The sequence below is a fragment of the Phocoena sinus genome, chromosome 8 (assembly GCF_008692025.1).
Source record: "Phocoena sinus isolate mPhoSin1 chromosome 8, mPhoSin1.pri, whole genome shotgun sequence".
Classification (NCBI taxonomy): Eukaryota; Metazoa; Chordata; class Mammalia; order Artiodactyla; family Phocoenidae; genus Phocoena; species Phocoena sinus.
In genome coordinates, this window is record NC_045770.1 from 30,381,890 (window position 1) to 30,453,978 (window position 72,089).

Genomic DNA, 72,089 nt, shown 5'->3' on the forward strand with positions numbered 1-72,089 from the left:
TGAGAAAAGAAACTAAACAACTTTTTATTTACTGAACACCTGTTTTTTGGTTAGGCACTGCAGTAGAGGTGAAACCAAGCAGTACCTTGTGGGGCCCTCCCGGGTAAAAAAGCCTTTCAGTGTCCCCTGTTTCTTATTTGTAGAAAAAGACTTTAGTCTCCTAGACCTCCTCTGGGTTCCAAAGAGCAGATTCAAGCAGTTACTAATCAGGGAAGTGAGGGAATCAGAAACAAGGGAAAAGCAAGACCACCATAAACTTTTTCTGTGATTGTTACCTTAAACCAATGCCTTGATTTATGACCCCCAAACTGTTGAGATGTCCTGTGGCTTCAACCAGCTAGCCTCAAGGGAACTTCAACATTGATGACCCAGAGGATCAATTGAGAACTGAAACTGAACCATCATGTGGGCCCTAAATAAATGATAAAATGTCTCAACTATTGCTTTTGCTCTCTCCCTAGCAGGAAAGTTAAAGGGGATCACCAGATCATGATTTATGAGCTTGTTTTGCAGGAACATAAAGAGATAATCACGATCACCACAACAGAACGAAGTCACAAGGCAGTGCCCTAAAAGTTTGCAGCCTGAGATTCTTATCAGGAAGCTGGGATCACAAAGCCTTCCACCCCTCCCCTTTTGCCTTTAAAAATCTTACACCTTGGCTAGACAACAAGATGAGATTTGAGAGGAGTCTAGGTTCTCCCGATGCTTACTGGATCGGTGTCATCCTCGACTAATAGAAACTTTTCTGCTGCTGCCAAACTCCGATATTTCAGTTGTTTGCCGTCATTGTTCGTGGGTACTCGAACCTGGTTCGACAACAGGCACTTGATGGGCACTGTTCATTTCATCCTCATAGATGTTATTGAGGTTTTGGTGCTTTGTCCTGGATAGTGCAGAAGTATAGAGTTTAGAGTGGATTCGTAACTTTAATGCAGTGGATCATGATATAAGGTAGCATAGTCAGGATCTCATTTCATATCATCCTGGTTTTCAAAAGATCATGGTCGTATTTAGTCTAGGATAGAGAGATAAATCAGTCTGGTTGACCTTAATCTTATTTAGTTTTGACCCTGTTCTGAACTAGATATTCTGCTATATCATACTGTGTGACCACAAAAGAAAGGAGCTAATTCTTTCTCAATCCTGAAATTGAAAATCCCAAAGGGCCAGGGTTCTTCTTTTCACATCTGACATCTGGGTTTTCTAAATTCCCCTGTGCAGTGCAAAATTATAATGGACAATGGGGAACCTCACACCTTCTACTACTCTCCTCTGTAAATTTCCCTAGGCAATCTTGTTCCCAAAAGACTCGAGTGCATTTGTGTGCTGACAAGCCATTCACTCGTGTTTCTCGACTCCAACCAGTGGCCAAGAACCAGAGACCATATTTGTGGTTCATGTAAGGACGAGTCCAGCCCTAACAGTGATGTGATGTTGAATCCCAGAATGATGTTCAAGAACTGGCTCAATTCCTCTTGCCTTGGAAATTTGGAGTATGTTTCTGCATTTATAGGAAGTGATCTGGGGACAATAGGTTGGTGGGAGGGGAAAGGAAAGCGACGAGCTGGGAATTGGCTGGAACTTGCAATAAACCAACAGAAAGGTAGACTTACACAGATGAGGAAAGTAAAAATAAAGGAGTTACTAGTTACAACCCAGTAAGTTACTACCAGTCAGGGAACAGACAGGTTTACTATCTCAGAAGGCATTGGAGAAGCATCATCACCAGAAACCAAGCAATGTGAGAGACTTGCTGTGATCGTGTTGTGAAGAGAAATAATGGGAAAAGCCGTACTGAATCTACTCAAATCCTTCAGGAGTAAACGTGTGAAAGTAACTTTCTGTAAAAAACTGAGAAATAGTTGGCAGGGCTTAATTATAAGAAGGGTGTTTAGCTTGCAGTGTAATGTCCCTGTCATTGATTTAGCAGTCACTGGTGGTAATCAGTATGTTTATTTTAGTGGCTTGTAGAGAACGTTGAAAATAGCAATTATCTCTCTTTGGTTGGGGAGCAAACTAGTCACTTCTAGAAGGAGGGGTATTTGTGGAAGACTTTTATTTATATAGGTGTTATGCTTTGATAGTCCATCTTACTGTTTTGCATATGGTTTTCTCTGTTTTTAGAAGTGTTTGAAAAGTGTATGATTAGTTTATATTAGAGGGCATTCATTCTTTGCTTTATTATATTAATGAGTTACGTAAATGCTTAGAAGATACTTAGCTTGTTTGATTTTAAGTCTACACATATAGATTTGGATTGATTTGAAAGAATTAGTTATATTAGAAATCATAGTATGTAATTTGAAGTGTTGAAAATATATTATGAATACAAATTGTATTAAATGTTTAAAGGATATATTCAATATTTTAACCAAAATGAATGCAATTAAATATGTAATTTAAGAGCTATTGAAAGTGAGTGTACTTATTTTTATATACTTTACTAGATTAATAAACAGATTAGAAGAGATAGGAAATTTTAAAGTCTTAAGAAAAACTTAAGTTTGTCTTTAAATAATTGAAGCATTAATTAATAATAAGTAAATAACTGTATTGAATTAGCCTGTGCCAAAAAAAAAAGCTGCCCTCAGACATTAACGAGTTCAACCAAATGTCTGACATATATTACTAGTCCGATTTTAATGCAGAAACAAATACTTTACATACACCATCTCACTTAATTCTTATTTGTGAGGTAGAGATTATTAAACCAATTTTACAAATATAAGGATTGCCGCTCAGAGAGGGTAAGCCATATCCTCAAGGTCATGTAGATAATAAGTGGCCGAACCAGAGATCTAATTCATCTTGTCTGACACCAAGCTTATGTTTGATCCACTCTGCTGCATCCCTACATGACATGAATTGATCTATAAATGTGATGAAAGGCAAAAGGGATACAGCAAAGAAAAGACTGACAGAGGTAATAAATCAAGAGTTGGAAAAGAGATAGAGTAAAGGATTGGCTCTTTGTAGCAGGTTGAGTCAAAAAGCGTGGTTGGAATGACCTAGGAATGGCTGTATGATACAGACATTTGAAAGTCAAAGATTCATAAATTGAGTAGTTTCTATAAGTGCTGCTTTATATTACTTTTCCATTTAAATAAGGAATGCTAAGTCATGTAATAAAATATTTCATGTGCATCTAAGTGTATAGGAATATGGTTTTGTTATTAATAAATAAAGTAGCCATTTCATAATTCAAGAATATTTCATGATTTGTCAATTGGGATTAATCTATTTAAAAAATCACTACAAAATCTGTTACCAGAGGAAAGGACATGGGTGATTCATAAAAGAATATTGTGGAGGGCTTCTACACTCTTGGGACAACACGTGACCACAAATATATTTTAAAGGCACGAAAATATTTTACAGATCTGTTAAAGAGCACCAAATCAATATCCCTGACACATTCTACACCTGAAAATGACAATTTAATCTTTAAATTTTTCTGTACGTTAACTAGTATTGAATTTCTTTTCCCATAAAATCTTAATGTGTTACCATTTGACTCTGTGGAAGGTGAAAGAGTCTCTTTCTCAATGCTCTTAGTCCATGTCAGTCTTGTGATTAATCAGATTCAGATTACATCCTCGTGAGCAAGTTAAAACTTGCAAGGAGAGTCACACCACAAGACTACAGTTGGTAGAAATCTAGGTCAAAATTCTGTAAAGAAAGGACAGAAGTGCTTCCTACATTTTGGAGCTCACAATTTGGGATGATACCACCAATATGAAAATAAATATAAAGGACAAACAGGGTAGGAGACATTCATTTGTTTCTTTATTCATTCACTCTTTGGTCAATATTTACTAAGGAGTCACTATATGCTAAGCACACTGCTAAAAGCTTGGGTAAATTTCAATAAATCAGTGAACAAAATGGACAAAGATGTTTGCCTTCTTAGAACTTACATTCACAAGAAAGACAGACAAGAAACTAGAATTGTAGACTATAAAGACACTGCATTGTATGTTAGAAGGAGATTCCTGCTATGGAAAAAAGAAAAAAAAAAGTAGAGTGAGGTAAGGGGATTTCAAGTGAAGAGGGCTGGGGGTGGTGATGGGTTGCAGTATAAATACTAAAGTGAGCCTCACTAAGAACGTGATATCTGAACAAAGGTGAAGGAGGCAAGAGAGCTGGCCAGGTGAATTGGGGGGAAGAGCACTCCAGACAGAGAGAACAGCTAGCGTGAAGAAGTCTGAGGTGACCTGTGCTCAGCATATTCAAAGAACAGCAAGAGGACTACGTACAGCAGTGAAGTAAGAGGGAGGAGGGTGAGAGTACTAGAAGATAAAGTCAGAGAGGTACAGGTTGATGTAGGAGCAAATCATGTGGGGTTATATGGGCCAATGTAAAACACTGGTTTGTACCTTGAGTGAAATGGAGGAGCCATTGGAGGAAATGGGTCAGAAGAGTCTCTGGATGCTCTCTTAGATTAGATTGTAGGGGAGCCTAGGTAGAAGCCAAGAGACCTGTTAGGAGACAATTGCAGTATTCCAGGCAAGAGAGGATGGTGGCTCCAGACAGTGTGGTAGTTGTGGAAGGAGAGAGAAGTTATTCTGAATTTATATGAAAATAAAACTAGCAGGATTAAATATATATTCGATCACTCTTCTTTAGTGCTGACTTGAAGCATCGCAGTCATTAATGAAATGAAGTAGGGTACCAGGTGTATCATAATCTACAATTATAGATTGCCTTTTTTTGCTATTTGTGAGAGTCCAGGATATGGATTATTATATTTATATAAGTGTGTCTGACAGAGAGAGGAGGATGTGATATGCTGGTAGTGTGGAAGGAATCTGTAAACCCTTCTAGATATCCCATGATGAACAGATGTTGGGTGGAGGAGTGTTTCAGCAGGTCAAGGGAGGAAATCAGGGAGAAGTGAGTGAAGAAGGGAAAGGATTAAGATGAAGAAATACAGAATCACATGAGGAAAGTAATTTAGATTGGTCGCATAGGAAGTGGATAGCCAACAAGGAGGAGAGAGGTGTCTGGAGAGAATTTTCATCCAGAGTCCCAGGGTTGAGTCCAGAGAACCTGCAGGAGAGCTTTCGTTACTCCTGGACTAGGGGCCAAGAAAGCACCAGATGGCCTATCTAAGAAGCAAAAACAGACTTAACCTTTAAGAAAGGAAATGGGTGCTGCTGTGGTTTGACTTATCTCCATCTTATTCATGTATTGATTTATTCATTCCTTAAACAGATATTTACTGGATGTCTCAGATTGCCAGTAGATGTGGTTGGACTAAGCAACCATGCAGTCCCACAGTTGTGCAAAAATCTAATTGGATTACAGAGGGGCACAAGAATAAAATAGAGCCTATCTAGTGCTCTCTCTCAGAATTAGAAACAACAGACCCAGAACACGTGGTCAGCCCATGTTGTAGACAGAATCTCTAAGATTTCCTAGGATTAGAATCAGAATCAGGACCGTGGTGTGTCAAAGGCCTTCATAGAATGATGTTATGGGGGATCATTATCCTTGAAGCAAAGCTGGTCTACAGAAAGAGAAAAAAACAGTGAACATTCAGGCTAAGGCTGAGAACATGAGAGACTGAGAGGGAGAGACAGAGACAGAGCCTGTAATTGTTCCATTTTTCAGGAAGGCTGTCCTGAGATTGGATTCCATGAGATTCTCCAAGTTCCTTATTATAAACCCACTGTAATTATCCTCCCAACAAAATGATTCCTGTCTCAGACATAAGTTGGGAGTGGCTTGGCAAGCCACAGACCTTCAGAGAACATGTGGAATTTGCTGTGGGGGTCCCAGCAGGGCAGAGGAAAATGCCATGTCAAGGTGCAGCCAGCAGTCAGTCCATGAGCAAAGGAGAAAAAGCAGCTGGTTCAACTGCTATCTGTGTTAAACTGTCTCCTGAAACTCAAGCCAGGGCTTCCCTGAGATCAAAGTTTAGGGTCTGAAAAGTAAAGTTGTCTGAAGTTGTTGGTTACTTCTTGTCATCTAAAGTCTACAAGGAAAAGGATATATTACAGTCCAGGTTTCCTTCCTTAAAATAAGAAAAAAATGAAATAACTGTTGGCAGAAGCTCTTACAGTCTGTATTCATATTCAGATAATGAAAATGTGTCCGGAAATTAATCACGCATCTGGCTGAACCGTACCCTTTCCATGCTCTGCCTTACCGAGTGCTAACAGGAATGGTAGGGTTGAGTGGTGAGAAATGGGAATGGAGACTGTTGAGAAAAGCTGGTGGAGGGGTTGGAGGGGTGTAACTACCCGCCCAACCCATCCCTTCAAACCACTTCTCGTTATCAGAGTCTATGTGATCCCTCTGAGTCCTTAAAATAAACTTCCTTTTAATTCAGTTTATCAATCTCTTCAATCAGATGGTTCCTGATGAAAACAAACATTCCATTCTCCCAGCAGACTTGCTCTTGAAAAGCAGTGCTTCCTTCTGGATGTGAAGAGCCAGCAGGAGTCTATCAGGCCAAGTGTGGAGAGGAAGGGAACATCATGTGAAAGGGTGATGATATTTGGGGGTTAAAAAGAAGAAAATATTTTTTTATGAGTTAAGTTGTAAAGAGAAGAATATTAAGTATTCAACTTGCTAATTATATAATTAAGAGCATTAAATTTCAGAAAAACATTAAAGGTTATTTAATAAGTGTAACAACTGAGAAAATGCTCCCCAAAGCATATTAATTAATTCAGTCAATGAATAATTCAGCAATAAATCTATTTTGGAAGTAGTTAGGCTATAAACAATAAATTAAACAACTTACTCAGCTAACAAGCATTACCTACTACACACAAAGGAAATTTCATAAGCATATTTGAAGTAGATTAAAAGTGCTTCAGAGAGAGGCAAGTAATATAGGGGGATAAAAACCCTGGCCTTCCAAAGATTTACCAAAAGAGACGTACTTGAAGATCTATTTAAGCCATTCAATCCTTGTTGGTCAGTAAAAAATAAGCTGCTTTGGGGGAAAATTCCACCCTGGGATATGGTCCTGGTAAGTGTCAGACCACAGAATAACAGCTGATTCTTAATATAAGTATCTTTACCAATAAAAGCTCCTCAGCATGATTAACATGAAATGTGTTTCACTTTCCTAAGATAAAACTAAATGTGAGTATGTATGATACCTGGCTTCCTGGCCATGGTTTATGCAACTAAGAAATTTTCCACCTTGACAGTAACGATTAGCTTGTGACAATGAAGGTGATGATGATGATAGAGCACCTTGTAACACGGCTGCTTCTTGGGCAAGGTTCCAAAATTAATAAAGGAGGCAACTCACTGTGTTGGTTAATGCTGTGCATTTAACTGAAAATTAAATTCCCATTGACTTGCTTTACCTCATGGCACAATAAGAATTTCCTCAAGAATTGTATTTAATTTACATTATAGATAATTATTTACTATCAATATTTAGCATATTGATACATTCTTGTCAGGACTCATAGTTCCAATAGCTCTGATAGTTTTGCTTCCAATGAAAGAAAACAAATGAAAATTTAGGGGTGCTATTTCCTCATCTCCAATGTATGGGGGTTAAGGTAAGTGATTTGGGGTGTCTTTTCACTCTAGAGGAATTAATACTCATTGAGCAGCTATTATGTGATGGTATGATGCATATTGCATTTGAGGAATTAATCATCCCCCAAAAAGTCATGGCATATCTTAATATTATTATTTTCACTTTATATGTGAGAAAATGAAATATCAGGGAGGTTAACGTGCCTAAGGTTATAGGTCTAAAATGCTGCAAAATCGAGTTTTGAATCCAAATCTGCCTTATACAAAAATCAGAATGCTGTTTTGGTTCTATATTGCTTCTGTATACATCTAATAATTCTACATTTACAATCAAGCTGCCTAGAGTATCAATCAATGAAAGTACCTCAAATATTTATGCATGTACAGAATTTTGGTTAATATTCTAACGACAAGTTTAACTTTTTATTTCAAGAAAATACTAACTATGAATCCAGAAAATGGGTTTCATGTCCGTGAACCACTACTTATCTTGTATCGTTACGTAGTACCTGGTCACAGGGACAGTCTTAAAGGTCAGGAAGTAATAATTATAGTATGTAATCATTCAATTTATAAAGTACCTGTCAGTTCAAATTTATCATAAACAAATGGGCAAGCATTATTATTTTCTTTTTACAGTTGATAACATTCTGGATTGTTCAGCTGTGATTCAGACCTACGTCACTTGATTCAAAGTTCTGTGCTTTTTCCTACCACACCCTCTGGAAGGTAACTGAAAGAAGATTCTCTTACACATCCCCTCCCCGTGTACAAGGTAACTATCCTCACTCACTACAATTAGAAAACCACTGTTTCGTGCACAAGGTTATGATATTTCTAACAGAAAGTGCATAGACTTTTTAAAAATATTTTAACATCTTTACTAGAGTATAATTGCTTTAAAATGTTGTGTTAGTTTCTGCTGTAAAACAAAGTGAATCAGCTATATGTATATATATACATATATATACATATATATGTATATATACATATATATACATATATATATATATATATATATATATATATACACATATCCCCATATCCCATCCCACTTGCGTCTCCCTCCAACCCTCCCTATCCCACACCCCTAGGTGGTCACAAAGCACCAAGTTGATCTCCCTGTGCTATGTGGCTGCTTCCCACTAACTATCTATTTTACATTTGGTAGTGTATATATGTCCATGCCAGTCTCTCACTTCGTCCTAGCTTACCCTTCCCCCTCCCTGTGTCCTCAAGGCCACTATCAACTTCTGCTTCTTTATTCCTGTCCTGACCCTAGGTTCATCAGAACCATTTTTTTTTTAGATTCCATATATATGTGTTAGCATATGGTATTGTTTTTCTCTTTATGACTTACTTCACTCTGTATGACAGACTATAGGTCCATCCACTTCACTACAAATAACTCAATTTCTATTCTTTTTGGGGCTGAGTAATATTCCATTGTATATATGTGCCACATCTTCTTTATCCATTCATCTATCAATGGACACTTAGGTTGTTTCCATGTCCTGGATCTTCTAAACAGTGCTGCAGTAAACATTGAGGTACATGACTCTTTGAATTATGGTTTTCTCAGGGTATATGCCCAGTAGTGACATTACTGGGTTGTATGGTAGTTCTATTTTTAGTGTTTTAAGGAATTTCCATACTGTTCTCTGTAACGGCTGTATCAATTTATATTCCCACCAAAAGTGCAAGATGGTTCCTTTTCTCCACACCCTCTCCAGCATTTATTGTTTTTAGAATTTTTGATGATGGCCATTCTGACCGGTGTGAGGTGATACCTCATTGTAATTTTGATCTACATTTCTCTAATGACTAGTGATGTTGAGCATCCTTTCATATATGTGTTGGCAATCTGTATATCTTCTTTGGGAAATGTCTGTTTAGGTATTCTGCCCATTTTTGGATTGGGTTGTTTGTTTTTTTGATATTGAGCTGCATGAGCTGCTTGTATATTTTGGAGATTAATCCTTTGTCAGTTGCTTTGTTTGCAAATATCTTCTGCATTCTGAGGGTTGTCTTTTCGTCTTGTTTATGGGTTCCTTTGCTTTGCAAAAGCTTTTAAGTTTCATTAGATCCCATTTGTTTACTTTTTTTTTTTTGATTTCCAATTATCTAGGACATGGGTCAAAAAGAATCTTGCTGTGATTTATGTCATAGAGTGTTCTGCCTATGTTTTCCTCTAAGAGTTTATACTCTCTGGCCATACATTTAGGTGTTTAATCCATTTTGAGTTTATTTTTGTGTATGGTGTTAGGGACTGTTCTAATTTAATTCTTTTACATGTGGCTGTCCAGTTTTCCCAGCAGCACTAATTGAAGAGGCTGTCTTTTCTCCATTGTAGATTCTTGCCTCCTTTATCAAATATAAGGTGACCATATGTGTGTGGGTTTATCTCTGGGCTTTCTATCCTGTTCCATTGATCTATATTTCTCTTTCTATACCAGTACCATACTCTCTTGATTACTGTAGCTTTGTAGTATAGTCTGTAGTACGGAAGCCTGATTCTTCTAGCTCCATTTTTCCTTCTCAAGATTGCTTCAGCTATTTGGGGTCTTTTGTGTTGCCACACAAATTGTGAAATTTTTTGTTCTAGTTCTGTGAAAATTGCCACTGGTAGTTTGAAAGAGATTGCATTGAATCTCTAGATTGCTTTAGGTAGTATAGTCATTTTCACAATGTTGATTCTTCCAATCTGTGCACATGGTATATCTCTCCGTTTGTATCATCTTTAATTTCTTTCATCAGTTTCTTATAGTTTTCTGCATACAGGTTATTTGCCTCCTTATGTAGGTTTATTCCTAGGTATTTTATTCTTTTTGTTGAAATGGTAAATGGGAGTGTTTCCTTAATTTCTCTTTCAGATTTTTCATCATTAGTGTGTAGGAATGCCAGAGATTTCTGTGCATTAATTTTGTATCCTGCTACTTTACCAAATTCACTGATTAGCTGTCATATTCTTCTGGTAGCATCTTTAGGATTCTATATGTATATTGTCATGTCATCTGCAAAGTGTCAGTTTCAATTCTTCTTCTCTGATTTAGATTCCTTTTATTTCTTTTCCTTCACTGATTGCTGGCTAAAACTTCCAAAACTATATTGAATAATTGTGGTGAGAGTGGGCAACCTTGTCTTGTTCCTGATCTTATAGGAAATGCCTTCAGGTTTTCACCATTGAAAATGATGTTGGCTGTGATTTGTCATATATGGCCTTTATTATGTTGAGGTAATTTCCCTCTATGCCTATTTTCTGGAGAGCTTTTATCATAAATGGGTGTTGAATTTTGTTGAAAGCTTGTTCTGCACCTCTTGAGATGATCATGTTGTTTTTATCCTTCACTTTGTTATCATGGTGTATCACATTGATTGATTTGCAAATATTGAAGAATCATTGAACTCCTGGGATAAACCTCACTTGATCATGGTGTATGATCCTTTTAATGTACTGTTTGATTCTGTTAGCTAGTATTTTGTTGAGGATTTTTGCATCTATGTTCATCAGTGATATTGGCCTGTAGTTTTCTTTTTTGTGACATCTTTGTCTGGTTTCAGTATTAGGGTGATGATGGCTTCATGGAATGAGTTTGGGAGTGTTCCTCCCTCTGCTATATTTTGGAAGAGTTTGAGAAGGATAGGTGTTAGCTCTTCTCTAAATGTTTGATAGAATTCACCTGTGAAGCCATCTGGTCCTGGGCTTTTGTTTGTTGGAAGATTTTTAATCACAGTCTCAGTTTCAGTGCTTGTGATTTGTCTGTTTATATTTTCTACTTCTTCCTGGTTGAGTCTCAGAAGGTTGTGCATTTCTAAGATTTTGTCCATTTCTTCCAGGTTGTCCATTTTATTGGCATATAGTTGCTTGTTGTAATCAGTCCTGATCCTTTGTATTTCTGCAGTGTCAGTTTTTACTTATCTTTTTCCATTTCTAATCCTGTTGATTTGAGTCTTCTCCCTTTTTTTCTTGATGAGTCTGGCTAATGGTTTATCAATATTGTTTATCTTCTCAAAGAACCAGCATTTAGTTTAATTGATCTTTGCTATTGTTTCCTTCATTTCTTTTTCATTTATGTCTGATTTGATCTTTATGACTTCTTTCCCTCTGTTAGCTTTGTGGATTTTTTGTTCTTCTTTCTCTAATTGCAGTAGTTGTTATGTTAAGTTGTTTATTTGAGATATTTCTTGTTTCTTGAGGGAGGATTTTATTCCTATTAAATTCCCTCTTAGAACTGCTTTTGCTGCATCCCATAGGTTTTGGGTCCTTGTGTATTCATTGTCATTTTATTCTGGGTAATTTTTTGTTTGTTTGTTTGCGGTACGTGGGCCTCTCACTGTTGTGGCCTCTCCCATTGCGGAGCACAGGCTCCGGATGCACAGGCTCAGTGGCCATGGCTCATGGGCGTAGCCACCCATGGCATGTGGGATCTTCCCAGACCGGGTCATGAACCCATGTCCCCTGCATTGGCAGGTGGACTCTCAACCACTGTGCCACCAGGGAAGCCCTCCAGGTAATTTTTGATTACCCCTTTGATTTCTTTACTGATATCTTGGTTATTTAGTAGTGTATTATTTAGCTTTCTTGTGTTTGTATTTTTTACAGTTTTTTTCCTGTAACTGATATCTAGTCTCATAGTGTTGTGGTCAGAAAAGGTACTTTATGCGATTTCAATTTTTTTAAACTTACCAAGGCTTGATTTGTGACCCACGATATGATCTATCCTGGAGAATGTTCCATGAACACTTGAGAAGAAAGTGTATTCTGTTGTTTTTGGATGGAATGTCTTCTAAATATCAATTAAGTCCATCATGTTTAATGTATCATTTAAAGCTTGTATTTCCTTATTTATTTTCATTTTCAATGATCTGTTCATTGGTGAAAGCAGGGTGTTAAATTCCTCTACAATGATTTTGTTACTGTCGATTTTCCTTTTTATGACTGTTAGCATTTGCCTTATGTATTGAGATGCTCCTATGTTGGGTGCATAAATATTTACAATCGTTATATCTTCTTTTTGGATTGGTCCCTTGATCATTCAGTAGTGTCCGTCTTTGTCTCTTGTAATAGTCTTTATTTTAAAGTCAATTTTGTCTGATATGAGTAATTCTACTCCAGCTTTCTTTTGATTTCCACTTGCAAGGAATATCTTTTTCTGTCACCTCACTTTCAGCCAGTATGTGTCCCTAGGTCTTAAATGTATCTTGTGTAGACAACATATATTCGGGTCCTGTTTTTGTGTCCATTCAGCCAGTCTATGTCTTTTGGTTGGGGCATTTAATCCATTTCCATTTAAGGGAATTATCAATATTTATGTTCCTATTACAATTTTCTTAATCGTTTTGGGTTTGATTTTTGTAGATCTTTTCCTTCTCTTGTGTTTTCTGCCTAGAGAAGTTCCTTTAACATTTGTTGTAAAGCTGCTTAAGTGGTGGTGAATTCTCTTAGCTTTTGCTTGTCTGTAAAGGTTTTTTTTTCTCTGTCGAATCTGAATGAGATCCTTGCTGGGTAGAGTAATCTTGGTTGTAGGTTTTTTCCTTTCATCACTTTATATATGTCCCGCCACTCCCTTCTTGTTTGCAGAGTTTCTGCTGAAAGATCAGCTCTTAACCTTATGTGGATTCCCTTGTATGTTATTTGTTGATTTTCCCTTGCTGCTTTTAATATTTTTCTTTGTACTTATTTTTTAATAGTTTGATTAATATATGTCTTGGTGTGTTTCTCCTTGGATTTATCCTGTATGGGACTCTCTCATCTTCCTGGACTTGATTGACTGTTTCATTTCCCCTATTAGGGAAGTTTTCAAGTATAATCTCTTCAAATATTTTCTGTCCCTTTCTTTTTTCTCTTCTTCTTCTGGGTCCCCTATAATTCAAATGTTGCTGTGTTTAATGTTGTCCCAGATGTCTCTGAGACTGTACTCAATTCTTTTCATTCTTTTTTCTTTATTCTGCTCTGTGGTAGTTATTTCCACTGTTTTATCTTTCAGGTCACTTATCCAATCTTCTGCCTCAGTTATTCTGCTATTGATTCCTTCTAGAGAATTTTTAATTTAATTTATTGTGTTGTTCATCATTGTTTGTTTGCTCTTTAGTTCTTCTAGGTCCTTGTTAAACATTCCTTGTGTTTATTTCATTCTATATCCAAGATTTTGGATCATCTTTACTATCATTACTCTGAATTATTTTTCATGTACACTGCCTATTTCCTCTTCATTTGTTTGTTCTGGTTAGTTTTTACCTTGCTCCTTCATCTGTGGCATAGTTCTCTGTCTTCTCATTTTGTTTAGCTTACTGCGCTTGGGGTCTCCTTTTCCCAGGCTGCAGGTTTGTAGCCCATGCTCCTTTTAGTATCTGCCCCCACCAGGTGATGTTGGTTCAGTGGCTTGTGTAGAGGTCCTGGTGGAGGGGACTGGTGCCTTTTTTCTGGTGTGTGGGGTTGGTCTTGTCTTTCTGGTGGGCAGGGCCTTGTCCAATGGTGTGTTCTTGGGTGTCTGTGAACTTAGTATGATTTTAGACAGCCTCTCTGCTAATGGTTAAAGTTGTGTTCCTATGTAGCTATTTGTTTGGCATGGGACAACCAGAACTGGAACTTGCTGGCCATTGGGTGGAGCTGGGTATTAGCATTGGAACAGAGATCTCTTGGAGAGCTCTCACCAATTGATATTACAAGGTGCTGGGAGTTCTCTGGTGGTCCAATGTCCTGAACTCAGCTCTCCCACCTCAGAGGCTCAGGTCTGACACCCAGCTGGAGCACTAAGGCCCTGTCAGCACATGGCTCAGAAGAAAAGGGAGAAAAAGAAAGAAAGAATAATAAATTTTAAAATAAATTATTAAAAAATAATAATAAAAAGAAGAGAGCAACCAAACCAATAAACAAATCCACCAGTGATAACAAGTGCTAAACACTAAACTAATATAAACATAAAAATCAGTAACAAATCAGTTGCAGACAGCAAATCCCAAGTCTTCAGTTGCTCCCAAGGTCCACTGCCTCAATTTTGGGGTGATTCACTGTCTATCCAGGGTATTCTTTAAATGCAGGGTTAATCAAGTTGATTGTGGGGATTTAGTCTGCTGCTCCTGAGGCTGCATAGAGAAATTTCCCTTTCTCTTCTTTGTTCGCACAACCCCTGGGCTTTAGCTTTGGTTTTGGCCCCACCTCTGCCTGTAGGTCTCCCTCAGACATCTGTTCCCACCAAGACAGGATGGCATTAAAGCAGCGGCTGATTAAGGGGTCTTGCTCACTCATGTTGTGGGGAGGGGAGGGGTACGGTAGTTATAATTGGAATGCAGGGTGAGCCTGCAGTGGCAGAGGCTGGAGTGAGGTTGCAACAGCCTGAATGTACTGCATGTTCTCCTGGGGAACTTGTCCCTGGATCATGGGACCCTGGCAGTGGTGGGCTGCACAGGCTCCTGGGGGGCTGCGGATAGTGACCTGTGCTTTCACACAGGCTTCTTGGTGGCTGCAGCAGCAGCCTTAGCATCTCATGCCCATCTCTGGAGTCCAAGCTGATAGCTGTAGCTCGTGCTCATCTCTGTAGCTCATTTAGGTGGTGCTCTGAATCCCCTCTTCTCGCACACCCTGAAACAATGGTCTCTTGACTCTTAGGCTGGTCCAGACTTTTTCTCACACTCTCTCCCCACTAGCTGTGGTGCACTAGCCCCCTCAGGCTGTCTTCATGCAGCCAACCCCAGTTGTCTCCTTGGGATCTGAATTTCCAAGCCTGAGCCTCAGCTCCCAGCACCCATCCAACCCAGCGGGTGAGTAGACAAGCCTCTCAGGCTGGCAAGTGCTGGTCATCACTGATCCTCTGTGCAGGAATCTCTCCACTTTGCCCTTTGCACCCCTGTTTCTGCACTCTCCTCCGTGGCTCTGAAGCTTTGCCCCCACCCACCTCCCATCTCCACCAGTGAAGGGGCTTCCTAGTATGTGGAAACTTTTCCTCCTTCACAGCTCCCTCGCAGAGGTGCAGGTCTTGTCCCTATCCTTTTGTGTGTATTTTTTCTTTTTTCTTTTGCCCTACCCATGTACATGGGTATTTTCTTGCCTTTTAGGAAGTCTGAGGTCTTCTGCCAGCTTTCAGTAGGTGTTCTATAGGAATTGTTCCACATGTAGATGTATTTTTGATGTATTTGTGGGGAGGAAGGTGATCTCTACATCTTACTCCTCCACCATCTTGAACGTCTCCCCATGCATTGACTTTCTAACAGACCGCTCTGAGCTTAAATCTCCACTCTGCCACCTCTCGGTGCCTTGGAGAAAATAATGTCTGAGTTTCAATTTTTCCTCATCTATACTGTGTAAGGATCCAGTTCTAAGGGATCCAGACTCCCTAGGCCCACCCCACCACCACACCAGCAGCTTTCAAGGAGTTGGAAATGGAGCAGGGGTTTTTATGCCTGATGGGAACTGCCCAAATGTTCCACTTTCCAGTTTAAAGAAATTGCTCCTCTCTCTCATGCTTCCCTCAAATCTTTTTCCTTTCTCCTCTTAGTTGAAGACACCTGGCATAACCTTGTCAAATGATCTTAGGTTTTCCCAAGGTTGGAAAGAGATGTTGCCTTCAAGCAAGTAACTTTTGATTGTAGTCCTGAAGGCACATCTGAGACTAGGGAACACAGTTCTTGGCAAGGTCAGAGGAAACTATAGAACAGAAACCACAATTTTACATCTCAACATACTATCTTGTGACATATACTCTCTATAGAACTATATATACATATTCTTTTGCAGACACTGTGTTAAGTATATTTACGTATGTACTGTTCTATAGATACATATATTTACATATATTGAATCATGAAGATTTATGGATATTTATATAAAATATGTAGTACACACTGGTTCCTTTTTATACAGAGACTGTGCTAATCCCTCAGTGTAAGTGAGTACAGTTGTCCCTCAGTATCTGTAGGTGATTGGTTCCAGGACTCCCTGCAGATGCTAAAATCCATGGATGCTCAAGTCCCTTACATAAAACAGTATAGTATGTATATACATTTGTCCTTACAACCTTGACAGAAGGCCCTGTGAGAGATAAAAAACAGAGGAGAGATAAAAAACAGAGAACTCTAGGGGACTTGAGGGGCTTCTATGACCTCAGGCTGAGCTCCAAGGCCAAGGAAGAAAATAGCCCTATGCGCTCATTGTATAGATTTTAGGGTAGAGCCCTCTAAAGGGTTCTGGTTCCTATCCTTGAAGAATATTTCTCTAAAATCCCTTATGCCCCATTCGTTCTATCTGTACACATTCTCCTGCTCCTTTTGAAAGCTGTGTGACCTGGGAAACTAGTTTCTTTTTCCTATACCATGGAGAGAAACCGGCTTGTGCCTAAGGGGAGGGCACTGTCTTTTGTGAGCTTCTGTATAGAATCCATGCCATGCCCAGACCCCCACAGAATCTCATTGGAAGTGACAGGCTATGACTATGGCTACCTCTGTACTTTACATTACATTGAATTTAATTGGTGAAGGACAGATAATAATAAAAACAATAAAGCTAACTCTTCCTTAGCATTTTCTGTGGCAGAAAATGTTCTAGTTATATGTGATTTATTTGGTAAATAAATAAATATAGAATGAATGAATGAATAAATGAATGAATGAAACCTAACTAATACATACTTATGTTTTGGTGTATGGATGGCTTGAGAGCCCTTCACTTTCATCAGCTCCCAGGGCTCAGCAGAAGACCCTCCAAGAGAGCTTATTAAAAGATACTCCAGGGCTTCCCTGGTGGCGCAATGGTTGAGAGTCTGCCTGCAGATGCAGGGGACACGGGTTCGTGCCCTGGTCCAGGAGGATCCCACATGCCGTGGAGTGGCTGGGCCCATGAGCCATGGCCGCTGAGCCTGCGCGTCCAGAGCCTGTGCTCTGCAACAGGAGAGGCCACAACAGTGAGAGGCCCATGTACCGCAAAAAAAAAAAAAAAAAAAGAGACTCCAGCCAACTGTCCAACCACAGGTCCCTTAAGTGCCTCTCCACTCACATTTCCAGTAAGGCCAGTGGATGTTCCTTATGCTAACAAGATTTCTTGCCAGTGCTAAAAGGTATCAGAAATAAAAGAGGCATGCTTATATGAGTAGCAAAAGGAGACTTTGACTTAATTTGTTTTAGCCATTAATAAATTTCTGGATTAAATTGATTGGAAAGTATATACTTGTATTTTAATCTTATTTTTCCTTTTGTCTTCCATACTAATTGTGGAGGTATGTGCCTACATAAATGTTCCTTGGTATAATATAAATTACACCTAAGATTTTAACAGATACTTGAAGAAATGATCATTTATACAATATCAGGCTGCATCTATGTCATGAGAGAATTAACCCCCTAGAGCAAAATTGATGTCTAATTTTTTTTGCAATTCCTAGCATGTAGGCTGATGCCTTCTATACCATATGTGTTAAGTAAATGGGAATAAATGAAGTCTATATGCATTCAATTTTTTTATACAAAAGTCAGGGAAATGGTTAACTAACGTGTTCTTGTCCACATATACGATAGCAACCTGATAATTATAATTTTGCAGAGTTCATTATGATTCCTTGGGTTTAACCATTTCAGCCCTCTTAGTGACTCTGATTCCTTTTAGGTTTGCCAATTAAAATAACTCTTTTTGAAAGAAGAAACACTCTCAAAAAGTGTTAATGTGCCACTTTTTCTATTATATTGAACTTAACCTACAATTTTCCATATCAACCAAATTTGTGTAAATCCAGTAAGCCCTGGAAAAAGGTCAAGAACATAAAAACAGGTAAAACACCTTCTCTCCTTTCAACAAATTACCTTCCTTTAAGAGAGTGAAGTCAAGGTGAGGAAAATATGAAAAGTGCTTTAAGGAAGTATAATGTTCTATGAAAATTCATAGTAGAACTATCTCACAGAGCAAGGAAAGAGAAAACTTTGTGAATGAAGTAACATTTAAACTGGACTTTGAAGAATAGGTAGAATTGTATTAAGTAGAAATAGAGGGGAATAAAAAGTATGACAAGGTAGGGGAACAAGTTTCAAGACACATTTTAGAAATAATGTAATTCAGTTTGTTTAGAAGAGTGGGAAGTGAAGCTCAGAAGTCATTTTCAGTCATTTTTAAACATGGCAGGTTCTGAGTGTTACAATTGGTAAGTATTTGCTTTGGTAGGTAATGTAAACCACTGAAGGATTTTTTTCATAAAATTAATTATATGCCTTTTTTGTACTTACTGTGTTTCAGTCATTGTATTAATATACTGTACAATGATTACCTTATTTCAATCTCAGAAAAGCCATCTGAGGATAAGCTGTTATTATTTCTATATTTCAGATGAGAAAATCAAGATACAAAAAGATTAATAGGTCATTTAGCTATTAGTTGGCAGAGTAAGCATTTGAACCTGAATCTGTGGTTTAGGAAGCTCTGCACTAGATAAGAAGTAGGAAAGTGAGGAATAGGAGTACTGGTTATGAGAAAATAGATCCAAATGTAGATGCCCTGATGGCAGTTGAAACTGAGATAAGAGTTCAAGAAAAAATTAGGGCCAGAATTTAGGGTGGATGAGGATGTTGGCTGAAGTCATAGAAGTAGATGAAACTGTCCTGGCAAAAAAAAAGTGGCCAGAGATTAAAGATGAGAACTCAGAGTGGGACCTTGGTGAATGGCTTGATTCAGGAGGAGGGAAGAGGATGAGATGCCAGCAAAGGAGAAAAAATAATCAGAAAGGTATAAGGAGAAAAAGCAAAGTGCAGAAACTCCCAAGCCAGGAAAAGAAGAATTTCCAAGACTGAGCATCAAACACCAGAAAGGATCAGTGAGAATGTGAACTGAGAAAAAGTCATTTGACTTGGTGGTGGGAGTTAGTAGTAACCATTGAGAGTGCAGTGGAAGGGGTGAAAGTCAAGGTTAAGCTTAGTCATAAGATTGATGGTAAAGAGAAGAGTAGCAGGTTGAAATAATAGTTATCACTGGGGTCATCAATCTGTTTCAGCACAGACTGGTTCACAGGATGAGGAAAAAGCTCTGTACCAAAGGAAACATGCTTGTGGAAGAGAGAAGGACTGAACTCACAAAGGGGAGATGTCAGCTTAAGCAAAAATGGACTGTGGTGTGTCATTGGCTGTTTCAACAAAAATTTTCTACTAGAACTAAAAAATGCATCCCAAAGTCAAGTATATAAAGATGTCTACATGGTATAATGTTTTGTATTAAGAGCTGAGTCACCTGATTTTGTAACCAAAGATCTAATTTCAAGATTCTACTTCCAGAATTACCAAAGCAATCCTGAGGAAAAAGAGCAAAACTGGAGGCATAACATTCCCAGATTTCAGACAATACTACAAAGCTACAGTAATTAAAACAGCTTGGTATTGGCACAAAAACAAACATATGGATCGATGGAACAGAATAGAGAGCCCAGAAATAAACCCCCATACCTATGGTCAATTAATCTTCAAAAAAGGAGGCAAGAATATACAATGCAGAAAAGACAGTCTCTTCAGTAAGTGGTGCTGGGAAAACTGGACAGCCACATGTAAATAAATGAAGTTAGAACACTCTTTCACATTATACACAAACCTATTGTATAGCACAGGGAACTATATTCAATATCTTATAATAACCTATAATGGAAAAGTATATGAAAAAGAATATACACATATATGTGTATAACTGAATCACTTTGCTGTACACCAGAAACTAACACAAAATGGTAAATCAAGTATACTTCAACAACAACAGCAACAAAACCCCACAAAGATTCTATCTCTACCACTTGCTAGTGGGACACCCTGAATTAGAGACTTAATCTTGGAAAGTTGCCACAGTTTCTTAATCTATGAAGTAAAAATAATAATATCTGCCCTAACTATTACACAGGATTATTGTGAAGATAAAATAGTCATGTATGTTAAAGTCATTGAGGGCTCACTAAATGTTAAATGCTATTTCTCTTGCTCAGCACTTATAAGTGTTGACTGACTCAGAAAACCAGCTGTCATCACAATAAATTATAATTGAGGCATGAATAGTTGAGAATTAAAAAGAAATGGATAAAAAGCTAGTGAGCTTAGTGAACATTTTACTTTTTCAAAAGAAAAATAATAATAGAAAAAAGTTCTGAAGCCAGCAAAGGTGCATACATCAGGGACTCCCAAACAAGCAAGCAAGTCATGGTCTGGGCATTGTCTCATCATCAAAGTCTCATAGAGGTGTCCTGAGCTTCCTCACACATCTCAAATCCATATCACAGACTTGAGTGCTGGGAGAAAATGGTTCCAACATGTCTGGGCTGAGCCATGGTACAAGCAGCACTTATCCCCTGCAGGACACTTGATTTGAACTTCCTTAGAGGAGTGCTACAGCTGCAAAAGTCTGTAGGCTACTCTCAAGTATGTGTTCCTGATGAGCATTTTCCAGACTGTTTAATAAAATATTTAGATGGAGAAGTATTATTGGCAAACAAATTAAAATGCTCAAAATAATTGGTGAATAAATGGCTATAGCATGACATACAAATAGCCAAAACTAAATGTGCAGTGCTTCATTCAAAATCTCCACTGAATGGATATGTCCAGATTTTGCCTATGATATTTTAAATAATTTTAATCTTAGGAGAATGAAATAAATAAAAATCTAACCATGGGTATGAGAATTTTTGCAGACAATTGAGCCTTCCAAGAAATGTCCTTTTATTTGTGTCATTTAGTATCTATTTATTCGTTCATTCATTCATTTATTCATTCATTTTTTTATTCATTCATTCAACAATCATTTGTAAATACCTACTATGCTGAGGAAGTAATTATAGGCTACAATTTTATTATCTTTGGTAAAGAAGTAAATGTTATTGAGTGGTAGCTTTAAGAGGAAGGTACTTTCAGCTCTGAGGGGCAGGGCGGTGGCACAGAGACATTATTGTAGACATGACATGACATTAGACAGCCTAGCATCTCAGAACATTATCTCTGTTAGGGAGGCGAAGTTTCTATATCCAGAGTGTGTGTGTCATGTCTCCTGACAAGAGCACCATGAAGACTGCTAGGAGGTGGACTGGAGTTTCACAGACACATGTCAGTAAATGACTTAGTGCTGCTGTGTCCATCATTTTTACCTGGAGGGTAACCACGAGGACTGAAGTAACCAAAGGCGCAAAGTGTCTGTTAAGCATCTGGCACACAGTGGTTATCCAAAAAGCCACCATGTGGCCATATGTAGGGAAAATATATTGGGTTGGATAGATCTTTCCCTCATGTTACTCCCAAAACAAAGCAGCATTAAATATTTAAAGCTTCTGGCTAAAGGCCATTTCAAGACTTGTAGGACCAAAAAAAAAAAAAAGAAAAAAAGTAAAAAGAAAAGAAAGAAAAAATATCTGACAATCAAATTGAATTATAAAATTAAAAACTGAATCACTTTGCTGTACACCTGAAACTAACACAACACTGTTAATCAACTATATTTCAACATAAAATAAAAAGTTAAAAAGGGTTGAATTTCCAAGCATAAAAAATATGAAGCAAAACTGAAATTCCAAGATTGAATTTAATATGGAAAAATACAAACACATTTGAGTCTTTCCACAAAGCAGCCAGCATGGAAATAATTTGCCTGTTTGGAAATAGGAGTCAGTTGACACTCCATGCTTCTGAGAGCCCTCTTAAGCCTGTCATTCTCCCAGAGTGAAAAGGGTAGCAGGATAATTTCCACAAAAGTACATCCAAAAGGGGATTATGGGGAAAGAAGAAGCTCCCAGAGGAAAAAAACATTCAGATGTGAAGAGCAATACAATTTTAACATGTTTTGAGTTTCTTGGAAACTATACTCAGTGCAAGCATTACTAGGATTTTGGTAGGATTGAATCACCGGCTTTTTGTTCTAGATTTTTGTGTTTTCTTTTTCACTCTCAAATAGATCACTCACAAGCACGAGCCTGGGAGTTAACGTGTTCTGGTATAAATACCTAGCTGGAAATTTCAAGATTTAGGACCATGTGAATCTCTGAGGCTTTAAACAAAACTTAACTTAAAATTCTTTGTTATTTTAGGAAGAAATTTAACAAAAAGCTATTTTAGGTATCCAGTTTCCAATCCATGTCAGCATATCTGAAGTTGTAACAAAAGACTTAGAGCATTTAAGTCGAGAGCTCTGGACTCAGACCATGAGAAAAAGGTGTTAGTCCAGGCTCTGTCTTCTCTTTCCCCCCACCCTTATCCTCCCATCCCTGCAGAGGTGTGACCCCAGATCTGTAGGCAACTACTCTGTCCTTTAGTTTCAACTGGAAAATCAGGGTCCTGGACTAGGTCCATGGTTTTTGAGATTCACTGCACTGAACCCTCATTGTTCCTTAGAAATTGGGGACTTTGCTAAAGAAAGGGGTATGGAGGCAAACTGGGAGTGATATACATTGGTCTCGCAGCCCATTTCCCCTTTCATTAGAGCACTTCTCCTATCATCTGGTTTACAAATTGGTCTTCCAAAAGAGATTTTGTTTAAAGGATACAGTAGTTTACAAGGTTTGAAAACTTCTAGACCATAAGATATAGACTCTTGCCAGACTGAACAGTTTATGAGACTCTTCCAGGGTGATGCTTATGTAATTTCTGGCCCCATCCCAGATGGTCACAATGTTGTTCTCTTGCATTAACCTAGTGAGCCTTGTTCTCCAGACCCCAGTGGAGTTGGGGGCAACTTCACATTGGCCAGATTCCCTAACAAAGTGTGTCAACCACCCTTTGACTGAATACACAATCTGTGTTCAACCTCTAATGTAAAGAGCTCCTTTCAGTATATACCTTGCCTGTGCTGGAGTGTCTTTAATTGCCAGTGTTCTTTGGTTCCCACCCTCCATCTAATGTCTGTGAGAAGAAGAAGGTTTCATCTTCATGAGAGCTTCTTCCAATTCCTCTCACCTCCAGGAACTCACATGTTACTCCACTCAGATGAGGAGCTTGTGGTTAAAGATTAAGGAGGAAATAAGCTCTTTCACAACAATGCAACAACTACTGAAGCAAGATTTATGAATAAGATGCATTTCTTAGTGTGGCGAGGAAAACAGAACTTGGTAACGTGAGAAAAGTCCTGAGAAATCAGACCTGACATGATGGGGAAGGTGGGTGGCACCATCAGGTGCTAATGTGGAAGAACACAGGCAAGTGTTTCTCAACTTTATGTCACATTTAAACTCTTTCTTTGAAGGAGGGTGGGGCGTGGGTAAAGGAAGCTACAGATCTAGACCAGCTTGCCTTACCAAGAGTGGAACAGATACCACTGGTGGCCCCAAGACACTTTAATGTGGATCCTGAAGAATGAATATACATTTTTCATTACATAGCCATGTATTTATTTTAATATGCAGACAAAAATAATGACCCACTAAGCTATGATTTATGGATATGATAGCTTATAATGAGGCAAAACTTTTAGAGTAAATTTAAAGAAAAACACAAAATGATATTAGAGGTGGCACTGAGATTTGGCAAAAATCATGACAGAGGTAGAAGGATTAATGAAAGTCAGAAAACTAGGGCTAGACCAGGTCCAGAGTCTCTCGTATCTCAGTACTTTCCGGTAAAACTGATCTGTGCAACTTCATACAGACTTCTGTTAAAGCCATCTTAAGGTGTCCCATAAGATGTTTCTTTATTAATTAACCCCATTTGATCATAATTGGTGCACAGAAGATGCTAAATAAGATCTTTGAAATAGATGAATGCATAAATACATGAATGAATGTACATGAAAGAATAAACAATTGCTGCCTAGCCCCAGGGAGCAGAGATGTGCTCACATTGAGGGGAAGGAGGATGATTAAAAATAAGACCTCAGACTCATACTTGGTCTTTTGCTAGCCCCTGGCTCACCTGTTACATTCTGACAGGTTTCAGAAAAGGATCCTATTTGTCCCATGATGCCTCTGGGCAGTGTCTACACAGGGTGGGGAGTTACCTCATACCCCACCTGTGGACGGGGACCTTCTAAGCCAAGGTTCTCAAATCTTGGGCCTGAATGAAAATTAAGGGAAACTATGGTATTAAGAAAATAGTGTACAAGGCAGCATAGCAAAGGTAGAAGGGAACCCCCCTGAACCTGGGAGAGCCACCCCCAAATGAATACCTGTCAGTACAGGAGGTGAACAGCCATAGGGCATGCATGTCAGCAATTCTGTCCTCTGCTTGGGGAGAAAGGTGTGTGTATAACCCAGAGCACTTTATGACCAGCAGGATCAAGTACCAAAGTCTATTTTTTAAAAAGTCTGTGGAGTACTCTGTGATCTGCAGATATAATAACGTCTTTCTCAAACAGGATAGAAATGAATTGAAGAAAACAGCTGTTTACATGTTGGATGTGTCTCCTTTGCCCATGTTCTGTTTAATGTTAATCATAAGCTTGCAACACGGAACAATCTCAAATAATCTGCTTGGAGTCACCGTTTGTGACGATTGCTCAGGTTATTCACTGCTAATCAAGAGGATGTTATGAAATGTGAGTCAGACAGCCTCTGGCTTTCTGCAAGTGCCAGAACCCTATATATATAGAGGGAGCTTCCTAGTTGAGACATTGGAGCAGCAGAGAGGTGAGAGCCATCAGATTCCTTAAGCTGAGAAGGAAGACAGAGGCCAGCATGCCCAGACTGCCTTTGCTGCTGCTGCTGCTTCTCTGGGGCATGGGGTCTCACAGCTTCCCAGCAGCGACTTCAGAAACACAAGAGCAAGATGTGGAGACAGTGCAGGTAAATGCTGAATTTCACATGCCCAAAATGCAAAAGCCTTTATTTACATTTTTCCACAGTATAACAGAGTAACAGCAGTATAATAGAATTTATTTAAGGATGGATTCCCTACAAAGATAAATTTTTGTCAGAAAGGGCACTATCCCCAAAAATGTATCTATCCATGCATAGGCTCTCCTTTTCCAGTTAGAAATGATAGGGAACTAAAAGAACAATATGCAAATTTGTCTCTACAAATTATAATTCTGACTTCATAATAACTAATGGTAGGGAAATTTCTACTCCAAAATTACAGTTTCCACCAATAATAAGAATAATAAGGACCATGCAATCTAAACACAATTTTAAGAGTAGTTCTGTGTTTCAGCTATAACTTTATACTGTTAATATTTAAAAAATTAGAAAGATTTCTCATCCAGTGTTTCAATAATTTTATTTTTCATCAGAAATACCTGGAAAACTACTACAACCTGAAGAGTGATGCGAAGCAAGTTGAAAGACAGAGAAACAGTGACCCAGTAGTTGAAAAACTAAAGCAAATGCAAAAGTTCTTTGGGCTGAAGGTGACGGGGAAACCAGATGCTGAAACCCTGAATGTGATGAAGCAGCCCAGATGTGGTGTGCCTGACATGGCTCAGTTTGTTCTCACTCAGGGAAACCCGCAATGGGAAGACACACACCTGTCCTACAGGTAATTAGACTGAGCACCAGAGTGGGAATGCTATTTCCCATCAGAGCCATCAGAAATGAAATCCAATGTGTCTGTATTTTATTTCATTTGAAGGATTGAAAACTACACACCAGATCTGTCAAGAGCAGCTGTGGACCATGCCATTGAGAAAGCCTTTCAACTCTGGAGCAGTATCTCACCCTTGACCTTCACCAAGGTCTCTGAGGGTCAAGCAGACATAATGATATCCTTTGTCAGGGGAGGTAAGCTCTTCTTGTAGCATGAAAGTATTCTCACCTTAACTTCCCCCTGCCTTTGAATCTCTTCAGCTTTGCAACTAGATCTCCTTGTTTGAGAAAAGTGTTTATTTTACGGTCTTAAGAATGAAAACTATATTGCATTTGCTGCAAATCTGTTGGCCTCTTAGCAAAGCTAATGCTTGCTCTCCTGGGTTAGCCTAAATAAGAACCAAGAGGAACTTTTGTTGAATTTTGTTTCTTGCAGATCATCATGACAATTCTCCCTTTGATGGACCGGGTGGAAACCTCGCTCATGCTTTTCAACCAGGCCCACATATCGGAGGGGATGTCCATTTTGATGAAGATGAAAGGTGGACCAACAATTTCAGAGGTAAGTCAGCTCATCTTGCCTCTCTCAACCCTTCTCCCCCCACCCACCTTCTTGGTTCACTGTAATATTGGTTTACTTAACTGAAAGAATGCATTAAAAAAGTATGCATTTTTCTGCTACCACTTAGAAAATTAATGGTGCATTTAGAAAATGTAAGAGAAGAATTATTTCTGTTAGTAAGAACATCTTATTGGCTACAAATAGGCTACTCTGAAATTTCTAGTAAGGAAATGTTGAAAATCTTAATGTATTCCTTGTGGGCATCTACATAGAATCTTTTTTATTGGAAGAAGACACCAAAGTGTAATAATGTTAGTAAGATATGTGGAAATCAAGATAAGAGAGGCTGTATATATTTTCCAAAATTTCCAGCATTAAGCATGTATCAATCTGTAAATAGGAAAAAATTTGTGTTAATAGAAGACTATTTCTTCTCTGTGAAATAATATGTGCCATCTAGTCACTGACAAGACTGACTAATCTGTGCTAGACTCTTGGTTGGCTGAATTTGCTTTTTAATTGTAATCATAGAGTTTAGGCTTTAACTGGTCTTTTCACTATTAATAAATGCATTCTTCTTACCTTCAGAAAATTATTTTATACATTTCAAAAAGCTATTGAGAAAATAAGAACATTAATCCTTTAGAGTTATAGATTACTTCTTAATTAAATGTCTCAAAACTGAAAATATTTCAAATAATTGCAAATGGGTTTATTATCCATTTTAGATTATAACTTGTATCGTGTGGCAGCTCATGAATTGGGCCATTCCCTTGGACTTGCTCATTCTACTGACATTGGGGCTTTGATGTACCCCAACTACATCTTCAGTGGTGATGTTCAGCTATCTCAGGATGACATCAGTGGGATCCAGGCCATCTATGGTGAGTATAAAGAAAAACATTATAGACAAGGGGTCATTAGAACAGCCATTGGCTTTATCCTTTAAGAAGCTTTCATTGGTTATGTAGTTTTCCAAAGCCAGGTGGAACTAACTCCAGATCTCTTGTTCCTTTAGGACCTTCCCAAAATCCCACTCAGCCAACTGGCCCGCAAACCCCACAAGTGTGTGATAGTAAGCTAACTTTTGATGCTATAACTACAATCCGGGGAGAAGTGATGTTCTTTAAAGACAGGTAAGACATCAGTTCTTCTTTGTGTTATGTATGTGTAATAACAGGACTCACTGCTATGGGTACATATGGGCCACTACTATGCTTCACACATTGTTTATCTTACATTTGTTTACATACATTATTATAATTATAGTTGAGTGTAAACAATTGCTTGCTCTTGCACAACATAATGAACTTATAACAACCTTTTCCCCAGCATGTATTCTGTCATTTGATTCTCACAAAAATTACCATTGAAGTAGAAAATCAGTAAATATAATTCCATTTTACAGATCAGTAAAGTAAAGCAGAGAGAAGGAAAGAGATCCTTCAGGGCACAGAGTTCCTTGGCAACAAAGCGGTAATTGGTCTTCTGACCTCTACTCCAGGCCTCTTCTCATTTTTGTCACTCTTTAGAATGATAAGTGTGTCAGTATTTTATTAGGAGAAATCAGTCCTTTTCATAGCACCATCATGCTGAGAAGGATTGTGTAGACCCCTTTTAAGTATCATCCTGGAAAAGACAGCCCTTCCAAAGCCTGTGGTCATAATAGGACTCTGTCCCCACCCCTTTACCCTGGGAGGGGGCAAAGAAAGATAGGAGCCAATGCAGGGAGAATCCCCAGGAATTCATGAGGACCCTGTCTGTTGGGGGTCAGGGGATAATGGGCAGTCACAATGTGCTTCCCTCCTCAGAGGAGGGTCCTAGGACTCCCTCAGCAGCGTGTGGCCTCAGGAAGGCTAAGGTCCCCTCACATACAAGGAATAGGCCTGCTCTGCAAACAGTTCTGATTCCTAAAGGACAAGGCAAGATAATAACACAGTCATTTTCTGAATAATACAGTCTGCCGCACATAGAAAGTAGGGATGCCCTAAAAGGCTCGCTTCTCCTCACCTCTCTTCTTGGAGTGTCACTGGAACTGTTTTACCACTTTGTGATCATATCTACCCCAGAAGGCAGTGTATTGGCTCCTAATGCTTCCCATCCTGTGCTTCACTATTTCTGAGTATAAAAGATAAAGATGGATATAAACCATACAGGGTGTGGCTCAATGCTGGGGAGTGCTAGGAAAGACTTGGTTTTAAAGGAAATCTCTCAATATAGCAGGATGTGCTTATCAAAGCAAGTATTTGAAGGATGACTCCAAAGAACAGGAAAAAGTCTAGGATTTGCAAGAACTGAAAGGACACTGAGATCATTTAAATGTCACCAGGTCATGAAGCCACAGAAGGTTAAGTCTAGAAACAGTAATAGTAACTGACTTGCCCAGGGTCTCACAGCCAGGCAGAGGCAGGACTGGATCGAGAAGTCAGATTTGACTTCCAAGGCCAGAGTCTTCCCTGTGGCCTGGAATTGGGAAAACTCTTCTGTCGGCCCATGTGACAGTCTATGCTTTGCCGTTACCCCAGTCAACTTTGTAAACCACCAACCAAAGGAGGACAAAGGGAGTGGATGCTAGATCTGAGTTTAAAGTTAACCTTTGCCACTTAACAGTTGCATGGCCTTGGACACCTCCCTTCACCTCCCTGACCTCAATTGCTAATCTGTGAGATGAAAGCAATGTTCTCTTGTAGGATATTTGTGAGGTAGGGCATGATGTAGTAAAGTGTGCACTAAATGTAGGATGTTAGTGCTGTGTCCTAGGCCCTGGTGTGCTTGCCAAAGATGATGGTTACATTTTGAGAATTTTGCAAGCTGGTTGTTAAACAGCATTATTAAAAGTTAAATTATTAACTTTAAAGTTAAATTATACAACTTACAATTGTATTTAAACCAAAGGCAATAAAAGTAATCAGAATTCATCCCTTTGTAATTGTTTTGCTGCATTTTACTATTTATTTATGTTCCTGAGGCAGTTTATGCCTAATGTATCCGTATAGTGGAAACACTATACAGTGGTGCACCACCGCAAATCTCTTGATTTGCAGTGGTTGTAATATTTCCACCATGACAATAAGCAAATGCTACAAACCAGGAATCCTCCCCAGCCCCATCGTGGAGAGCCAGATGTTAAACATTTATGAGCACACTACTAGTGCCAGCAATAGAAGGACCTGGGGCTTCCCTGGTGGCGCAGTGGTTGGGAGTCCACCTGCTGATGCAGGGGACACGGGTTCGTGCCCCGGTCCGGGAAGATCCCACATGCTGCGGGGCAGCTGGGCCCGTGATACGTGGCCGCTGGGGCTGCGCGTCCAGAGCCTGTGCTCCACAATGGGAGAGGCCACAGCAGTAAGAGGCCCGCGTACCGAAAAAAAAAAAAAAAAAAAAGAAAAGAAAAAATCCATTTGTTAAAAAAAAAAAGAAGGACCTGAATGACAGCCAGAGCTTGCTGTGGATTAGATAAAAAACGTTTTTCCTTCTTTCAAATCAGGTTCTACATGCGCACAAATCCCTTCTACCCAGAAGCTGAGCTCAATTTCATTTCTGTTTTCTGGCCCCATCTGCCAAATGGACTTCAGGCTGCTTATGAGGTTGCCGATAGAGATGAAGTTCGGTTTTTCAAAGGTAATGTTTCCAATTATCTTTCAGTTTTTATGCATTAAAGTTTCTTCTGCTTTGGGGCTGATATATGAGACTACTAGCTACTTTATTTCCATAGACTTAGGAAAATCTAGCAAATCAATGGGAGTCTATCACTTTAGTTAAGAATTGCATGGTGCATGTCTGAATAAATTTAAGTGAATAGCATATGACTGGAGATACATATTTTATGGCCTGTTCGTGAATGTGGACTTATGTAGGTGTTTTCTGTGCAAACTGTTTATGTATTTTAAACCCTCTCCACATTCTTGGGGTGCTCAGGAGTAAAACTGAGAAGATGGAACAGAAACATTTGAGTTGGATGGTTTCCTAGAGCCTATTTTATACTAATAACTCTCCTGAGAGAGGAGGCCCCACAGGGCAGCCAGATGAGGGTGCTGCATCCTTGATGTCAGAGTATGGTCTTCAGACCAGCAGCACTGACACTGTCCTGGGGTCTGTTAGAAATTCAGAATCTCACTTAACCATAATACTGACAAAGTTCGTCCATATTGTCAGATCCTATTCCAGACCTTCTGAAGTTTAACAAGATTACCAGGCAATTCGTACGTACATTAAAGTGTGAGAAGTCCTGAACTACCATGAATAGAATGGAGTAAACTTCTTTGATTCTACCAGAATGAAACATGCTCCAGTGATCAGCTCCTGACTTTGAAGACACTATGCCAAACATCAGTATTTCTCCAAATGTATGTTTGGCATAGTGCAGACAAACATTAAGACACCTGACCCAGTCACACACTCAAGGCAAAGAACTCAATACAGTTCAGATGGGCAAAAAACTTTGAAACGGGCTTTCTAGCCCTTATATAATGAAATTAAATGGGATTTTAGATACACAAAGTTTCAGACTGGTTTTTCCTGAGAGATAAATAAGGATACTTGAGCGAAAAGTACAAGCCTGGCTACAAGATGTAAGACCAGTTTTATATGACATGGAGTTTACTAAGTCTAAATATGCAGAATCTGGACACAGCCTAAATTCAAGTATTTGGAACTGTAGTCAGGTGCAATGATTTCTACCCTGGGTTGCTAGTCATTACAGATTGTGAGTCATTACAACACTCTGGCCTTTAGGATACCCTTGGTGTGAACTTCCACAACCCATGGGCAACCTGGAAAAGTGAGGTTTCTATCACTGAGGTGGCACGATGAACTCTGTAGTCATTTGAACATCTGGCTTTGGAATGAAGCCCCCAACTCCACAAACCAGTCATTCTCAAAGCTTGCTACAGGTTAGACTTGTCTAGGAAATTAAAGAAAAATACTGATTTAATTGGTATGGTGTAGGATACCAACATCGGCATTTAAAAAAAAATAAACCTCCCTAGATGATTCTAATGTGCAGTCAGGATACTCCTCTAGCACACGAGACTAAGCATTTAGCTGGAAATCCACTTACTGTCTACTGGTGCCCGGGGCAAGTGTTTTCATCCTGTTTCTTGATTTGCAGGTAATAAGTACTGGGCTGTCAAGGGGCAAGATGTGTTATACGGATACCCCAAGTACATCTACAGATCCTTTGGTTTCCCGAGGACTGTGAAGAACATCGACGCTGCTGTTTCTGATGAAGATACTGGGAAAACGTACTTCTTTGTTGCTAACAAGTGCTGGAGGTAAAGACTGGGTACAGAAAATGGTAGGGTATCTATTCTTTCTACATAGAGAGAAGTTACTAAATTGAAACATAAAAATGAGTCTCATAGTGCCTTGGCTAGCTGCCTTTTCTGGGAATGGCTGTAGCTTGTCCAGCTTCCAAGTTGGTTGACCAATAATCATCACGCAATTCCTGTCCCAGAGATCCAGGGAGAATGTGGACATGAATTTGAAAAAGAAGATGTGAAAAGGAGGGCATTCATCTTCATAGAGCTGCTGTAGCCAACAGGAACTTATCTTTCACTGCATTTGACATTAATAGCACCTACTGGAGAAGTAGAATTAGATGTTGGAGTTCAGAGGGAACTTATAAATCTTCTAGACCACCCAACATCCTACCTCACATCGTCCCACCTCCTATTTTTACACATGACCTATGGAATTAAAAGGTCTTATTACATTCTTGCTGGTGAATTCCCTGTAATGGTTTTGTGAAGGCTACACATGTAACAAATAGTTCTGACACTTCTAATTATTTTTTTACCAGGTATGATGAATATAAACAATCCATGGATGCAGGTTATCCCAAAATGATAGCAGAAGATTTTCCTGGAATTGGCAACAAAGTTGATGCTGTTTTCCAGAAAGACGGTAAGTGAATATACACATATTTTCTCTATTTTGTTGCCACGAAATAGCATCAGTATTGTTATTTGGAACAGAAAATACCAAAAATATTTATTCTCACAAATGACTTGGATTTTTGAAGAATTAAAGTTAAACCTAGAAATCATTTGTATAAGGTAATAAGTCTCTTTTGTTTTATTTCTAGGATTTTTCTATTTCTTCCGTGGAACAAGGCAATACAAATTTGATACCAAAACTAAGAGAATTTTGACTCTCCAAAAAGCTAATAGCTGGTTCAACTGCAGAAAAAATTGACCACCTGTTAAAAAGTTAAACAGAAAAATATATTTCATGAGTCCAAGGAAGGTGCTTTCCTGAAGAGATATATATTTAAATAAAATACAGAGTTATGAAGTATAATCTTATTTATACCCCATTCTGCATAATTTTTATGACTTAGAATGTAATGTTTTATGTACTGCTATAATTTAGCTCCATAAATGAGGTCAAATTCATGGCTCCACAGTTCAATTCTCTGCAGATGTGGAAGGAAGGGATAGGCAGTCACATTTGGATAGTCCTGGCCAGTGGATTGTGCCCAGAAGTGATCAATATCACTTCCAGATGGAATCATTGGATTGCTGATGCAAACTTCTCCAGCGTTATGATGATTGTAAAAGCACATCTTGAGAGAATTTCCACAAGGTTGAATAAGCCTGAATTCCTGGGCCAACACTCTGAACAGTTACCCTAAACCTCAGTAGATTTTGCTTAAGAAATAAACTTTCATTGTGTTAAGCCACTAAGATTTTAGATTTTGTTAAAGCTGTGTAATCCAGTTTTTCCAGACAAACATTATCTAGTTTATCATGCCTAATTTGGGAGGATGTTAATGGAGGTAGGAGTCCTGTAGGTAGCTTCCAAGCCCTATGAGTTTTCTGAGTAGCTCAGAGAGTGCTCAGAGTGTTTGCAGACTTTCCAAATACACAGAGAGTCTTGAGAATATTTTGAGTTATTCATGATTCTGAGGCAGGCAGTTCTCAACTCAAGAATTTGGACAGCAGTGTAACCTTCCCTTTGGACAAATCTCTCCATTAAACATTTTTATATTAAAGTATAACATAAATGCAGAAAAGTGCACATATCATAAATGTTCATGTCAATGAGTTATCACAAAGTTAACAACCCCACGTAATTCTCACCCAGCTCAGTAAACAAAACATTACCAGTGTCGGGGAGGGGGAAATATCTCCCTTATCCATCTTGAGCTCTTGTGGCTGAACCAATAATAAAGTTGACACAAGACAGATTAACAGAAGAAAAAGAAAGTTAATTTAATTCATGCACATGGAGGTATCATAGAAATGAGACCTAAGGATTGGCTAAAGCAGGCAGCTTTTATACTTTTTAGATAAAGAAACAATAAATTTGTGAGGAATTGAGAAGACGAAGAAATTTAATTGGTGAAGAATCTAAAGAGAGTTTGGGCTTGAGGTAGTAAACTAAAACAGTAACAAGGTTTGTATATTCAGTCCTGCATCCCTATCTCTGGAGATAAGGATGTCCTACTACCACCAGATGCAGGGATGCCACTGCTGTCAATCTGATCCCCCCCCATAAGTACTGATATGACAGCTGTTTATGATGAGGGCTCTCAAAAGTCTTCCTTTCAAATTACCAATTTATGGGATCCAACAGCTGGCCATTGATGTGTAGGATCTTATATTCATTTCAAATACTGAGTCAAACCAATAAGTCTTTTTTGTGGCTTAACCAAAGATGCAAGAGACATCTCACGAGAGAGTATGTATCCCTCACATGATCCCATCACTGCTCAACTCTTTCTTAGCTTAGTTCTTCAGAATAAGAGTCTGAAACAGGAATTCTTTGGTGTTATCATTGTGGGAGGAGTGCTCTCAGGAGAAGAGGAGTGGGGGACATAGTTTAGAACAGGGAAAAAGCTAAAAAATGTGATCTCAGACAGAGCTTGCTTTGATCTTATGAACAAGGAGCTCTGGAGCAAAAACTGAATTACAGTGAGTCCTACCTTGAGGCAAAGGAACTAGACTTTTGCACCTCTGTGTCAATCAGTTATCAGTTGAGGTATGCTTTGGGGAGAGGAGCATTGCTCCCAGTCAATCAACACTTGCAGTATCCATGAGGATGACGTGGGGGATCTGGGGATAGTACCAACAGCATTCTCTATATATTCTCTATCTCCCAGAGTAACCACCATGCTGACCTCTAATACCTTAGATTAAATTCACCTATTTTTTAACTAAATTAGAACAACTGTGTATTATTTTGTATCTACCTTATTGTGTTGAACATTATTTATCCACTGTTAATGGGCTTTGTGTTGTTACCATTTGGGGGCTTTTATAAATAATGTTGCACATATGTAGGCATTTCTGTTGATTATATACTGAAGAGTGCAATTGCTGAGTCATAGAGATTATCAGACACTCTTCAGATTCTTCCTTGGCCTCATCTTTCTTTTATCTCTGACACAGCAGTGGTGACTGGCTTTGTACAGGTTCTAAACCAGCTTCTAAACTAGTAGGTATTCTCGTTGGGTCTGTGCAGTGTGTTTCTTGCTTCCTTCTCTAGGTTTTTCCATCTTTTCTGTTGATGTTCCATCCAGCTCTGTTATGGAACTCATTCAGAGCTCATGCACATACAATCTAGAAGTGAGAAGAGTAATAGTTTGTGGGACAAACATTTTACCAATGTGAGAGTAATGGATGAATAAATGCATTTCCCTTTCTTTCTTCAGAAGGGTGTTTCTAAGACACATTTCCAGTAGTCCCTCAGACAGTCCCATATCGTACAACACATTTCTCATATCTGTATCCAGTTGACAATTCATCTGTGTATTGTCTCTCCTGCTTTCCCTGCTTTACTCTCCATGTCTCTCGATCCAGCTCCCTGAATTACACTTAAATTTTGTCTCAGGCTCTGCTTTCTAGGAATGCTAGATTAAGATAACTTGTGCTGAAATGTGGTAGTGATAACGCTTGGTATGTAGTGGCATCACAGTTACTAAGACTTTCATCTGTGGTTGATTGTGAAAAGATGATGAATGGTGAGGTGTTGGGTTATCAGGTGTCTGGGACACTTCAACAGTATGAGAGGGAGGGTAATTTTAAGAAATGTGGAGTGAGCTGGTTAACTGCCCTGGAAATTTGATAAAGAAAGTAATAGGCTCAGAGAAGCGAAATATCAACTCAAGACATACTGTGAAAGCTAACAGACTTTAATGGCAACATTTAAGAAAATCCTCATCTATTGTAGACTATGCCAAAAATCAATCCCAGATCTAACTGCAAAATTGGACACTTTCTAGCTGGAATAATGGGAAAACAAACCTGAAAATCTTGAACACCTAAATTTCTCTGAAAGCTCCACATGGGTAGAAGTATCAATAATATCTCCCTCTTGACAGAGGAGGACAACTTACCCTTGCGTAGAGAATCAACAAGGACCATATGTGACTCAGCATCTCACAAGATAATGCGCGTCCTCCTCCCAAATTGTCTCCCTCACCCCTCATCGTTTTCAGGCAAATGACTAAAGTCAGGTCTCAGTTTAGCTCAAATCCTAGCTATAGCAGGAAATCACTAACACACCACACTTGTTGTGGAGTGATTTGAGAGGAGAGTTTGGAGATTTCCCTTACTTTCTATAAGCCCAGATGTGCTGAAAAGTATTTTTTATTAAATATAGTTGATGTACAATATTATGTTAGTTTCAAATGTACTATATAGTAATTTGACATTTGCATACATTATGAAGTGATCACTATAATAAGTCTAGCCATCTGTCCCCATGTAAAGTTATTACAATACTATTGACCATATTTCTTATGCTGTATAATACATCCCTGTAGCTTATGTATTTTATATCTGAAAATTTGTACCTCTTAATCTTCTTTACCTATTTCACTCCTTCCCACCCGTCTCCCCTCTGACAACCACCTGTTTGTACTCTGTATCTATGAGTCTGTTTTCATTTTGTTATGCTTGTTTATTTCATTTTTTTTAGATTCCACATATAGTGAGATCAAATAGTATTTATCATTCTCTGTTTGACTTATTTCACTTAGCCATAATACCCTTTAGATGCATCCACATTGTGGCAAATGGTAATATTTCCCTTTTTTATGACTGAGTAATATTTCATTACATTTATATACCAGATCTTCTTTATAAATACATCTATTAATGGACACTTAGGTTGCTTCCATTACTTTCCTATTGTACATAATGCTACAATAAACATTGGTGTGCATATACCTTTTTGAATTTGTTTTTTTCTTTCTTCAGGCAAATACCTAGAAGTGAAATTGCTGTTCTACTTCACTATCACATATGACAGTTCAATTTTTAATTTTTAAGGAACCTCCATGCTGTTTTCCATAGTGGTTACACAAATTTACACTCCTACCAACAGGGCATGAGGGTTGTCTTTTCTCCATATCCTTGTTATTTATTGTCTCCTGGATGACAGCCATTCTGACAGGTGTGAGTAGTATCTACATGAGGTTTTGATTTACTTGACCCTAATGATTAGTGCTATTGAACATATTTTCATGTGTTTGTGGGCTATCTGCATGTCTTCTCTAGAAAAATGTGTATTCAGGTCCTCTGACAATTTTTAAATTAGGTTGCTTGTTTGTTTGTTTATGTTGAGTTATATGACTTCTTTTTAGTTTTTGGATATTAATTCTTTATCGGATATATCATTTGCAAATATATTCTCCCATTCAGTAGGCTGTCTTTTCATTTTGTTAATAGTTTCTTCCCTGTGCAAAAGCTTTTTATTTTGTTGTAGTTCCATTTGTTTATTTTTGTTATTATTTTCCTTGCTGAGAAGACAGTCAAAAGAGTATTGCTAAGATCACTGTCAAAGAGCATACTATGTTTTCTTCTATAAGTTTAATGGTTTCAGGTTTTACATTAGAGAGTTTAATCCATTTTGTGTTTATTTTTGTATATGGTATGAGAAAGTAGTCTAATTTGATTCTTGTGCATTTAGCTGTCCAGTTTTCCCAATACCATTTTTTGAAAAGACCCTGTTTCCTTCATTGTATATTCTTGCCTCCTTTGTTGTAGATTAATTGGTTGAAATTAAAACCAAGACTTCCTGTTTTCCACAACAGTGTCCTAAATGCATTTCTAAAACTAAAAGGCTCCACTGAAATTTTCTTGGGCTTCTTTTTTTGATAGGCAATAAGTTCTGGGCTGTCAGAGGAATTGAGGGGCAAGCAGGTTATCTAAAAGACATCCACACCTTGGGTTTTCCTCCAACCATAAGGGAAACTGAAGCTGTTTCTGGTAAGGAAAAGAAGAAAACATACTTCTTTGTAGAGGACAAATACTGGAGGTTAGAAGCAATAGGAATGACTTTGTATGGAGCCTAATTAGGAAAATTATTTTCTTTCTTTAAGGATACCCCCCACTCCCACAATCAAACTTCCTCTAACTTCAAACTTTCTGATTGTGAGGAAAACAACTTGTAATTATTCAACTTCCCAGATATAACAAAGGACTCTTATAACAGCTTATCCCTGGGTTATATGTTCAGACACCAAAAGACATCAGGAGAGACAAACTGAGGTCCAGACAATGAGCCACCATAGGAAACCCAGGTGTATCAGGCTATAGAGACAAGGTCTACAGGGCAAGTGTGATAAAGAACCAAAAGCTTATTTTAGCCAAATGATTTAATTCACTTTGCATCTTATTTGTATATAGTTCTCATGCATTCAAAGCAGAAAGGCACTTGGGCTCTCTGTGTCTAGGCTTAAAAGATTAACCTCAGACGTATGTATGGAACATCTGTAGAAGAGGATGATGTCCTTGTATCTGGAGAAAATATTGATTTATGTGCTAAGCTTTTAAGTTTAAGAAAGTCACATATTTGTATAGTTATAAAAATGTTTAACACTTCCTTATACCACTTGAGAATTTTATCCAGGATTTCACACTGGAACATTAACATGATATCATACTGTTGCATGTAATGGGGGCTCTACATAATGCTGAATTGTATTTTTTTTACTTGGTACAGATTTGATGAAAATAGCCAGTCCATGGAGCAAGATTTCCCCAGAATAATAGCTGATGACTTTTCAGGAGTTGAGCTGAAGATTGACGCTGTGTACAGGCATTTGGTAAGGGGACACTCATTGCACTGCCAGTGGGGACACTTTGGGGCATTTTATGGTATCAAAATGAAGAGGAGACACAGACCAGTTTTTAAATTGTTCAAGCTTATAACCTTTTTACTCTAAACTCTAGAAAATTTTCATTTTCCAATTTATGCTAATTGGGCTTAAATTTTTTTCTTGAATAATTTCCAAGTCTGTTTCATACTTGCACATAAAATCAAAAGATGCTTCTTCACATCATAGCCATTTCAGGTCACTATTTTGGTATAAAAATACAACCAAGTGAGAGCCAGGTTTACTAATGGCTGGTTGTCTTTCTCCCCTGTCTCCTCCTTGTTGTCCATTCTCTTCTATCCCAAGGAGAGATTAAAAGAGCCTTGTCTGGCTTTCTGTTGCAAGCTGCAATTGTCTACATTAAATAATTCATTTGTAAATAAATGTTAGTCCTGTTATATGCTGAAAAGAGACACAATTTGATTTCTGGTAATGAACGGATGGGAAAGCAAAACAGGTACCTGCTTTTAAGGAATTCTGGAGGGAGCTGCCAGGGCTTGACATCATAATGTTCATAAGATTGCTGATCTTGTTACTAAGATAACTTGGCCTTAAAGTATGCAAAGCAGGAAATGGACCTCCAGTACATTTTATTGTCGGCCTGATTTTCTTGGGTCCAACTGCATCTCAAGCTCTGATTAAGTACCTCGTGAGGGGAAAGGGGATTGGGAAGAAAGAGGGGAATAAACGAAGGTTTTTAAATAATCCTGTAATTTTATCTATTTGAAGGTAGTATAATCTAATGTTTTTAGATCACTGGCTTTGGAGTCAAAAGAGTTGGAGTTCTCCCTCCATCTTTTATTAGAGATGTTACCTCTGGAAAATTGCAAAATATTTTTTATATTTAGTTTTGTCTTCATTCATAATACTTCATACTTTTTTTGTATGGGTAGATGAATAAAACATGTAAAGCACTTAGCACAGTACCACTTAATAAATATCACTCATTATTAGCTCACTCTTATTTTGAGTTATGCATGTTGGAAAATTAATTTATTTGAAGAATGCCCCATTATTTTCCTCTTTTAAATTCATAGGACTTTTCTATTTGTTCAGTGGGTCATCACAGTTTGAGTTTGACCCTAATGCCAGGATGGTGACACGTGTATTGGAGAGTAACAGCTGGTTATATTGTTAGGTGAGATACGGGGAAGACAGATTCATTTTAAGTGAATCTAATAATTATGCACATCATTTATTACGACTCAAAATGTTTAATTCTTCCTACATGTGCCATTGTCAAAGAAGATGAGCCTTGCAGACATCATCATGGTCATACAGCACTTATCTGGACTGTTCCACTTGCTGTCAGATTACATTGAATAGAAGTGAAAAATACTCATGTGCAATAAGCAAGATAATCTACATCCATGAGTGCTTTATTTGCTGTTTAATAAAAATTTTGACTTTGGACCTGTTCCTTACTTTCTAGAATAACTCATATTCCATACAACGACCACACTGTGGACTGAGCATTTAACAGATGTTCTGCTGGTAAGTGTAGTAGGAACACATATTCCCTGGATGGGGCATACGCTGTCATGTAGTTTCTCCCATCCTCTCCTCCAAGATGACCTTTATTTTCACCTCCTAGATAGTGTAAGTGTTCCTTACACACCTAAGGAAGAAAGAGCTTAATCAGTAGTTGTCCTGTAAGACTGGTTCTGGACAAAATTGGGAAATAGAATTCTAGAATGTTGGTGCTTAGGAACCTAGAAAATCATCTAGTCTGTGTCATCATTTACAGGTGGGGAAAAAAACTTGTTTGGAACCCCGCCCCCTCTCTTTTTTCATATTTATTACTATTTGCAGTTTTATTCCCAGATGGAGAGTCTTCATAGTCTTCTAGTACTTTAATTTTTTAAATTAATCTTTATTAGAGTAGAGTTGCTTTACAATGTTGTGTTAGTTTCTACTGTACAGCAAAGTGAATCAGCTATACGTATACATATAGCCCCTCTTTTTTTGGATTTCCTTCCCATATAGGTTACCACGGAGCATTGAGTAGAGTTCCCTGAGATATACAATAAGTTCTCATTAGTTATCTATTTTATACATGGTATCAATAGTGTATGTGAGACCCAATCTCCCAATTCTTCCCAACTCCCCCTTTCATGTCCACACATTTATTCTCTATGTCTATGTCTCTATTTCTCCTTTGCAAATAAGATCATCTACATCATTTTTCTAGATTCCACATATATGTGTTAATATATGATATTTGTTTTTCTCTTTCTGACTTATTTTACTCTGTATGACACTCTCTAGGTCCATCCACATCTCTACAAATGACCCAATTTCTTTCTTTTTTATGGCTGACTAATATTCCACAGTATATATGTACCACATCTTGTTTATCTATTCCTCTATTGATGGACCTTAAGGTTGCTTCCATGTCCTGGCTATTGTAAATAGTGTTGCATTGAACACTGGGGTGCATGTGTCTTTTTGAATTATGGTTTTCTAAGGGTATGTGCCCAGTACATACTGGGATTGCTGGGTCATATGGTAATTACTATTTTTACTTTTTTAAGGAAACCCCATACTGTTCTCCACAGTGGCTGTATCAATTTACATTCCCACCAACAATGCAAGAGGGTTCCCTTTTCTCCACACCCTCTCCAGCATTTATTGTTTGTAGATTTTTTGATGATGGCCATTCTGACCAGTGTGAGGTGATACCTCATTGTAGTTTTGATTTGCATTTCTCTAATAATTAGTAACATTGAGCATCTTTTCATGTGTTTGCTGGCCATCTGTATGTCTTCTTTGCAGAAATGTCTGGTTAGGTTTTCTGCCCATTTTTTAATTGGGTTGCTGGTTGATACCTCATTGTAGTTTTGATTTGCATTTCTCTAATAATTAGTAACATTGAGCATCTTTTCATGTGTTTGCTGGCCATCTGTATGTCTTCTTTGCAGAAATGTCTGGTTAGGTTTTCTACCCATTTTTTAATTGGGTTGCTGGTTTTTTGATATTGAACTGCATGAGCTGTTTGTATATTTAATCCTTTGTCAGTTGCTTCTTTTGCAAATATTTTCTCCCATTCTGAGGGTTGTATTTTCGTCTTGTTTATGGTTTTCTTTGCTGTGCAAAGTTTTTAGTTTTATTAAGTCCCTTTTGTTTATTTTTGTTTTTATTTTCATTACTCTAGGAAGCGGGTCAAAAAAGATCTTGCTGTGATTTATGTCAGAGTGTTCTGCCTATGTTTTCATCTAAGAGTTTTATAGTGTCCGGCCTTACATTCAGGTCTTTCATCCATTTTGAGTTTATTATTGTGTATGATGTTAGGGAGTGTTCTAATTTCATTCCTTTACATGTAGCTTTCCAGTTTTCCCAGCACCACTTATTGAAGAGTCTTTACTCCATTGTATATTCTTGCCTACTTTTTCATAGATAGGTGACCACAGGTGTGTGGGTTTATCTCTGGGTTTTCTAACCTGTTCCATTGGTCTATATTTCTGTTTTTGTGCCAGTACCATATTGTCTCGATTACTGTAGCTTTATAGTATAGTCTGAAGTCAGGGAGCTTGATTCATCCAGCTCTGTTTTTCTTTCTCAAAGATTGCTTTGGCTATCTGGGAACTTTTGTGTTTCCATACACATTGTAAAACTTTCTGCTCTAGTTCTGTGAAAAATGCCATTGGTAATTTGTTGGGGATTGCACTGAATCTGTAGATTGTTTTGGGTAGTATAGTCATTTTCACAATATTGATTCTTCCAATCCAAGAACATGGTATATCCATCTGTTTGGGTCATCTATGATTTATTTCATCCGTGTCTTATATTTCTCTGTACAGGTCTTTTGTCTCCTTAGGTAGGTTTATTCCTAGGTATTTTATTCTTTTTTAGCAATGGTAAACAGGAGTGTTTCCTTCATTTCTGTTTCTGATCTTTCTAATCTCATAGCATTGTGTTCATAAAAGATGTTTGTTATGATTTCAATTTTATTAAATTTACCAAGGCTGGATTTGTGACCCAAGATGTGATCTATCCTGGAGAATGTTCAATGTGCACTTGAGAAGAAAGTGTATCCTGCTGTTTTTGGATGGAATGTCCTATAGATATCAATTAAGTCTATCTGGTCTAATGTGTCATTTAAGGCTTGTGTTTCCTTATTTATCTTCTGTCTGGATGATCTGTCCATTGGTGTAAGTGGAGAGTTAAAGTCTCCCACTATTATTGTCTTACTGCTGATATCCCATTTTATGATCCTTAGCATTTGTCTTATGTATTGAGGTGTTCCTTTATTGGGTGCATAAATATTTACAGTTGTTATAACTTCTTCTTGGATTGACCCCTTGATCATTACATAATGTCCTTCCTTGTCTCTTTTAAGAGTCTTTATTTTAAAATCTACCTTGTCTGATATGAATATTGCTCCTCCAGCTTTCTTTTGATTTCCATTTGCATGGAATATCTTTTTCCATCCTCTGACTTTCAATCTGTATGTGTCCCTAAGTCTGAAGTGGGTCTGTTTTAGACAGTCTACATACAGGTCTTGTTTTTGTATCCATTCAGCCAGCCTGTGTCTTTTGGTTGGAGCATTTAATCCATTTACATTTAAGGTAAATATCAATATGTATGTTTCTATTACCATTTTCTTAATTGCTTTGGGTTTGTTTTTGTAGGGCTTTTTCTTCTCCTGTGTTTCCCGCCTAGGGAAGTTCCTTTAGCATTTGTTGTAAAGCTGGCTTGGTGCTAGCTTTTGCTTGTCTGTAAAGCTTTTGATTTTTCTGTTGAATCTGAATGAGATTCTTGCTGGGTAGAGTAATCTTGGTTGTAGGTTTTTCCCTTCCATCACTTTAAATATATCCTGTCACTCCCTTCCGGCTTGCAGAGTTTCTGCTAAAAAATCAGCTGATAACTTTAGGGGATTCCCTTGTGTTATTTATTGCTTTTCCCATGCTGCTTTTAATAGGGTTTTTTTTGTATTTAATTTTTTTAGTTTGACTAATATGTGTCTTGGCATGTTCCTCCTTGAGTTTATCCTGTATGGGACTCTCTGCACTTCCTGGATTTGGGTGGCTATTTCCTTTTCCATGTTAGGGAAATTTTCAACTATAATCTCTTCAAATATTTTCTCAGACCTTTTCTCTTTCTCTTCTTCTTCTGGGACCCTTGCAATTCAAATGTTGTTTAATGTTGTCACAGAGATCTTTGAAATGGTCCTCATTTTTTTCCATTATTTTTCTTTATTCTGCTCCTTGGCTGTTATTTCCAGCAATCTATTTTCCAGCTCACTTTTCTGTTCTTCTACTTTAGTTATTCTGCTATTATTTCCTTATAGTGTTTATTTTTTTTATTTCAGTTATTTTGTTGTTTATCTCTGTTTATTTGTTCTTTAGTTTTTCTAGGTACTTCTTTAAAATTTCTTGTATTTTCTTTTTTTTTTTTAAACATCTTTATTGGGGTATAATTGCTTTACAATGGTGTGTTAGTTTCTGCTTTATAACAAAGTGAATCAGCTATACATATACATATGTTCCCATATGTCTTCCCTCTTGCGTCTCCCTCCCTCCCACTCTCCCCATCCCACCCTTCCAGGCTGTCACAAAGCACCGAGCTAATATCCCTGTGCCTTGTGGCTGCTTCCCCCCAGCTATCTACCTTACTACGTTTGTTAGTGTGTATATGTCCATGACTCTCTCTCGCCCTGTCAAAACTCACCCTTCCCCCTCCCCATATCCTCAAGTCCGTTCTCCAGTAGGTCTGCGTCTTTATTCCTGTCTTACCACTAGGTTCTTCATGACATTTTTTTCCCTTAAATTCCATATATATGTGTTAGCATACGGTATTTGTCTTTTTCTTTCTGACTTACTTCACTCTGTATGACAGACTCTAGGTCTATCCATCTCATTACAAATAGCTCAATTTCATTTCTTTTTAAGGCTGAGTAATATTCCATTGTGTATATGTGCCACATCTTCTTTATCCATTCATCCGATGATGGGCGCTTAGGTTGTTTCCATCTCTGGGCTATTGTAAATAGAGCTGCAATGAACATTTTGGTACATGACTCTTTTTGAATTTTGTTTTTCTCAGGGTATATGCCCAGTAGTGGGATTGCTGGGTCATATGGTAATTCTATTTGTAGTTATTTAAGGAACCTCCATACTGTTCTCCATAGTGGCTGAACCATTTCACATTCCCACCAGCAGTGCAAGAGTGTGCCCTTTCCTCCAAACCCTCTCCAGCATTTATTGTTTCTAGATTTTTTATGATGGCCATTCTGACTGGTGTGAGATGATATCTCATTGTAGTTTTGATTTGCATTTCTCTAATGATTAATGATGTTGAGCATTCTTTCATGTGCTTGTTGGCATTCTGTATATCTTCTTTGGAGAAATGTCTATTTAGGTCTTCTGCCCATTTTTGGATGGGGTTGTTTGTTTTTTTGTTATTGAGCTGCATGAGCTGCTTGTAAATTTTGGAGATTAATCCTTTGTCAGTTGCTTCATTTGCAAATGTTTTCTCCCATTCTGAGGGTTGTCTTTTGGTCTTGGTTATGGTTTCCTTTGCTGTGCAAAAGCTTTGAAGTTTCATTAGGTCCCATTTGTTTATTTTTGTTTTTATTTCCATTACTCTAGGAGGTGGGTCAGAAAGGATCTTGCTGTGATTTATGTCATAGAATGTTCTTCCTATGTTTTCCTCTAAGAGTTTGATAGTTTCTGGCCTTACATTTAGGTCTTTAATCCATTTTGAGCTTATTTTTGTGTATGGTGTTAGGGAGTGATCTAATCTCATATTTTTATATGTACCTGTCCAGTTTTCCCAGCACCATTTATTGAAGAGGCTGTCCTTTCTCCACTGTACATTCCTGCCTCCTTTATCAAAGATAAGGTGTCCATATGTGCGTGGGTTTATCTCTGGGCTTTCTATCCTGTTCCATTGATCTATCTTTCTGTTTTTGTGCCAGTACCATACTGTCTTGATTACTGTTGCTTTGTAATATAGTCTGAAGTCAGGGAGCCTGATTCCTCCAGCTCCTTTTTTCGTTCTCAAGATTGCTTTGGCTATTCGGGGTCTTTTGTGTTTCCATACAAATTGCGAAATTTTTTGTTCTCGTTCTGTGAAAAATGCCAGTGGTAGTTTGATAGGGATTGCATTGAATCTGTAGATTGCTTTGGGTAGTAGAGTCATTTTCACAATGTTGATTCTTCCCATCCAAGAACATGGTATATCTCTCCATCTATTTGTATCATCTTTAATTTCTTTCATCAGTGTCTTATAATTTTCTGCATACAGGTCTTTCGTCTCCTTAGGTAGGTTTATTCCTAGATATTTTATTCTTTTTGTTGCAATGGTAAATGGGAGTGTTTTCTTGATTTCACTTTCAGATTTTTCATCATTAGTATATAGGAATGCCAGAGATTTCTGTGCATTAATTTTGTATCCTGCTACTTTACCAAATTCATTGATTAGCTCTAGTAGTTTTCTGGTAGCATCTTTAGGATTCTCTATGTATAGTATCATGTCATCTGAAAACAGTGACAGCTTGACTTCTTCTTTTCTGATTTGGATTCCTTTCATTTCCTTTTCTTCTCTGATTGCTGTGGCTAAAACTTCCAAAACTATGTTGAATAAGAGTGGTGAGAGTGGGCAACCTTGTCTTGTTCCTGATCTTAGTGGAAATGCTTTCAGTTTTTCACCATTGAGGATGATGTTTGCTGTGGGCTTGTCATATATGGCCTTTATTATGTTGAGGAAAGTTCCCTCTATGCCTACATTCTGGAGGGTTTTTATCATAAATGGGTGTTGAATTTTGTCGAAAGCTTTCTCTGCATCTATTGAGATGATCATATGGTTTTTCTCCTTCAATTTGTTAATATGGTTTATCACATTGATAGATTTGCGTATATTGAAGAATCCTTGCATTCCTGGAATAAACCCCACTTGATCATGGTGTATGATCCTTTTAATGTGCTGTTGGATCCTGTTTGCTAGTATTTTGTTGAGGATTTTTGCATCTATGTTCATCAGTGATATTGGCCTGTAGTTTTCTTTCTTTGTGACATCCTTGTCTGGTTTTGGTATCAAGGTGATGGTGGCCTCGTAGAAGGAATTTGGGAGTGTTCCTCCCTCTGCTATATTTTGGAAGAGTTCGAGAAGGATATGTGTTAGCTCTTCTCTAAACGTTTGATAGAATTCACCTGTGAAGCCATCTGGTCCAGGGCTTTTGTTTGTTGGAAGGTTTTTAATCACAGTTTAAATTTCAGTGCTTGTGATTGGTCTGTTCATATTTTCTATTTCTTCCTGATTCGGTCTTGGCAGGTTGTGCATTTCTAAGAATTTGTCCATTTCTTCCAGATTGTCCATTTTATTGGCATAGAGTTGCTTCTAGTAATCTCTCATGATTTTTTTTATTTCTGCAGTGTCAGTTGTTACTTCTCCTTTTTCATTTCTAATTCTATTGATTTGAGTCTTCTCCCTTTTTTTCTTGATGAGTCTGGCTAGCGGTTTATCTATTTTGTTTATCTTCTCAAAGAACCAGCTTTTAGTTTTATTGATCTTTGCTATCGTCTCCTTCATTTCTTTTTCATTTATTCCTGATCTGATTTTTATGATTTCTTTCCTTCTGCTAGCTTTGGGGTTTTTTTGTTCTTCTTTCTCTAATTGCTTGAGGTGCAAGGTTAGGTTGTTTATTCGAGATGTTTCCTGCTTCTTAAGGTGGGCTTGTATTGCTATAAACTTCCCCCTTAGAACTGCTTTTGCTGCATCCCATAGGTTTTGGGTCGTTGTGTCTCCATTGTCATTTGTTTCTAGGTATTTTTTTATTTCCTCTTTGATTTCTTCAGTGATCACTTCATTATTAAGTAGTGTATTGTTTAACCTCCGTGTGTTTGTATTTTTTACAGATCTTTTCCTGTAATTGATATCTAGTCTCATGGCGTTGTGGTCAGAAAAGATACTTGATACAATTTCAGTTTTCTTAAATTTACCAAGGCTTGATTTGTGACCCAAGATATGATCTATCCTGGAGAATGTTCCATGAGCACTTGAGAAAAATGTGTATTCTGTTGTTTTTGGAAGGAGTGTCCTATAAATATCAATTAAGTCCATCTTGTTTAATGTATCATTTAAAGCTTGTGTTTCCTTATTTATTTTCATTTTGGATGATCTGTCCATGGGTGAAAGTGGGGTGTTAAAGTCCCCTACTATGAATGTGTTACTGTTGATCTCCCCTTTTATGGCTGTTAATATTTGCCTTATGTATTGAGGTGCTCCTATGTTGGGTGCATAAATATTTACAATTGTTATATCTTCTTCTTGGATCGATCCCTTGATCATTATGTAGTGTCCTTCTTTGTCCCTTTTAATAGTCCTTATTTTAAAGTCTATTTTGTCTGATATGAGAATTGCTACTCCAGCTTTCTTTTGGTTTCCATTTGCATGGAATATCTTTTTCCATCCCCTTACTTTCAGTCTGTATGTGTCTCTAGGTCTGAAGTGGGTCTCTTGTAGACAGCATATATAAGGGTCTTGTTTTTGTATCCATTCAGCCAATCTGTGTCTTTTGGTGGGAGCATTTAGTCCATTTACATTTAAGGTAATTATCGATATGTATGTTCCTATTCCCATTTTCTATATTGTTTTGGGTTCGCTACTATAGGTCGTTTCCTTCTCTTGTGTTTCGTGTCTAGAGAAGTTCCTTTAGCATTTGTTGTAAAGCTGGTTTGGTGGTGCTGAACTCTCTCAGCTTTTGCTTGTCTGTAAAGGTTTTAATTTCTCCATCAAATGTGAATGAGATCCTTGCTGGGTAGAGTAGTCTTGGTTGCAGGTTTTTCTCCTTCATCACTTTCAGTATGTCCTGCCACTCCCTTCTGGCTTGTAGGGTTTCTGCTGAGAGATCAGCTGTTAACCTTATGGGGATTCCCTTGTGTGTTATTTGTTGTTTTTCCCTTGCTGCTTTTAATATGCTTTCTTTGTATTTAATTTTTGACAGTTTGATTAATATGTGTCTTGGCGTGTTTCTCCTTGTATTTATCCTGTATGGGACTCTCTGTGCTTCCTGGACTTGATTAACTATTTCCTTTCCCATATTAGGGAAGTTTTCAACTATAATCTCTTCAAATATTTTCTCAGTCCCTTTCTTTCTTTCTTCTTCTTCTGGAACCCCTATAATTCGAATGTTGGTGCGTTTCATGTTGTCCCAGAGGTCTCTGAGACTGTCCTCAGTTCTTTTCATTCTTTTATCTTTATTCTGCTCTGCAGTAGTTATTTCCACTACTTTATCTTCCAGGTCACTTATCCGTTCCTCTGCCTCAGTTATTGTGCTATTGATCCTATCTAGAGTGGTTTTAATTTCATTTATTGCATTGTTCATCATTGCTTGTTTCATCTTTAGTTCTTGTAGGTCCTTGTTAACTGTTTCTTGCATTTTGTCCATTCTACTTCCAAGATTTCGGAACATCCTTACTATCATTATTCTGAATTCTTTTTCAGGTAGATTGCCTATTTCCTCTTCATTTGTTAGGTCTGGTGGGTTTTTATCTTGCTCCTTCATCTGCTGTGTGTTTTTCTGTCTTCTCATTTTGCTTATCTTACTGTGTTTGGGGTCTCCTTTTTGTAGGCTGCACTTTCGTAGTTCCCGTTGTTTTTGATGTCTGTCTCCAGTGGCTAAGGTTGTTTCAGTGGGTTGTGTAGGCTTCCTGGTGGAGGGGACTAGTGCCTGTGTTGTGCTGGATGAGGCTGGATGTTGTCTCTCTAGTGGGCAGGTTCACGTCTGGTGGTGTGTTTTGGGGTGTCTGTGGCCTTATTATGATTTTAGGCAGCCTCTCTGCTAATGGGTGGGGTTGTGTTCCTGTTTTGCTAGTTGTTTGGCATAGGGTGTCCAGCACTGTGGCTTGCTGGTCGTTGAGTGAAGCTGGGTGCTGGTGTTAAGATGGAGGTCTCTGGGAGATTTCCACCGTTTAATATTATGTGGAGCTGGGAGGTCTCTTGTTGACCAGTGTCCTGAAGTTGGCTCTCCTACCTCAGAGGCAGAGGCCTGACTCCTGGCTGGAGCACCAAGAGCCTTTCATCCACACAGCTCAGAATAAAAGGGAGAAAAATTAGAGAGAATTAGTAGAAGTATGAGTAAAGAAAGAAGGAAAGGAGGAAAGGAAGGAAGGAAGAAAGAAGCAAAGAAGGAAAGAAAGGAGGGAGGGAGGGAGGGAGGGAGGAAGGAAGGAAGGAGGGAAAGAAGGAAAAAAGACAGAAAGAAAGATGATACAGTAAAAATAAAATAAAGTATAATATAGTTATTGAATTAAAAAATATTTAGAAAAAAAAAAAAGGGACGGATAGAACCTTAGGACAAATGTTGGAAGCAAAGCTATACAGAGAAAATCTTACACAGAAGCATACACATACACCTTCACAAAAAGAGGTAAAGGGGGAAAAATCATAAATCTTGCTCTCAGAGACCACCTCCTCAATTTGGGGTGATTCGTTGTCTAAAGGAGGGAAGGAAGGAAGGAAAGAAAGAAAGAACGAAGGTAAAGTATAATAAAGTTATTACAATTAAACTTAATTATTAAGAAAAAGAATTTTTTAAAAAAAATCATGGACGGATAAAGCCCTAGGACAAATGGTGGAAGCAAGAGTATACAGACAAGATCTCACACAGAAGCATACACGTACACATTCACAAAAAGAGGAAAAGGGAAAAAAATCATAGATCTCACTCCTAAAGTCCACCTCTTCAATTTGGGATCATTCCTTGTCTATTCAGGTATTCCACAGATGCAGGGTATATCAAGTTGATTGTGGAGCTTTAATCCGCTGCTTCTGTGGCTGCTGGGAGAGATTTCCCTCTCTCTTCTTTGTTCTCACAGCTCACAGGAGTTCAGCTTTGGATTGGGCCCTGCCTCTGCGTGTAGGTCGCTGGAGGGCGTCTGTTTTTTCGCTCAGACAGGACAGGGTTAAAGGAGCCGCTGATTCGGGGCCTCCGGCTCACTCAGGCCGGGGGTTGGGGGATTGGGGAAGGAGGGGCACTGCGTGCGGGGCGGGCCTGCGGCGGCAGAGGCAGCGTGAAGTTGCGGCAGAGGCCGGCGTGACGTTGCACCAGCCTGAGACCCGCCTTGCGTACTCCCGGGGAAGTTGTCCCTGGATCCCGGGAACCTGGCAGTGGCGGGCTGCACAGGCTCCGCGGAAGAGGGGTGTGGAGAGTGACCTGTGCTCGCACACAGGCCCCTTGGTGGCGGCAGCAGCATCCCCAGCGTCTCCCGCCCGTCTCTGGGGTCCGCGGTTTTAGCCGCGGCTCGCGCCCGTCTCTGGGGTTTGCGCTTTCAGCCGCGGCTCGCGCCCGCCTCTGGGGTTCGCGCTTTTAGCCGCGACTCGCGCCCGTCTCTGGGGTTCGCGCTTTTAGCCGCGGCTCGCGCACATCTCTGGAGATCCTTTAAGCAGCGCTCTTAAACCCCTCTCCTCGCGCACCAGGAAACAAAGAGGGAAGAAAAAGTCTCTTGCCTCTTCGGCAGGTGCAGGCTTTTCCCCGAACTCCCTCCCGGCTAGTCGTGGTGCACTAACCCCTTCAGGCTATGTTCAAGCCACCAACCCCAGTCCTCTCCCTGAGCTCTGTCCAAAACCGAAACCCGAGCCTCAGCTCGCAGCCCCTCCCGCCCCGGCGGGTGAGCAGACAAGCCTCTCGGGTTGGTGAGTGCCGGTCAGCACCGATCCTCTGTGCAGGAATCTCCCCGCTTTGCCCTCCGCACCCGTCGCTGTGCACTACTCTGCGGTCCCGAAACTGCCCCCTCCGCCTCCCGCAGTCTCCGCCCGCGGAGGGGCTTCCTAGTGTGTGGAAACTTTTCCTCCTTCACAGCTCCCTCCCACTGGTGCAGGTGCCGTCCTTATTCTTTTGTCTCTGTTTTTTCTTTTGCCCTACCCAGGTACGTGGGGAGTTTCTTGCCTTTTGGGAGGTCTGAGGTCTTCTGCCAGCCTTCAGTAGGAGTTCTGTAGGAGTTGTTCCACGTGTGGATGTATTTCTGGTGTATCCGTGGGGAGGAAGGCGATCTCCGCGTCTTACTCTTCCGCCATCTTCAAGGTCCCCCCTCTTGTATTTTCTTGATCTGTGCTTCCATTCTATTTTCAAGACTTTGGATCATCTTTACTGTCATTACATTGAATTCTGTTTCAGGTAGATTGCCTATTTCCTCTTCATTTATTTGGTCTTGTGGGTTTTTACCTTGCTCCTTTGTCTGTAACCTATTTCTCTGTCTTTTTATTTTGTCTACCTTACTATGTTTGTGGTCTCCTTTCTGCAGGCTTTGGGGTTGCTTTCCCTCTTGCTTCTGCTGTCTGCCCCCAGTGGGTGAGGTTAGTCCAGTGGCTTGGGTAGGTTTCCTGGTGGGAGGGACTGGTACCTGCACTCTGGTGGGTGGAGCTGTATCTTGTCCCTCTGATGGGCAGGGCCGCATCAGATGGTGTGTTTTGGGGTGTCTGTGAACTTAGTATGACTTTAGGCAGCCTGTCTACTAATGGGTGGGTTTGTGTTCCTGTCTTGCTTGTTGTTTGGCATGGGGCATTCAGCACTGGAGCCTGCAGGCAGTTGGGCGGACCCAGGTCTTGGAGTTGAGATGGAGACTTCAGAGAGAGCTCTCACCAATTAATATTCCCCTGGGGTCAGGAATTTTCTGGCAGTCCAGCATCCTGGACTCAGCACTCCCACCCCAGAGGTTCAGGACTGACCCCAGATGGTGAACCAAGTCCCTGCAAGCCACATGGTGCAGAAAAAAAAAGGTTGGGGGGGTGGAACAGACAAACAAAACCCAAGACAGATAGCAAAGACAAAAAGAAACAAACAGCAACAACAACGATTAAAAAAAAAGAAAACAAACGAACAGACAGATAAAACCCAAGACAAATAGTAAAAGCAAAACCAAAGAAACAAAAACTAAAAGTAACAAAGAAGCACACATAGAAAAAAAGAAACAAAAACAAAGAAACAAAAAAAGGAAAATCAGAAAAAAAAACCCAAAACATAATCAACTAAAAACAAACTAAAAAAAACAAAACACAAAAGTATAATGCACACTAAAAAAAGAGAAAACATAAAACAAACACACAAAAATGATTTTTAAAAAGATTTAAAACAAAACAAAGGAAAAAATACAAAAAAATGAGAGTAAATAAAAATTTAAAAATTAAAAATATAAAAAATTTTAAATTAATAATAATTTTTAAAATAATATTAATTTAAAAACAATGGAAGAAAGCAAAGCATAAAAAATAATAGTAATAATATTTTCCTGGGGTCTCAGCTGTCAGTGTCCTTGCCCTCATTGTGAGCCACAGTCAACCTCTGCCTCCCCAGAGGCCCTCCAATACCTCTAGGTAGGTCTCTGGACCCACTGTGGGCACTGTGGGGCAGCTCAGACTCTGATCTGGCCCAACTCCCATGTGTACTTGTCCCCAAAGGCCAAGGCTACTAAAGCTAGACCAGTCTTAGTTGTGGGAACACTCCTTGTCCATTCAGATATTCCATAGACACAGGGTTTACCAAGTCAATTGGGTGATTTAATCTGTGGCTTTTACAGCTTCATAGAAAGATGTTCATTTCTCTTCCTTAGTCGCCCTTCCCCTGGGACTCAGCTATGGTTTAAGCCCTGCCTCTGCATGTGGGCCACCTATAGGGGTCTTCTCCCAAGGCTGCCCTGCAGCACTCAGGTCTGCCTTGGTGAGGACAGGGCACAGAGGTGGCACAGTTGCTGGAGTTGTGGAAGCCCCATGAGCAACAGGTGTGCAGGGGCTGTTGGTGGCCACAGGCATGAGAGATCTGGCCTTAGAGGGAGATTTTCCTAGTGCCTTCCAACTATCATGAGAGGATCAGCCCTGGAGGTGGCCTTTCTTAGTACCAGGTGGCAGGCATGCAAGGGCCAGCCCTGGTGGGATACTTTCCTAGTGCCTGGCGGCAGGTGCAAGAAGGCCAGCTTCGGTAGGTGCTTTTCCTAGCACCTGGCAGCAGGAACGTGTGTTCCAGCCTTGGCAGGGACCTTTCCTAGTACATGGGGAGGCAGGGGCCGGCATGTGGGAAGAGACTGCAATGGCAGCTCCACCCCTTGTGCATCACTCAACAGTGATGCTTTGCTTCTATGGCAAGGGGTTTCCTCCGTAAGCGTTCCTGGTTGTGCATTTCCTTCCTCCCATCCCCTCAGGCTGTCTCCTCACAGCCACTAGCAGTCATCTCCGTGGTTTTGCTCTCCAATCCCCATGTTCCAGCTCCCAGGCCTCATGTGCACTGGCAAACACATGTGAGTGAGACACAGGTCTCACTCTGTCCTGTCTGCCACAGCAGCCATTTCTCCCTCCTCCAGCAGCCTCTGATCTGCTTCTGTCCAAACTGATTTCCCCATTGGTGAGGCAGCTTCCCCGGATACAGGAGCTTCTCCTCTTCCTCAGCTCCCCTCCAGGGGTGCAGGTCCCTTCCCACTTCCTCTCCTCTTCTTTGTCCTTTCTTCTTTCTTTTGTCCTACCCAGTTATGTGAGGACTTTTCCTGTCCTTTCTGGCATCCAAGTTCTTCTGCTAGTGTTCAGCTGGTGCTCTGTGAGAATTGTTCCATCTGTAGATGTATTCTTGATGCATCCGTGGAGAGAGATTAACTCCATGTCCTCCTACTCCTCCACCATCTTGAAATCCCAGCCCCCTCTTTTTTAAGCCAAATGTTTCTTCAGTGGTGCTCCCTGACTGCTCTAAAGACCAGATTTCTTATATCCTTCTCATTGTCTCATTAAAATATTCTCTTGTTATCATTTTGTACCTGGCAGTTCCTGAGAGATAAGACTTTGTGTGGACATGCCAATGGTATGACAGGCTTATCAACACCAATTTTATGCATTACATCATACCAGGTACACTAAAAATCTTGTTCATTCTTTTATTGATTCACTTAAATGAAAGGCACTGACTTGGGTACAAGGTGTAGGATAGTGAGGAAAACACATTTAACCCAACTTCCTTCAGTTTTGTCTTGTGGGATTAAGAAATCAAACAAAAAGTATACAAATTAATATACAAATTATAAGAATGTTATTAAAGAAATAATGGAGTGGTAAGGGAGAATAATGTTGGTGGGGAGGGAGCTACCTGGTAAAGTTTGGTTGTTAGAATAATTCTCTCTGGGACAATAACAAAAAAACATCTAAATTCAATTAGCCAGGTGGTTGGATAGGAGGATATACATCATTCTAGGAAGAGAAAATGAAAAATAATGTCGAGGTTCATAGGTGGAAAAATCTCGGCATATTCAAGGAAGAGAAAAAGATAGGTGCCTGATTATGGTGCTGGAGGGTGAATGTAGAATAAGATGATATTAAATAGGTAGGAAAAATCAAATTGTTCAGGGTCTTTGAGCTGTATTAAAGAGTTGTATTTTATTTTAAGTGCATTATGGATTTGTTGAAGGAGTTTTTAAACAAAGAAGCAACACAAGCCATTACATATTTTGAATGACTACTCTAGCTGGAGAGATTTGGAAGAAAATGATGTTGAAAGATGGAAGACAAGTTAAATGACTATTACAGATGACAAGGGAAGTGGCAAGGGTAGGGCTTCTCATGGGAGATTGAGAGATATGACGGAACTTGAGACATTTTAAAATCATTCAGATTTAACAATGAACTAGATAAAGAGTTCTGAGGGGGCAAGAAAGAATATTCAAATAAATAAAAATTATATTTAAGTGGAAAATAAAGAGTTCTGAGGGAAAAGAAAGTGTTAAGAATAACTCCTGGATTTCTATCATGAGCAGCTTCTTGGCTTGACCACAGTTGGGGGAAGACTGGAAGAGAAGCACTTCTGTGGGAGATGGTTAAGAGTGTAGGAGGAATCATCTCATTTTTTAAATTTAAAAACTCCTGTGAGATAACCAAGTAAAGACTTCAATTGTCCATTAGAGAAAGGAGTCTGGAGTCCAAAACAGAGTAAGTAAAACTGTGGGTGGTTGGGCAAATTAGTGAAGTCATGGGAATTGATGAGGCTATATGGAGAGACTGCAGATAGAAAAGAAAACAGTTCAGGACTGAACCCTGTAAAATGATGTGTCCCTCAGGTTAGGCCAAGTTATGCTGTGATCAAGAACAACTCTCACATTTCAGTGGATCAAAACTAAAAGTCCATCATGATATTCTATTGGGATTTCTACACCAAAGTGTCCTCACTTCAAGACCCAGACTCATGAAACAGCCACCACTTTGAGCTCTGTCCTTAACTGTGGCAGAGGGAAAGAGGAATTGGTAAATTTCACACTGACTCCTAAAGCTGTGTGAAGGTATAACAAACATTGTTCTGTCTACATTTCATTGATCAAAGGAAATTTATATTGCCTCCTCTAATGCCAAAGACTGGCAAATGATATCCTGTCATATGTCTGGGAGGAGAATCAGAAATATTTAGTGTATAGCACTAGTCATAACCACAAAGGCATTTTTCTCACACAAAGGAGTAACATTTCTTTATTTTACATATTTTACACTAGATTTCTTGCATTGAAAGTACATGGAAATGACCTAAGGTCTAAAAGGGAGGAAATATTATTTATTTAGTGAAAAGTTCTTCTTCCTATTTCATCTCAGCCTCCCAATTCTCTTTTCCAGAGGAAAACAATGCTACTAATTTCTGTTAATTTTGTGTGAACCTTTCCATCTCTTCTATGCACTTGTAAGTATGTCTACGAAGTCTTTTCCACCCAAAATGTAACATACTTTATACCCTATTCTAAACTTCACTTTTTCTCACTTACTATATCTTGGAGATTGTTCTACACCAGTAACAGAAGCTGCCTCATTCTATTAGAGACATAGTAATCTAGGGTATTAATCCATCATTTATTTAACAAACGCTTTTTAGTACACATTTGGGTTTGTTTTCAATATTTTGCTTTTAAAAGCAATAATGTAATTAATAGCCTTTTACATATGTGATTTCATAGGTGTATGTCTGTTGAAAAACTCTAATACTTAAGGTCTAGGCAGAGCAGAAAGAGCTGAAGAAGCAACTCATTGATTCGGTAAAATGAAGGTCATGGATGATCCCCAAAATGGCAGCATAGATGGGGAGATTGTGGCAGACATATGACCAAAGTATCCCTTAGGATGATTTTTGTAAAGATTGCCTTAATAAAGGGAACTCATTGGCTCACCAACTAAAAAAAAAGTCTTTGGGCAGTTTTCAATTTCAGTTTACCCAGTTTCTTCTGCTGTTCTTTTGGCTCTGAACTCTGAATGACAGCTTTATCTTTTAGGTTGAATTTCCCTGTGGTGGCCTGATGACTTCAGGCATTACATGCCTTCGATATGTTATCTCTATCCGCCAAATAAGATTTCTCTGCTCCCCTCTGATTGAGCTATCTTTGTTTATGAGCCACATGGAATCAATCTTCCACACGGAGGAAGAGAGAGCAGGGCTACCACGACTGGCTTAGACCCCCGGAGGGTGGAGGTGTGCTTAATCCCACCTTAATCACACTGCTACTATTCAGTGGGTAAGAAGAGAATTAACAAAGAGGTAGCAACATCAACATTTTCCACTAAGAATGATTGTGAAATAAGAAGGTGGAAAGTGTGCACTGTCAATTTTGGGAAAGAAAGCACTAATGAAAATGTTTTCTGTTATGTTTCCAGGCTAGATTAATGGTTCTAATGAATTCATTTATTCAGTTGGGGAGGTGGGTAAAGGAGAAAAGGAACTTCAATTTATAGACACTGTACAAGGTGCTTTATGTGTTCAATTCATTTAGTCTTCATAATAATATAGTAAATTGTAATGTCTCTCAATTTCAGAACTTAGAAGGATAAACTTTCCTTGATCAGGAACTGATGAACAGTCACACCAAGATTCTACTTCAGAACTCTTTGGCTTCAAAGATCTAGTTCTTTTTGAGGTTAGAGTAACATATTATAAATCATTATACTCTAGTTAATGTTTTTGCTTTTAAGGGCACAAAAGTTTTTTGAGATTGTTGTCCTCTGAGATTGTAGTTCTCTGATATTGCTACATCATCTCCACCAATGTGTTTCTGATTCTACAGAATACATATGAAAATAACTGAGAAGAGTAAGCACTAAAAGCAAACAAGATTCTGACTCAGAATCTTGACACTGATTCAGGATTTTTCCTCAGAACTGATGGAGAAGTATTGGCTTCATGGCATTTTCTTTTTTTTGACAGGTTAGGAGATGTTAGACTCAGCAATATCAAGTGGAGTCCTTTGGATTCCTAAAGACAAGAGAACTCTGACGCTTACAATTCTATTCCCTCAACACTATGTGTCCTTTTCAGACTTGTTTCTTCATCAGTGTTCCCTGGTTTAGATACAGCACTAACCTTATATATTCATCTTGAAGGCTCAGTCTACTTTGATTTCTTATTTTGCTCACAAGCCACATTCTCTCAGTTGCCATATCCTGTGAATTCTGCCTGAGCCACGTCTGGAGAGACACAATAAAGGGCTTCAGCAGGAGAGTGGCAGAGTGGACAGGAGGAGATACACATGACAGATGTTACTCAATCTTTGTAACTTTCCAACTACATGTCTGTGCTCGTGTTACCCCTACTCTGACCAATCTTCACCTGGACACTTTCCACCCTGTCCATGATACCTTCTCACATAAAATTAACTTCTGGCACAAATTTGGTAAGTCTTGGAATCAGTTATGGCATGACCAATTTCTTAGAGCAAGAAACCATTTCAGATGCAGGTGCTAATTAGATTACGTCCAGTGGACAAAATACAGCTTCAAAAGGGTTATAAAGTCAAGACCAGTCATAATCTAGTCGAGCAAATGAAGTTTAAAGATTAGTCAGTGGAGAAACCTGAGGCTATCTTGAACTTTGTCCTCCTTAAGTCTTGATCTCTTTATCTGGATGCAGACTATATATAAATATATACTAAAACTATGAAACTTTACTAGGATGGATTTTGGTGTTGATCATTCTCTTATTTTTTCTCTTGGATATGGCATATGTATCCCAGCTGTGGATTCAAGTCTTTTATTTTTGGTAAGTTATCTTGAGTTGTATTTTTTAATATTTTCATGGTTATATTATTTTGGTTTTCTTGGTCCATGACACTGATTTGCTTGTCTTCCATATTCATTCTTTTCTCTCTTGCCTTTTTAAACTATATCAGTACTCAAAAAACTAATTTTGGAACAATCAAACACAATTATGTTTTGAAAAAAAGAGTGATTCAAGAATCTTTATAACTAGACACACTGCACTTCAACATAAAAGCAACAATTTTGAACATATAAAAATTCAAGGAATATAGTTTTTGAGTTCTTTTTAACTTCAGCCTTCCTTTGATGAATGGAGAAGCTACAGCAAAAGGATTGATTATGAGAATTGAATCCATTGTCCCCGAAAATAAGATCAAAATGAATGTGAGGATTATGGTAAATATTATAATGTAAATGTTAAAAATTGGACAATATGGAAATTATATATCCAACAAAAGTGGGGAGGTGAGAGGGAGAGCAGTAAGAGGTGGAATAAGTATGCTGATCTCTCTTTATCATAAGATGGATAGCAATATTATTTAAAGCTGATAAAGTAATAGAGATATAAGGATATCTAGAGATATAAAGGTGGATTGATTTTGGTGGTGTCACGGAACAGATGACACTCAGAAGTGTGACTGAAGACAGAGAAAGACAAATAGGATATGATATCACTTATATGTGGAATCTAAAACAATGATACAAATGAACTTATTTACAAAACAGAAACAGACTCACAGACTTTGAAAATAAACTTATGGTTACCAAAGGTGGGGGGAGCAGGGATAAATTCGGAGTTTGGGATTAACTGATACACACTACCATATATAAAATAGATAATCAACAAGGACCTACTGTATAGTACAGGCAACTGTAGTCAATATTCTGTAATAACCTAAATGGGAAAAAAAATCAGAAAAAGAATGGATATACGTCTATGTAAAACTGAATCACTTTGCTGTACATCTGAAACTAACACAACATTGTAAATCAACTATACTCCAAATAAAATTAAAATTACAAAAATAAAATAGAAGAGAGAACCAAGATGGCAGAGGAGTGAGACGTGGAGATCGCCTTCCTTCCACAAATACATCAGAAATACATGTACATGTGGAACAACTCCTACAGAACACCTACTGAATGCGGGCAGAAGACCTCAGAGTTCCTAAAAGGCAAGAAACTCCTGCACATACCTGGGTAGGGCAAAAGAAAAAAGAAAAAACACAGACAAAAGAATATGGACTGGACCTGCACCAATGGGAGGGAGCTGTGAAGGAGGAAAAGTTTCCACACACTAGGAAGCCCCTTTACTGGCAGAGAAGGGGAGTGGCAGGGGGGAAGCTTCAGAGCCACAGAGGAGAGCACAGCAACAGGGGTGCAGAGGGCAAAGCACAAAGATTCCCATACAGAGGATTGCTGCCGACCAGCACTCACCAGCCTGAGAGGCTTGTCTACTCACCCACCAGGGCCGGTGGGAGCTGGGAGCTGAGGCTCCAGCTTCAGAGGTCAGATCCCAGGGAGAGCACTGGGGTTGGCTGTGTGAACACAGCCTGAAGGGGGCTAGTGCACCACAGCTAGCTAGGAGGGAGTCCAGGAAAAACTCTCGATCTGCCTAAGAGTCAAGAGAAAATTGTAGTGGGGTGCGCGAGGAGAGGGGATTCAGAGCACTGCCTAAATGAGCTCCAGAGACTGACGCGAGCCATGGTTATCAGCGTGGACGCCAGAGACAGGCACGAAACGCGAAGGCTGCAGCTGCAGTCACCAAGAATTCTGTGTGCAACCACAGGTCACTATCGACAACTCCCCTCCTGGGAGCCTGTGCAGCTGCCACTGCCAGGGTCCCATGATCCAGGGACACCTTCCATGGAAGAACACACAGAGCACCTCAGGCTGTTGCAACGTCACGCTGGCCTCTGACACCACAGGCTCGCCCAGCATTCCATACGCCTCCTTCCCCCCCAGCCTGAGTGAGCCAGAGCCCCCTAATGAGCTTCTATTTTAACCCCATCTTCTCTGAGCAAAGAACAAATGCCCTTAGGCGACCTACATGCAGAAGCAGGGCCAAATCCAAAGCTGAAGCCCAGGAGCTGTGCGGGGTTGGGGGGTGGGGGAAGAAGAGAAAGGGAAATCCCTCACAGCAGCCTCAGGAGCAGCGGATTAAATCTCCACAATCAACTTGATGTACCCTGCATCTGTGGAATGCCTGAATAGACAAAGAATCAACACAAAACTGAGGCGGTGGACATTGGGAGCAACGATATATATTTTTTTTTATTCCTTTTTCTCTTTTTGTGAGTGTGTATGTGTATGCTTCTTTGTGTGATTTTGTCTGTACAGCTTTGATTTTACCATTTGTCCTAGGGTTCTGTCTGTCCTTTTTGTTTATGTATTTTAGTAGAGCTTGTTATCATTAGTGGACTTGTTTTTTGGTTTTGTTGCTCTCTTCTTTCTTTTTTATTATTATTTTTACATTTTTTATTTCTAATAATTATTTTTATTTTAATAACTTTATTTATTTTTTCTTTCTTTCTTTCCTGTTTTTTCACTTTCTTCTCAGCTGTGTGGGTTACAGGGTCTTGGTGCTCCAGTCGGGTGTCAGGCCTGTGTCTCTGAGGTGGGAGAGCTGAGTTCAGGATATTGGTCCACCAGAAACCTTCCAGCTCCATGTAATATTAAATGGTGAACGCTCTCCCAGAGATCTCCATCTCAACGCTAAGACCCAGATCCACTCAACAACTAGAAAGCTACAGTGCAGGACACACTATGCCAAACAACTAGCAAGACAGGAACACAATGCCGCCCATTAGCAGAGAGGCTGCCTAAAATCATAATAAGGTCACTGACACCACCAAAAACACCACCGGACACAGTCCTGCCCACCAGAAAGACAAGATCCAGCCTCATCCTCTAGAACACAGGCACCAGGCCCTTCCACCAGAAAGTCTACACAACCCACTGAACCAACCTCACCCACTGGAGGCAGACACCAAAAGCAACAGGAACTATGAACCTGCAGTCTGTGAAAAGGAGAACCCAAACACAATAAGTTAAGCAAAATGAGAAGACACAGAAACACACAGCAGATGAAGGAGCAAGGCAAAAACCCACCAGACCAAACAGATGAAGAAGAAATAGGCAATCTACCTGAAAAAGAAATCAGAGTAATTATAGTAAAGGTGATCCAAAATCTTAGAAATAGAATGGAGAAAATACAAGAAACGTTTAACAAGGACCTAAAAGAACTAAAAAGCAAACAAACAATGATGAACAACACAATAAATGAAATTTAAAATCCTCTAGAAAGAATGAATAGCAGAATAACTGAAGCAGAAGATGGATAAGTGACCTGGAAGATAAAAGAGTGGAAATAACTACTGCAGAACAGAAGAAAGGAAAAAGAATGAAAAGAATTGAGGACAATTTCAGAGACCTTTGGGACAACACTAAAAGCAACAGCATTCGAATTATATGGATCCCAGAAGAAGAGAGAAAGAAAGGGATTGAGAAATTATTTGAAGAGATTATAGTTGAAAACTTCCCCAATATGGGAGAGCAAAGAGTTAATCAAATCCAGGAAGGGCAGAGACTCACATACAGGTTAAACCCAAGGAGAAACATGCCTAGACACATATTACTCAAACTATGAAAAATTAAATACAAAAATATATATATTAAAAGAAGCAAGGGAAAAAACCCAAATAACATACAAGGGAATGCCCATAAGGTTAACAGTAAATCTTTCAGCAGAAACTCTGCAAGCCTGAAGGGAGTGCCAGGACATATTTGAAGTGATGAAAGGGAAAAACCTACAACCAAGATTACTCTACCCAACAGAGAAATTCAAACCTTTACAGACAAGCAAAAACTAAGAGAACTCAGCACCACTAAACCAGCTATACAACAAAAGCTAAAGGAACTTCTCTAGGCAGGAAATACAAGAGACGGAAAAGACCTACAATAACAAACCCAAAACATTTAAGAAAATGGTAATAGGAACAAACATAGCGATGATTACCTTAAATGTAAATGGATTAAATCCTCCAAACAAAAGACAGAGATTGGCTGAATGGACACAAAACCAACACCAGTGTATATGCTGTCCACAAGAATCCCACTTCAGACCTAGGGACACAAACAGACTGAAAGTGAGGAGATGGAAAAAGATATTCCACACAAACGGAAATTCCAAGAAAGCTGGAGTAGCAATTCTCATATCAGACAAAATTGACTTTAAAATAAAGACTATTATGAGAGACAAAGAAGAACACTACATAATGATCAAGAGATCAATCCAAAAAGAAGATATAACATTTGTAATATTTATGTACTCAACGTAGGAGCACCTCAATACATAAGGCAAATGCTAACAGCCAAAAAAGGGGAAATTGACAGTAACACAATCATAGTAGGGGACTTTAACCCCCCACTATCAACAACGGACAGAATATCCAAAATGAATATATAAAAGAAACACAAGCTTTAAATGATACATTAAGCAAGATGGACTTAATTTTTATTTATAGGACATTCCATCCAAAAATAACAGAATAAACTTTCTTCTCAGTGCTCATGGAACATTCTCCAAGATAGATCATATCTTGGGTCACAAATCAAGCCTTGGTAAATTTAAGATTATACAAATCATATCAAGTATCTTTTCAACCACAACGCTTTGAGACTAGATATCAGTTAGAGGAAAAAATCTGTAAAAAATACAAACACATGGAGGCTAAACAATACACTACTTAATAACCAAGAGATCACTGAGGAAATCAAAAAATACCTAGAAACAAATCACAATGAACACACAACCACCCAAAACCTATGGCATGCAGCAAAAACAGTTTTAAGAGGGAAGTTTATAGCAATACAATCCTACCTCAAGAAACAAGACACATCTCAAATAAACAACCTAAATTTACACTTAAAGCAATTAGAAAAAGAAGAACAAAGAAACCCAAAGTTACCAGGAGGAAAGAAGTCATAAATATCAGATCAGAAATAAATAAAAAAGAAATGAAGGAAATGATAGCAAAGATCAACAAAATTAAAAGCTTGTTCCATTAGAAGATAAACAAAATTGACAAACCATAAGCCAGACTCATCAAGAAAAAAAGGACGAAAACTCCAATCAATAGAATTATAAGTGAAAAAGGAGAAGTAACAACTGACATTGCAGAAATAAAAAGGATCATGACAGATTACGACAAGCAACTATATGCCAATAAAATGGACAACCTGGAAGAAAAGGAAAAATTTTTAGAAAAGCACAACCTTCCCAGACTGAACCAGGAAGAAATAGAAAATATAAACAGACGAATTAGAAGCACTGAAATTGAGACTGATTAAAAATCTTCCAAAAAACAAAAGCCCTGGACCAGATGGCTTCACAGGTGAATTCCATCAAACATTTAGAGATGAGATAACACCTATCCTTCTCAAACTCTTCCAAAATATAGCAGAGGGAGGAACACTCCCAAACTCATTCTACAAGGCCACCATCACCATGATACCAAAACCAGACAAGGATGTCACAAAGAAAGAAAACTACAGGCCAATATCACTGATGAACATAGATGCAAAAATCCTCAACAAAATACTAGCAAACAGGATCCAGCAGCACATTAAAAGGAACATACACCATGATCAAGTGAGGTTTATCCCAGGAATGCAAGGATTCTTCAATATAAGCAAATCAATCACTGTGATACACCATATTAAAAAATTGAAGGACAAAAACCATATGATCATCTCAATAGATGCAGAAAAAGCTTTTGACAAAATTTGACACCGATTTATGATAAAAATCCTCCAGAAAGTAGGTATAGAGGGAACTTACCTCAACATAATAAAGGCCATATATGACAAATCACAGCCAACATCATTTTCTTTTCTTTCTTTTTTTTTTTTTAAGTTAGGTATTTTATTACAATGGTGTGTTAGTTTCTGCTTTACAACAAAGTGAATCAGCTATACATATACATATGTTCCCATATGTCTTCCCTCTTGCGTCTCCCTCCCTCCCACTCTCCCCATCCCACCCCTCCAGGCCGTCACAAAGCACCGAGCTAATATCCCTATGCCTTGCGGCTGCTTCCCCCCAGCTATCTACCTTACTACGTTTGTTAGCGTGTATATGTCCATGACTCTCTCTCGCCCTGTCAAAACTCACCCTTCCCCCTCCCCATATCCTCAAGTCCATTCTCCAGTAGGTCTGCGTCTTTATTCCTGTTTTACCCCTAGGTTCTTCATGACATTTTTTTTCCCTTAAATTCCATATATATGTGTTAGCATACGGTATTTGTCTTTTTCTTTCTGACTTACTTCACTCTGTATGACAGACTCTAGGTCTATCCATCTCATTACAAATAGCTCAATTTCATTTCTTTTTAAGGCTGAGTAATATTCCATTGTGTATATGTGCCACATCTTCTTTATCCATTCATCCGATGATGGGCGCTTAGGTTGTTTCCATCTCCGGGTTATTGTAAATAGAGCTGCAATGAACATTTTGGTACATGACTCTTTTTGAATTTTGGTTTTCTCAGGGTATATGCCCAGTAGTGGGATTGCTGGATCATATGGTAATTCTATTTGTAGCTTTTTAAGGAACCTCCATACTGTTCTCCATAGTGGCTGAACCAATTCACATTCCCACCAGCAGTGCAAGAGTGTCCCCTTTTCTCCACACCCTCTCCAGCATTTATTGTTTCTAGATTTTTTGATGATGGCCATTCTGACTGGTGTGAGATGATATCTCATTGTAGTTTTGATTTGCATTTCTCTAATGATTAATGATGTTGAGCATTCTTTCATGTGCTTGTTGGCATTCTGTATATCTTCTTTGGAGAAATGTCTATTTAGGTCTTCTGCTCATTTTTGGATGGGGTTGTTTGTTTTTTTGTTATTGAGCTGCATGAGCTGCTTGTAAATTTTGGAGATTAATCCTTTGTCAGTTGCTTCATTTGCAAATGTTTTCTCCCATTCTGAGGGTTGTCTTTTGGTCTTGGTTATGGTTTCCTTTGCTGTGCAAAAGCTTTGAAGTTTCATTAGGTCCCATTTGTTTATTTTTGTTTTTATTTCCATTACTCTAGGAGGTGGGTCAGAAAGGATCTTGCTGTGATTTATGTCATAGAATGTTCTTCCTATGTTTTCCTCTAAGAGTTTGATAGTTTCTGGCCTTACATTTAGGTCTTTAATCCATTTTGAGCTTATTTTTGTGTATGGTGTTAGGGAGTGATCTAATCTCATACTTTTATATGTACCTGTCCAGTTTTCCCAGCACCATTTATTGAAGAGGCTGTCCTTTCTCCACTGTACATTCCTGCCTCCTTTATCAAAGATAAGGTGTCCGTATGTGCGTGGGTTTATCTCTGGGCTTTCTATCCTGTTCCACTGATCTATCTTTCTGTTTTTGTGCCAGTACCATACTGTCTTGATTACTGTTGCTTTGTAGTATAGTCTGAAGTCAGGGAGCCTGATTCCTCCAGCTCCTTTTTTCGTTCTCAAGATTGCTTTGGTTATTCGGGGTCTTTTGTGTTTCCATACAAATTGCGAAATTTTTTGTTCTTGTTCTGTGAAAAATGCCAGTGGTAGTTTGATAGGGATTGCATTGAATCTGTAGATTGCTTTGGGTAGTAGAGTCATTTTCACAATGTTGATTCTTCCTATCCAAGAACATGGTATATCTCTCCATCTATTTGTATCATCTTTAATTTCTTTCATCATTGTCTTATAATTTTCTGCATACAGGTCTTTCGTCTCCTTAGGTAGGTTTATTTCTAGATATTTTATTCTTTTTGTTGCAATGGTAAATGGGAGTGTTTTCTTGATTTCACTTTCAGATTTTTCATTATTAGTATATAGGAATGCCAGAGACTTCTGTGCATTAATTTTGTATCCTGCTACTTTACCAAATTCATTGATTAGCTCTAGTAGTTTTCTGGTAGCATCTTTAGGATTCTCTATGTATAGTATCATGTCATCTGCAAACAGTGACAGCTTTACTTCTTCTTTTCCGATTTGGATTCCTTTTATTTCCTTTTCTTCTCTGATTGCTGTGGCTAAAACTTCCAAAACTATGTTGAATAAGAGTGGTGAGAGTGGGCAACCTTGTCTTTTTCCTGATCTTAGTGGAAATGCTTTCAGTTTTTCACCATTGAGGATGATGTTTGCTGTGGGCTTGTCATATATGGCCTTTATTATGTTGAGGAAAGTTCCCTCTATGCCTACATTCTGGAGGGTTTTTATCATAAATGGGTGTTGAATTTTGTCGAAAGCTTTCTCTGCATCTATTGAGATGATCATATGGTTTTTCTCCTTCAATTTGTTAATATGGTTTATCACATTGATAGATTTGCGTATATTGAAGAATCCTTGCATTCCTGGAATAAACCCCACTTGATCATGGTGTATGATCCTTTTAATGTGCTGTTGGATTCTGTTTGCTAGTATTTTGTTGAGGATTTTTGCATCTATGCTCATCAGTGATATTGGCCTGTAGTTTTCTTTCTTTGTGACATCCTTGTCTGGTTTTGGTATCAAGGTGATGGTGGCCTCGTAGAAGGAATTTGGGAGTGTTCCTCCCTCTGCTATATTTTGGAAGAGTTCGAGAAGGATATGTGTTAGCTCTTCTCTAAACGTTTGATAGAATTCACCTGTGAAGCCATCTGGTCCAGGGCTTTTGTTTGTTGGAAGATTTTTAATCACAGTTTCAATTTCAGTGTTTGTGATTGGTCTGTTCATATTTTCTATTTCTTCCTGATTCAGTCTTGGCAGGTTATGCATTTCTAAGAATTTGTCCATTTCTTCCAGATTGTCCATTTTATTGGCATAGAGTTGCTTGTAGTAATCTCTCATGATTTTTTTTATTTCTGCCGTGTCAGTTGTTACTTCTCCCTTTTCATTTCTAATTCTATTGATTTGAGTCTTCTCCCTTTTTTTCTTGATGAGTCTGGCTAGTGGTTTATCTATTTTGTTTATCTTCTCAAAGAACCAGCTTTTAGTTTTATTGATCTTTGCTATCGTTTCCTTCTTTTCTTTTTCATTTATTTCTGATCTGATTTTTATAATTTCTTTCCTTCTGCTAGCTTTGGGGTTTTTTTGTTCTTCTTTCTCTAATTGCTTGAGGTGCAAGGTTAGGTTGTTTATTCGAGATGTTTCCTGCTTCTTAAGGTGGGCTTGTATTGCTATAAACTTCCCCCTTAGAACTGCTTTTGCTGCATCCCATAGGTTTTGGGTCGTTGTGTCTCCATTGTCATTTGTTTCTAGGTACTTTTTTATTTCCTCTTTGATTTCTTCAGTGATCACTTCATTATTAAGTAGTGTATTGTTTAGCCTCCATGTGTTTGTATTTTTTACAGATCTTTTCCTGTAATTGATATCTAGTCTCATGGCATTGTGGTCAGAAAAGATACTTGATACAATTTCAGTTTTCTTAAATTTACCAAGGCTTGATTTGTGACCCAAGATATGATCTATCCTGGAGAATGTTCCATGAGCACTTGAGAAAAATGTATATTCTGTTGTTTTTGGATGGAGTGTCCTATAAATATCAATTAAGTCCATCTTGTTTAATGTATCATTTAAAGCTTGTGTTTCCTTATTTATTTTCATTTTGGATGATCTGTCCATGGGTGAAAGTGGGGTGTTAAAGTCCCCTACTATGAATGTGTTACTGTCGATTTCCCCTTTTATGGCTGTTAATATTTGCCTTATGTATTGAGGTGCTCCTATGTTGGGTGCATAAATATTTACAATTGTTATATCTTCTTCTTGGATAGATCCCTTGATCATTATGTAGTGTCCTTCTTTGTCCCTTTTAATAGTCCTTATTTTAAAGTCTATTTTGTCTGATATGAGAATTGCTACTCCAGCTTTCTTTTGGTTTCCATTTGCATGGAATATCTTTTTCCATCCCCTTACTTTCAGTCTGTATGTGTCTCTAGGTCTGAAGTGGGTCTCTTGTAGACAGCATATATAAGGGTCTTGTTTTTGTATCCATTCAGCCAATCTGTGTCTTTTGGTGGGAGCATTTAGTCCATTTACATTTAAGGTAATTATCGATATGTATGTTCCTATTCCCATTTTCTATATTGTTTTGGGTTCGTTACTATAGGTCGTTTCCTTCTCTTGTGTTTCGTGTCTAGAGAAGTTCCTTTAGCATTTGTTGTAAAGCTGGTTTGGTGGTGCTGAACTCTCTCAGCTTTTGCTTGTCTGTAAAAGTTTTAATTTTTCCATCAAATGTGAATGAGATCCTTGCTGCGTAGAGTAGTCTTGGCTGCAGGTTCTTCTCCTTCTTCACTTTCAGTATGTCCTGCCACTCCCTTCTGGCTTGTAGGGTTTCTGCTGAGAGATCAGCTGTTAACCTTATGGGGATTCCCTTGTGTGTTATTTGTTGTTTTTCCCTTGCTGCTTTTAATATGCTTTCTTTGTATTTAATTTTTGACAGTTTGATTAATATGTGTCTTGGCGTATTTCTCCTTGTATTTATCCTGTATGGGACTCTCTGTGCTTCCTGGACTTGATTAACTATTTCCTTTCCCATATTAGGGAAGTTTTCAACTATAATCTCTTCAAATATTTTCTCAGTCCCTTTCTTTCTTTCTTCTTCTTCTGGAACCCCTATAATTCGAATGTTGGTGCGTTTCATGTTGTCCCAGAGGTCTCTGAGACTGTCCTCAGTTCTTTTCATTCTTTTATCTTTATTCTGCTCTGCAGTAGTTATTTCCACTACTTTATCTTCCAGGTCACTTATCCGTTCCTCTGCCTCAGTTATTCTGCTATTGATCCTATCTAGAGTACTTTTTATTTCTTTTATTGCGTTGTTCATCATTGCTTGTTTCATCTTTAGTTCTTGTAGGTCCTTGTTAACTGTTTCTTGCATTTTGTCCATTCTACTTCCAAGATTTCGGATCATCCTTACTATCATTATTCTGAATTCTTTTTCAGGTAGATTGCCTATTTCCTCTTCATTTGTTAGGTCTGGTAGGTTTTTATCTTGCTCCTTCATCTGCTGTGTGTTTTTCTGTCTTCTCATTTTGCTTATCTTACTGTGTTTGGGGTCTCCTTTTTGCAGGCTGCATGTTCGTAGTTCCCGTTGTTTTTGATGTCTGTCTGCAGTGGCTAAGGTTGTTTCAGTGGGTTGTGTAGGCTTCCTGGTGGAGGGGACTAGTGCCTGTGTTGTGGTGGATGAGGCTGGATCTTGTCTCTCTAGTGGGCAGGTTCACGTCTGGTGGTGTGTTTTGGGGTGTCTGTGGCCTTATTATGATTTTAGGCAGCCTCTCTGCTAATGGGTGGGGTTGTGTTCCTGTTTTGCTAGTTGTTTGGCATAGGGTGTCCAGCACTGTGGCTTGCTGGTCGTTGAGTGAAGCTGGGTGCTGGTGTTAAGATGGAGGTCTCTGGGAGATTTCCACCGTTTAATATTATGTGGAGCTGGGAGGTCTCTTGTTGACCAGTGTCCTGAAGTTGGCTCTCCTACCTCAGAGGCAGAGCCCTGACTCCTGGGCTGGAGCACCAAGAGCCTTTCATCCACACGGCTCAGAATAAAATGGAGAAAAAGTAGAGAGAATTGGTAGAAGTATGAGGAAAGAAAGAGGGAAAGGAGGAAAGGAAGGAAGGAAGAAAGAAGGAAAGAAAGGAGGGAGGGAGGGAGGAAGGCAGGAAGGAGGGAAAGAAGGAAAAAAGACAGAAAGAAAGAAGATACAGTAAAAATAAAATAAAGTATAATATAGTTATAGAATTAAAAAATATTTAGAAAAAAAAAGGGACGGATAGAACCTTAGGACAAATGTTGGGAGCAAAGCTATACAGAGAAAATCTTACACAGGAGCATACACATACACCTTCACAAAAAGAGGTAAAGGGGGAAAAATCATAAATCTTGCTCTCAGAGACCACCTCCTTAATTTGGGGTGATTTGTAGTCTAAAGGAGGGAAGGAAGGAAGGAAAGAAAGAAAGAAAGAACGAAGGTAAAGTATAATAAATTTATTACAATTAAAATTAATTATTAAGAAAAAAAATTAAAAAAAAAACCATGGCCGGATAGAGCCCTAGGACAAATGGTGGAAGCAAGAGTATACAGACAAGATCTCACACAGAAGCATACACGTACACATTCACAAAAAGAGGAAAAGGGAAAAAAATCATAGATCTTGCTCCTAAATTCCCCCTCTTCAATTTGGATTCATTCCTTGTCTATTCAGGTATTCCACAGATGCAGGGTACATCAAGTTGATTGTGGAGCTTTAATCCGCCGCTTCTGTGGCTGCTGGGAGAGATTTCCCTTTCTCTTCTTTGTTCTCACAGCTCACAGGAGCTCAGCTTTGGATTTGGCCCTGCCTCTGTGTATAGGTCGCTGGAGGGCGTCTGTTGTTTGCTCCGACAGGACGGGGTTAAAGGAGCCGCTGATTCGGGGGCTCCGGCTCACTCAGGCCGGGGGTTGGGGAATGGGGGAAGGAGGGGCACTGCGTGCGGGGCGGGCCTGCGGCGGCAGAGGAGGCCGGCGTGACGTTGCACCAGCCTGAGGTCCGCCGTGCGTTGTCCCGGGGAAGTTGTCCCCGGATCCCGGGAACCTGGCAGTGGCGGGCTGCACAGGCTCCGCGGAAGAGGGGTGTGGAGAGTGACCTGTGCTCGCACACAGGCCCCTTGGTGGCGGCAGCAGCATCCCGAGCGTCTCCCGCCCGTCTCTGGGGTCCGCGGTCTCAGCCGCGGCTCGCACCCGTCTCTGGGGTTTGTGCTTTCAGCCGCGGCTCGCGCCCGTCTCTGGAGATCCTTTAAGCAGCGCTCTTAAACCCCTCTCCTCGCGCACCAGGAAACAAAGAGGGAAGAAAAAGTCTCTTGCCTCTTCGGCAGGTGCAGGCTTTTCCCCGAACTCCCTCCCGGCTAGTCGTGGTGCACTAACCCCTTCAGGCTATGTTCAAGCCACCAACCCCAGTCCTCTCCCTGAGCTCTGTCCAAAACCGAAACCCGAGCCTCAGCTCGCAGCCCCTCCCGCCCCGGCGGGTGAGCAGACAAGCCTCTCGGGTTGGTGAGTGCCGGTCAGCACCGATCCTCTGTGCAGGAATCTCCCCGCTTTGCCCTCCGCACCCGTCGCTGTGCACTACTCCGCGGTCCCGAAACTCCCCCCTCCGCCTCCCGCAGTCTCCGCCCGCGGAGGGGCTTCCTAGTGTGTGGAAACTTTTCCTCCTTCACAGCTCCCTCCCACTGGTGCAGGTGCCGTCCTTATTCTTTTGTCTCTGTTTTTTCTTTTGCCCTACCCAGGTACGTGGGGAGTTTCTTGCCTTTTGGGAGGTCTGAGGTCTTCTGCCAGCCTTCAGTAGGTGTTCTGTAGGAGTTGTTCCACGTGTGGATGTATTTCTGGTGTATCCGTGGGGAGGAAGGCGATCTCCGCGTCTTACTCTTCCGCCATCTTCAAGGTGCCCCCCCCAACATCATTTTCAATGGTGAAAAACTGAAGCCATTTCCTCTAAGATCAGGAAGAAGACAAGG

At 39.2% G+C, this 72,089-nt stretch overlaps 1 protein-coding gene across 1 annotated transcript; it reads left to right on the forward strand.

The window, feature by feature from the left end:
• Positions 1–24,777: 24,777 nt before the first annotated feature.
• Positions 24,778–32,817, forward strand: MMP1 (matrix metallopeptidase 1). The gene is made up of 10 exons (XM_032641757.1): positions 24,778–25,217; positions 25,664–25,908; positions 26,002–26,150; positions 26,392–26,517; positions 27,246–27,401; positions 27,536–27,653; positions 30,005–30,138; positions 31,628–31,790; positions 32,318–32,421; positions 32,603–32,817. Exons 1-10 carry the CDS (start codon positions 25,110–25,112, stop codon positions 32,710–32,712), a joined length of 1,413 nt encoding a protein of 470 aa, XP_032497648.1. The 5' UTR covers positions 24,778–25,109; the 3' UTR covers positions 32,713–32,817.
• Positions 32,818–72,089: the final 39,272 nt, after the last annotated feature.

Excerpts from the sequence above, each read along its gene's own strand:
- MMP1 (XM_032641757.1), top strand. The coding sequence starts at position 25,110 with ATGCCCAGACTGCCTTTGCTGCTGCTGCTGCTTCTCTGGGGCATGGGG. Across the intron at positions 25,218-25,663 it reads AAGATGTGGAGACAGTGCAG|AAATACCTGGAAAACTACTA; the intron begins GTAAATGCTGAA and ends ATTTTTCATCAG. Across the intron at positions 32,422-32,602 it reads TGCTGTTTTCCAGAAAGACG|GATTTTTCTATTTCTTCCGT; the intron begins GTAAGTGAATAT and ends TTTTATTTCTAG.